This window comes from Rhinoderma darwinii, chromosome 2 (assembly GCF_050947455.1).
Source record: "Rhinoderma darwinii isolate aRhiDar2 chromosome 2, aRhiDar2.hap1, whole genome shotgun sequence".
Classification (NCBI taxonomy): domain Eukaryota; kingdom Metazoa; phylum Chordata; class Amphibia; order Anura; family Rhinodermatidae; genus Rhinoderma; species Rhinoderma darwinii.
This window is the reverse complement of record NC_134688.1, coordinates 370,725,488-370,797,576: the sequence shown is the minus strand read 5'-3', so window position 1 is coordinate 370,797,576 and position 72,089 is coordinate 370,725,488. Positions and strand designations below refer to the sequence as shown.

At 42.0% G+C, this 72,089-nt stretch overlaps 2 protein-coding genes and 1 long non-coding RNA gene across 4 annotated transcripts; all 3 read right to left on the bottom strand.

Moving 5' to 3' along the window:
• Nucleotides 1-19,298: 19,298 nt before the first annotated feature.
• Nucleotides 19,299-43,924, bottom strand: LOC142743274 (mitochondrial glutamate carrier 1-like). Of its 2 annotated transcripts, XM_075853882.1 has the most exons (10): nt 43,840-43,924; nt 32,253-32,351; nt 31,567-31,692; nt 30,521-30,576; nt 24,859-24,949; nt 23,018-23,136; nt 22,355-22,559; nt 21,990-22,144; nt 21,735-21,810; nt 19,299-20,168 (listed from the first exon to the last, which is right to left on the bottom strand). In XM_075853882.1, the coding sequence occupies exons 2-10, from the start codon at nt 32,270-32,272 to the stop codon at nt 20,006-20,008; spliced, it is 1,011 nt and encodes a 336-aa protein (XP_075709997.1). In that variant the 5' UTR covers nt 32,273-32,351; nt 43,840-43,924; the 3' UTR covers nt 19,299-20,005. The 2 variants fall into 2 exon arrangements, with proteins under 2 accessions (XP_075709997.1, XP_075709998.1); XM_075853883.1 differs by lacking the exons at nt 32,253-32,351; nt 43,840-43,924 and adding an exon at nt 27,913-27,984 and having other exon boundaries at nt 31,567-31,600.
• Nucleotides 43,925-53,282: 9,358 nt separating this feature from the next.
• Nucleotides 53,283-57,935, bottom strand: LOC142743272 (uncharacterized). Its single transcript, XM_075853881.1, has 2 exons — nt 56,387-57,935; nt 53,283-53,690 (listed from the first exon to the last, which is right to left on the bottom strand). The coding sequence occupies exons 1-2, from the start codon at nt 57,918-57,920 to the stop codon at nt 53,674-53,676; spliced, it is 1,551 nt and encodes a 516-aa protein (XP_075709996.1). The 5' UTR covers nt 57,921-57,935; the 3' UTR covers nt 53,283-53,673.
• LOC142743273 (uncharacterized) lies at nt 53,283-62,751 on the bottom strand. The gene is made up of 2 exons (XR_012881532.1): nt 62,025-62,751; nt 53,283-53,672 (listed from the first exon to the last, which is right to left on the bottom strand). It is a non-coding gene; the product is annotated as an uncharacterized LOC142743273 (long non-coding RNA).
• Between the last annotated feature and the right edge of the window lie 9,338 nt (nt 62,752-72,089).

The following is a 72,089-nucleotide window of genomic DNA, read 5'->3' as shown; positions in this document are numbered from 1 at the left end:
CTTTCAGGCGTTTTTACTGTACGGTTACCTCAGGGCTCTATAAATGCAACATGGCGTCCTGGAATCAATCCATCAAAATCTGCGCTCCAAAAGGCAAATTGTGCTCCGTCCCTTCTGAGGCCTGCCGTGTATCCATATAGCAGTTTATGACCCAATATGGGGTATTTCCCTACTCTAGTGAAATTGATCTAAAAATGTTGGGGTGCTTTTTCTCCTTTATTTGTTGAGAAAATGAAAAATTTTGTGCTAAAGCTAGGTTATATGGGAAAAAATATTGAATTTTTTATTTTCACTGCCCAATTCTAATAAAATGTATGAAACACCTGTGTGGTAAAAATTCCCACTACACATCTAGATGAATCCCTTGTGGGGTGTAGTTTCCAAAATAGCGTCTTTTTTGAGGTGTTTCCTTTGTTTTGACCCCACTAGACCTCTTCTAACCTGACACGGTGACTAAAATATAGTCTAAAAAAAAGAAGGCCCCAAAATCCACTACGTGCTCCTTCACTTCTGCGGCCTGTTTTCAGTATAGTTGCACACTAGGCCCACATGTGGGATATTTCTAAAAGCTGCAGAATCTGGGCAATAAATATTGACATTTGTTTTTCTATTAGCACTTGCTGTGTAACAGAATAAAATGGATTAAAATTAAATTTCTACAAATTAAAATGACATTTTTAAAATTCACTCCCACTTTGAGTTAATTCCTGTGAAACGCCTAAAGTGTTAAGAAACTTTCTAAATGCTGTTTTGAATACTCTGAGGGGTGCAGTTTTTTTTAAATGGGGTATTTTATGGGGGTTTGTAAAGTATAGGGCCCTCAAAGCTACTTCATTACTGAACTGGACCCTATAAAAATAGGCTTTTTAAAATTTTCGAGAAAAGGTGAGAAATTGCTGCTAAACTTATAAGCCTTGTAACATCCTAGAAAAATAAAAGAATGTTGAAAAAATGAGCCAACATAAAGTAGACATATGTGAAATGTTAATTAGTAACTATTTTGTGTGGTATTACTATCTGTCTTAGGGTATGTGCACACACACTAATTACGTCCGTAATTGACGGACGTATTTTGGCCGCAAGTGCCGGACCGAACACACTGCAGGGAGCCGGGCTCCTAGCATCATACATATGTACGATGCTAGGAGTCCCTGCCTCTCCGTGGAACTACTGTCCCGTACTGAAAACATGATTACAGTACGTGACAGTTGTCCTGCAGCGAGGCAGGGACTCCTAGCATCGTACATAAGTATGATGCTAGGAGCCCGGCTCCTTGCACTGTGTTCGGTCCGGGACTTGCGGCCGAAATACGTCCGTCAATTACGGACGTAATTAGTGTGTGTGCATATACCCTTACAAGCAGATATATTCAAATTTAGAAAAATACTAATTTTTTGCAAATTTTCTCGAAATATTGGTGTTTTTTTTACAAATATAAATTATTTATATATAAATTCATTTATCTAACAAATTTTACCCCTGACAAAGTACAATTTGTCACAAGAAAACAAATCTCAGAATTGCTTGAATAGGTGAAAGCATTCCAATGTTATTAGCACATAAAATGACACGGCAGATTTGATAAATGGGGCTCTGTCAGGAAGTCCAAAAGTGGCTGCAGGAGGAAGGGGTTAAAATGTAACCTGCATTTTTTTTTAAAGACTTTTTAGTGGCCTTTTTTCATTTAGTGTCATTATGTACGTGATTTTTTCTGCCTTTCTCCTATAGAGAAGTCCATGGGGAAAAAACACCATACCCAGAGCATGAAGCGTTTGGAAAAAAAATGCCACTAACCACAAATTCCCTCAAAAATGCCACAAACCATAACGCAGTTGTATGTAGTGCATTTTATATTTCACTAGAGACTATTATGTAACACCTGGTCGCACTAAAAAACAAAATTTAAAAAACACACAAAAAAAAACTACATTAAAAATGCACAAAAACGGCTGTGTGTGAACCCAGCCTAAGGCCAGGATCACACAGACAGTTTTGATGCAGTTTTTGGCTTGAGTGTTTTGAGTCAAAACTAGAAGTGGACCTAAAAGGCAGAAAAGGTATAAAGAAAAGACTGATGCATCTTCTTTCTTTTGTGTCCACTTGTGTGTTTAAATAAAAAAAACTGAGCAAAAACCTGCATCAAAATTGTGTGTGTGATCCAGGCCTAAGGGTGCTTGTAGGTCAGGATCGCACACACAGTATTGATGCAGTTTTTGGATATTTTTTTTTTTAGTCAAAGCCAGAAGTGGAACCAAATGAAAGGAAGGGTATAAAGAAAAGACTGATACATCTCCTTTCTTTTGTGTCCACTTCTGTGTTTGGCTCAAAAAACGGATAAAAAAACTGCCACAAAACAGTGTGTGCGATCCTAGCATTAAGATGTTTGGGAAATTAGCTCCCCAGGTTTGGAGATTTGCTTTTGATGAATTTATGAGAAAAATAGGGAAATCAATTGTTACATTATATTCTAAGGACCAGCAAATCAGGAAACTGAGAAAATTGTAAAAAGGTAATAGATTTGCTCTGTGGCTTGAAAAAACAAGTGGTTTGTAGATCAAGTGGAGTTCCAAAAACCGGATTGATTTACTGTGTTGTGTGTGATAAAGTGGGGGGCCATTGTATGTGATATATGTATTGATTGCTTGCTTGCTACAAAGTTTGCAAAAGTGACATTATTTAAAACCATTTTTCCCTTGCAGTTTCCTTCCTGAGTAGCTGAGTAAGGGGGAGGGGTTAGCTGGTCCCAGGTGCTATAAATCAGGCCTCAGTACTCTGTAGAGCCTGCCCTGTGGCTTGAAAAAACAAGTGGTTTGTAGATCAAGTGGAGTTCCAAAAACCGGAGTTCAAAAGAGGAGTTAAAGCCCCAGTAAGTGCTCTTCTACTTCTTTTTCTTTTTGATTAACACCTGTTCACTGTTTTTTTTGTAACTTGGATAATGGATAGCAAGATTGGAGGTTTTCTTCAGTGCACAGTTTGCCAAATGTATGCACGACTGGAGCCGGAGTTCCAGGGTGAATATCTCTGTGGCAGATGTGAGCATGTTGTTCACCTGGAAGCTCGTATTAGAGATCTGGAGGAGCAGAATGCAACACTGAGGAGGATAGACAATCTTGAGCTGAGCTTGCTGCTCACGGAGCATGCAGTTAGTGGGTTACAACTGGAGGGTGAAGACATGGGTGAGCAGGATCAGGTAAGTAGCTGGGTTAATGTAGTTAGGGGCAGTAGAAAGGGGTCAAAGAAAAGGAAGGCCGATCCGGTTTCTGACATTCCAGGCAAAATTGCCAAGTTGGGTGATGATGCGAGGGTGTCACTCTCAGAAATGGCAGCCCTAGTGGATACTGATCTCCCTAACAGCCGGGAGAACAGCCCAGCTAGTAGTCGGCGGGATGGTAATGCAGGTAAGCCAAGACAATTGATAGTCGTAGGGGATTCTATAATCAGGAAGACGGATAGAATAATTTGTCGCCAAGACCACCTCAACCGAATGGTTTGCTGTCTCCCTGGTGCCAGGGTTCGGCATGTGGTGGAACGGGTGGACAAATTGCTGGGAGGGGCTGGTGATGATCCAGCTGTCGTGGTCCATGTCGGTACCAATGACAGAATAAATGGTAGGTGGAGGAGCCTTAAGAATAATTTTAAAGAACTAGGCTACAAGCTGAAGGGAAGGACCTCCAAGGTTGTATTCTCAGGAATACTGCCTGTGCCATGCGCATCACAGGAAAGACAGCGGGAGCTCAGGGAGATAAATGCATGGCTTAAGTCTTGGTGTAGAGGAGAAGGATTTGGGTTCCTAGAGCACTGGGCTGACTTTTCATTGGGGTACAAACTGTATTCTGCAGATGATTTGCACCTAAATGGAAGGGGGTCTGCTGTGCTGGGGGAGAGAATTCTAGCTGGGGTAGCGGAGTATTTAAACTAGGGCTGAGGAGGGAGGTCAGTGTAGAAAAAAAAGGGGTAGCCAGGTTAGAGAGGGGTCAGACTATATTGGTGGGGGGAGAAACAGAATGTGGGGAGAGGACTAGACAACAAGATAAGGAGATCCTTTCGTTACAAAACATCAGTGTAAATAAAAAGGCCGATTAATGTCAAATCACATTTCTGATAATAAAAGTGAAAAACTGACAGGCAAGTTAAAGTGTATGTTCACAAATGCTAGAAGTCTAGCAAGCAAAATGGGGGAGCTGGAGGCCTTGATACTGGAAGAAAATATAGATATAGTTGGTGTTGCTGAAACATGGCTGGACTCTTCACATGACTGGGCTGTAAATCTACAGGGTTTTACACTTTTTCGGAAAGACAGGAAAAATAGGAAAGGCGGTGGTGTATGTCTGTATGTGAGAAGTGATATGAAGGCGAGTGTGAAAGAGACAATAGTGGGTGAATACTGTGAGGAGGTTGAAACCTTGTGGGTGGAACTAGAAAGGGAGGTAAACACTGAAAAAATTACTTTTGGTGTAATCTATAGACCCCCCAATATAACTGAGGAGATGGATGTTCAGCTATATAAACAGATGGAGCGGGCTGCACAGGCGGGTACTGTAGTGATAATGGGAGATTTTAATTTCCGGGATATTAATTGGTGTCATGGTTCAGCTTCAACTGCAAAGGGGAGACATTTCCTCAACCTGTTGCAGGAAAATTTTATGGGCCAGTTTGTCGAAGACCCGACTAGAGGTGAAGCTCTGTTGGATCTGGTCATTTCTAATAATGCAGATCTTGTTGGGAATGTCAATGTTCGTGAAAACCTCGGTAACAGTGATCATAATATAGTTACATTTTACCTATACTGTAAAAAACAAACGCAGGCTGGGAGGGCAAAAACATTTAATTTTAAGAAAGCCAATTTCCCCAGGATGAGGGCTGCAATTCAGGATATAGACTGGGAAGAACTAATGTCAAATAATGGAACAAATGATAAATGGGAGATTTTCAAATCTACTTTGAGTTATTATAGTGCAAAATTTATTCCTATAGGTAACAAGTATAAACGACTCAAATTAAACCCCACATGGCTTACACCTTCTGTGAAAGGGGCAATACATGACAAAAAAAGGGCATTTAAAAAATACAAATCTGAGGGTACAGTTGTAGCCTTTGTAAAATATAAAGAGCTTAATAAAATCTGTAAAAATGTAATAAAATTAGCAAAAATACAAAATGAAAGGCAGGTGGCCAAGGATAGTAAAACAAATCCCAAAAAATTCTTCAAGTATATAAATGCTAAAAAGCCAAGGTCTGAACATGTAGGACCCCTAGATAATGGTAATGGGGAGTTGATCACAGGGGATCAAGAGAAGGCAGAGTTACTAAATGGGTTCTTTAGCTCTGTATATACAACAGAAGAAAGAGCAGCTGATGTAGCCGGTGCCAGTGCTGTTAATATATCAGTTGATATACTGAATTGGATGAATGTAGAGATGGTCCAAGCTAAATTAAATAAAATAAATGTGCACATGGCCCCGGGACCAGATGGGTTACACCAGGGGTGGGCAAACTTTTTGACTCGCGGGCCACAATGGGTTCTAAAATTTGACAGAGGGGCCGGGCCAGGAGCATTTGGAGGGAGTGTTTGGGCCGGATATACTAAAGCATTAAATGTAGTGTGTGCAAACCTCATAGCACAGTAAGAACACTACAACCCAATTTATTAACTGTCTTTCAAATGTGAAAAATAGCCCTTATCAGTTAATAAATTTGTCTCAAGGAATATGCAAGATATGGCATTTACATACTATTTCGCAGATACTGGGAGGAGGAAATGTAAATAGATTAAAATAACATACGCACTGTGATTTATCAAGAAAAAAGTTCTGTTGACTCTGTAAATTAGCTGCCAACCTCTGAGCAGTAGCCGCCCGTTCTTGTGTTGACTGCTTGCTAGCATAGTTTGCATGCTTCGTGGCAAAGTGACGGCTGATATTGTACTCTTTGAAAACCGAAGGGCTTAATGGTGACGTGAAACGAAGTGAAAATTAAAGTGAAATAAAGAGAAATACGCGCCACATTAACCCCTTAATGACCGGGCCATTTTGCACGTTAATGACCAAGGATTATTTTTTGTTTTTCCACGGTCGCATTCCAAGAGTCGTAACTCTTTTTTTATTCCGTCGACATAGCCGTATAAGGGCTTGTTTTTTCCGGGACGAGTTGTATTTTGTAATTGTACCATTTTTAGATGCTTATAACATATTGATTAACTTTTATTAACTTTATTTTAGGAGAGAATTGAAAATAAGCAGCTATTCCAGCATTCATTTTCACGTTATAAATTTACGCCGTTTACTATGCAGCGTAAATAACATGTTAACTTTATTCTATGGGTCGGCACGATTACAGGGATACCAAATGTGTAAAGGTTTTATATGTTTTTTCTACGTTTGCACAATAAAAAGCCTTTTAGAAAGAAATTACTTGTTTTTGCATCGCCGCGTTCCAAGAGGCGTAATTTTTTTATTTTTCCGTCGATGTGGCCGTACGTGGGATTGATTTTTGCGGGACAATGTGTAGTTTTCATTAGTACTATTTTGGGGTACATAGGACTTATAGATGAACTTTTATTTTATTTTTTATGGGGGGAATGGGAGAAAAGAGAGAATTTTGCCGTTGTTTTTTGCGTTTTCTTTGGACGCCGTTCATCCGGCGGTTTAATTAATGTGTTCATTTTATTGGTCAAGTTGTTACGATCGCGGGGATACCATATATGTGTATGTGTGATTTGTTTTGACCGTTTTATTAAATAAAACCACTTTTTGGGGCAAAAAAGTAGTTTTATTTGACTTTGACTGTAATTTTTTTTATTTTTTTTTTCACAAACTTTATTTAACGGTTTTACTTTTTTTTTTTTAGTCCCACCAGGGGACTTCACTATGCGATGTGCCGATCGCATATATAATGCTTTGGTATACTTCGTATACCAAAGCATTATTGCCTGTCAGTGTAAAACTGACAGGCAACCTGTTAGGTCATGCCTCTGGCATCGCCTAACAGGCAGATGCTGAAGACAGACCTGGGGGTCTTTGTTAGACCCCCGGCTGTCATGGAAACCCGACGGCGACCCGCGATTTGTTTGCGGGGGCGCCGATCGGGAGACAGAGGGAGTTCCCCCCCTCTGTCAAACACATTAAATGCCGCTGTCACTGTTGACAGCGGCATTTAATGGGTTAAACTGCCGGAATCGGCGCGTGCTTCGATTCCGGCAGTTGCAGCAGGAGCCAGGCTGTGTAGAACAGCCGTGCTCCTGCCGCTGATCGCGTGGGTAAACTGTCAGTACCCGCGCGATCACAGGACGGATATATCCGTCCTCCTGCGCGAACTAGCAGCTGCTGAGGACGGATATATCCGTCCTTCGGCGTTAAGGGTCAACGGTCAATGTGTTTTGAGTGCGCCATCTATTGGGAAAACGTGGGCATTGCAGGGAAAGGGGAAAAAAAAGGAGGTTTTTACTATTATTTGGACAAGTTCGGCGGGCCGGATTAAAAAGCCTAACGGGCCGTATGTGGCCCGCGGGCCGTAGTTTGCCCATGTCTGGGTTACACCCTAGAATTCTTAAAGAGCTTAGTTCAGTTATTTCTGTCCCCCTTTTCATAATATTCAGAGAATCTCTAGTGACTGGTATAGTGCCAAGGGACTGGCGCAGCGCAAATGTGGTGCCTATTTTCAAAAAGGGCTCTAGGTCTTCCCCGGGTAATTATAGACCAGTAAGCTTAACATCCATCGTGGGGAAAATGTTTGAGGGGCTATTGAGGGACTATATACAGGATTATGTGACAATAAATAGCATTATAAGTGACAGCCAGCACGGTTTTACTAAGGACAGAAGTTGTCAAACTAACCTAATCTGTTTTTATGAAGAGGTGAGCAGAAGTCTAGACAGAGGGGCCGCTGTGGATTTAGTGTTTTTGGACTTTGCAAAGGCATTTGACACTGTCCCCCATAGACGCCTAATGGGTAAATTAAGGACTATAGGTTTCGAAAATATAGTTTGTAATTGGATTGAGAATTGGCTCAAGGACCGTATCCAGAGGGTTGTGGTCAATGATTCCTTCTCTGAATGGTCCCCAGTTATAAGTGGTGTACCCCAGGGTTCAGTGCTGGGACCACTATTATTCAACTTATTTATTAATGATATAGAGGATGGGATTAATAGCACTATTTCTATTTTTGCAGATGACACCAAGCTATGTAATATAGTTCAGTCTATGGAAGATGTTCATGAATTGCAGGCAGATTTAAACAAACTAAGTGTTTGGGCGTCCACTTGGCAGATGAAGTTTAATGTAGATAAATGTAAAGTTATGCATCTGGGTACCAACAACCTGCATGCATCATATGTCCTAGGGGGAGCTACACTGGCAGATTCACTTGTTGAGAAGGATCTGGGTGTACTTGTAAGGGTATGTTCACACGGCCTATTTACGGACGTAATTCGGGCGTTTTTGCCCCGAATTACGTCTGAAAATAGCGCCTCAATAGCGCTGACAAACATCTGCCCATTGAAAGCAATGGGCAGACGTTTGTCTGTTCACACGAGGCGTATATTTACGCGCCGCTGTCAAATGACGGCGCGTAAATAGACGCCCGCGTCAAAGAAGTGACCTGTCACTACTTTGGCCGTAATTGGAGCCGTTCTTCATTCACTCCAATGAATAGCAGCGCCAATTACGGCCGTAATTGACGCGGCGTTCAAGCGCCTGCACATGCCGGTACGGCTGAAATTACGGGGATGTTTTCAGGCTGAAACATCCCCGTAAATTCAGCCGTAACGGACGCCCTCGTGTGAACATACCCTAAATCATAAACTCAATAACAGCATGCAGTGTCAATCAGCTGCTTCAAAGGCCAGCAGGATATTGTCGTGTATTAAAAGAGGCATGGACTCGCGGGACAGGGATGTAATATTACCACTTTACAAAGCATTAGTGAGGCCTCATCTAGAATATGCAGTTCAGTTCTGGGCTCCAGTTCATAGAAAGGATGCCCTGGAGTTGGAAAAAATACAAAGAAGAGCAACAAAGCTAATTAGGGGCATGGAGAATTTAAGTTATGAGGAAAGATTGAAAGAATTAAACCTATTTTAGCCTTGAAAAAAGACGACTACGACTAAGGGGGGACATGATTAACTTATATAAATATATTAATGGTACATACAAAAAATATGGTGAAATCCTGTTCCTTGTAAAACCCCCTCAAAAAACAAGGGGGCACTCCCTCCGTCTGGAGAAAAAAAGGTTCAAGCTTCAGGGGCGACAAGCCTTCTTTACAGTGAGAACTGTGAATCTATGGAATAGCCTACCGCAGGAGCTGGTCATAGCAGGGACAGTAGATGGCTTTAAGAAAGGGTTAGATAATTTCCTAGAACAAAAAAATATTAGTTCCTATGTGTAGAAATTTTTCCTTCCCTTCCCTTGGTTGAACTTGATGGACATGTGTCTTTTTTCAGCCGTACTAACTATGTAACTATGTAACCCCTGCGCCTGGTTAGATCTGAACACAAGGCTCCAATTGGCCATTCAGATGATGCATAGCATGAGAACACGGACACACACGGACACACACGATTTGGACCTCGCTCTGCTGAAATTAACGTAAAACCTGTGATATAGGAAATAATACTAGTAATTTTATCAACTGTCACTTTTGTGTTTTTCTCAGAACCAATAGCTCCACACATTGAGGCAGCTATACACAGACCGTGGGTATATGCTGTGGTCACGGGGAGGCTGGACACTACAAAATAAAAAAGTGACTCTTCCTACAGGATATACCCTGCCCACAGACACTGGGCTATCCAGTCTTAGCTTAGTGTTCGAAGGAGGCAGACACTTCTGCTGATAGCAGCAGAGTCTCTACCAAGAAATTGTTTTTTAGGGTATGTTCACACGCAGTGTTTTCAGGGGTATTTTGGGGCGTTGACGCCTTGAAAAGCGCCTGAAATAATGGAAGCTGAACGCCTACAAACATCTGCCCATTGAAATCAATGGGAAAAACAGCATTTCGTTCAGTATTTTACGCTGCGGTTTTAAAACACGGAGCGTAAAAAGAAGAGCATGTCACTTCTTGAGGCGTTTTTTGGAGATGATTTTCCATTGAACACTATGAAAAACACCTCAAAAAACGCCTCAAAAGAAGCAGTTTTTTGCAGGAGGAAAATTCCTCCTGCAAAAACTGCTCCAGACGTGTTTTGCACAGTGGTTTGACAAAAACTCGTGAAAACACTCGTAGAGGCGTTTTTCTCCCGTTTCTGACTGATTGAAATGGGGTTTTGGAGGCGGAAACCGCCTCAAGATAGGTCATGTCGCTTCTTTTTAGGGTATTTTGACGAGCTTTTTGGAGCGGAAACCGGAAATGCCTCCCATTGATTTCAATGGGAGGCGGGGGTGGCTTTCTTCCACGAGCGGTAAAACCGCCTCGCGGGAGAAAGAAGGGACATGCCCTATCTTTGCGCGTTTACGCCTCTGTCCTCCCATTGACATCAATGGGAGGCAGAGAGAGCGTATTTCACTGAGTTTTTGCCCATAGCACTCAATGGCCGCGGGCGAAAAACGCTGCGAAAATTGTGGCAAACGACGTGCAGAAAGGACAAAATCTGCCTCAAAATCCCAAACGGAATTTTGAGGCAGAATTTTCCTCCTGCAAAAAACTCTGTGTTAACACAGCCTTACCGCAACGCGTTTTTTCTGCTCGCGGTAAAAAAACTCGTCCACCTCCCATTGAAATCAATGGGAGGCATTTTCGGGCGGTTTTGGACGAGTTTTGCGGAGCGGTTTCAGCGCCAAAAAACTCAGTGTGAACAGGGCCAAAAGAAGATCCAAATTAAAAGAAACTTCATTTTCAGCTTCAAAAACGCCTGAAAATCAGGAGGCGGTTTTCTCTGAAAACAGCTCTGTATTTTCAGACGTTTTTTGTTAAGCATGTGAACATACCCTTGTTTTATTCTTTTCATTTATGAAGAACTAGGGTCTCCGTGTGTTTCCCTTTGGCATGTGCACAGTGTCAAATGCTCAGGCACGGTTGTCCAACCTGCCTATGAAGACAAGCGGGACAAGAGCATCAGCTCCTGTGTCCCCCACCACATCTAACACCTCTCCCACCAGCGTCTCCTTAGTAAAGGAGGTACACTGAGGGGGGTGCTCCTCCAGTACATCTGGGAGATGGAGTGTTCGGTGAGTGTTATTAGCCCCCACACAAACCAGGCCACCACATGTTAACTGTGGTGGTCCACTGGACCAGCCTATTCTCTGGGGCTTTTCCCTTAGCCCTCTCTGCCACTTCTTGGCAGCAGCGCTAATTTTTACAGTATGGCCGGCGCCATTTTGTGCTTCACTGCATAGGTGGGGGTTGCCAGACCTTCTCTATTGTATGCCCCAATAGCTCTCTAGCACGCTTTTTTCCCCAATCTCTCAGAGGGAATTATGTTTCTCCTTATTTGCCGGCCTATTCATATGACCGCCAGAGACCAATCACAGCACTCCATGGGCGGGGCTTCATCGTCCCCGCTCTGATCATCTTCCATTTGAACGGACGCTGCTGGAGACACAGGACCTTTTGGACAGAGCTGCTGCTTTTTGCCTCAGGAGGACATCTTCAGGAGAATATCTTCTAAGATCTTGGAAGAGGGACAGAACAGCCTTTGCTTCTTGTATTCACCTACAGGTGCCCTAGCCTACAGGCATTGAGTTAGTTTATTATCTTACTGTGCTAGTTTTCAGCTAGTATACTTTTCTAGTAGTGCAGCAGTGAAGCAGCCATTACTCCCTGAATAGGAGCACTTATTGCTATGCAGTTTGAATAATTTTCTTGTTTTTCCTTCTCACTGCTTTAGTGTGAAATTAAGTAACCCACTCTACTGCCATGCATTACCCTAAAGGAGAACCCTCACACCAGACAACCTTTGCCATTTATTATGCCTGCTCCAAGTGCAATACTAAATTTCCGTGTGGTCAGTCTTCTTCCTTATGTTATGCATACCAGCCTCCTAGCCAAATTCCTGCGGCTTCTGCCATCCGCAGTGTTGCTCGCTCCTGGTATGATCAGTGTGGATCCGGAATGGGCTAACTCCATTTTTCGGACAGTTTATAACCTGGCGACCATTACTCAGTCCATATCTGCCCATCCACCGGACTCTTGTTTTGCCCGTCCACTTATGGACTTCCCGTTCAGGTCTTCTCCTTGTGGCAGCCCCCACAAGCAGACCATTACTTCTCACTTGCCTTCATTTTCACCATCCTCTTCTGTTTCACCTCCCCATATGGGCAAGGTATTCCTGGTCCTGAAGCCAGGTTTGATGCTGCATGTACTCCTAGAGATGTTTTGTCTGATGGCGAATTTTCGGATTCCGATTTTGTTGGTAAGGGTTCTACCTCTCTTCCCACCTCACTGGAGGGGCTCCTTAGAGCTGTCTGTGACACACTTCAGGTCACCGATTCTGCACCTTCCCCTTGTTTTTCTAGCCCACTCGGAACTGGAGGGTATTGTGTTTAAGGAATGGAAGTACCCGGACAAGGAGTTTTCCCACTCTAGCCATCTGAATGTTTTCTACCCCTTTCAAGAGGGAAATTCTTCCACTTGGGTGCGGACTCCAGTAGTAGATGCTCCGGTTTCTCGCCCAGCCAAGGCCACTACCTTTCCGATGGCAGATTCCACCTCCTTCAAGGATCCCCTGGATCGCCACGTGGACTCCATTGCTAAAACCAATTTTGAGGCATCAGGCCATGCCCTTCGCCCCATTTTTGCATCTGTCTGGGTTAGCAGAGCCGTCACTGAATGGGCTCACAAACGGAGTCAGGTCCTCCTCAGGAGAAACTAGTTGATCTGTCTCACCTTATCTCCAATGCGTCCAAGTATATCTGCGAAGCTGCCCTTGACACTGCCCGCTTCTGCGTCTTCTGACAATATTTGAAGGACCACCTGGCTCAATGCATGGTCTGCTGATTCAGCCTCCAAGAACTCCTCTCTTGAGATCTCAAAAGCCACGAGTGGCAAAAGCACCCATCCTTCTCAGAATAAACCTAAGCGCACTACACCAGTCAAAAAGGCAGGTCCACGTTTTCATTTCTTTTGCGGTTTCTTCAACATCACTTCCTCCAGGCCGTAGACTCAACAGGATCAGAAGGTCAAACCTTCCTTCAAGTCCCGACCATCCTGGCATCCACGACCTCCACTTGTAAAGGTTGGAATCGGCAAGGCCACTTCTACCTGAAGGTACACCCCCACTCAACTTGCCGCAGGTGGGGGGCAGGCTTCTGCACTTCAAACACGTCTGGCTCACACATTTCGTATGCCTGGGTTCAAGAGGTAGTATCTTTAGAATACAAAATAGAATTTGCCAGCCTCCCTCCAGAGCGTTTCTTTAAGTCAGCTTTTCCACAGTCCCTATACAGGGTGGCACTCTTTTTTCAAGCAATGGACGCTCTGCTTCTTCAGGGGGGCATCATTCCAGTACCCTTGAACCAAAGGTTCCAGGGCTTTTTTTCCAACATTTTTGTCGTCCCCAAAAAAGGACGGTTCAGCCCATCCTGGATCTCAAGCGCCTGAAAGCGAATGTTCGGGTCCGTCATTTTCGGATGGAATCTCTCTGCTCTGTCATCGCTTCCATGGAACAGCATGTCTACATGTCCCTATCTGTGCTACCCACCAGCACTTCCTGTGCTTTGTTGTACTGTCTTACCATTCCCTTCGATCTGGCCCCAGCCCCGAGTGTTTACTAAAGTACTCTTTGATGTGATGGCACTCTTTTGCACCGGGGGGGGGGGGGTCAGTCACTCTGTACTTGGACGACATCCTAATCAAATCTCATGGCTCTCCAGATCACTCTGGACACTGAGTCGTTTCGGTTGGATTATCAAATTGGTCCAAGTCTTGTCTATCTTCTCAGCAGATAGTCTTTTTGGGGGTTGCCTTGGACGCTCAGTCGGCGAAGGTTTTTCTTCCTCCGTAGCGTCTCTCCATTCTTGAGGAGATTCGTTCCTTACAGACTGCTGTTCCTACCTCACTCCGCCTCTGCATGCGGATTCTTGGGACCATGGTGGCCCCACTGGACTGGCAGATCCTCTCCATGGATGCCTACCTCAAGGACTGGGGGGTGGTGGGTTTTCGGAACCGTATGGCTCAGGGTCTGTGGTCATGAGCTTCTGCCTAGACCAGAACCCTGGAGGCTTCGGCCAGCGCTGCGAGCGCCGCCCTGGTGATTTAGATAAGCCACGGCCATAGCATTGTCTATCGGAAATCCCACCAGGTGTCCGGACAGAGTCCAGTGCAGGAGACACAAAAAAATGTCTCAGTTCCAGAAGATTGATGGGAAAGACAGACCACAGGAGTCTGCCCCTCCCATCAGCAGAAGTTTCCTTCTTTATGGTCGGAAATCACAAGTTTCAGCCACAACACAAAGTGTTAAGGGGCCCCATTCTAGATATAGGTGCGGGTCCCAGAGGTGGGACCTGCATCTATCAGACATTTATGACATATCCTGTGGATATATCAGAAATGTCCTTAATGAAAAAAAAAACTTTAAATCCAGCCAGCTTTTTGGTATCTATGTTGGTCATTAGAATCTCCAAGTCATCTATTTTATGTCTACATGCACATATCTTCAAAATCACCAGAACTAGACAAAAAAATCTCCACTATTCAGAAGCCTAGAAACTCGTCATGGAGTCGGAAAATTGGCCTGATTAGGCACAGGGGAACATGTGTAGTAGAAAAAGCCCCCTCCCATAAAGGTAAAGCCATGCAGAGACATGACTGAAACACCAAGCTGACGTGCAATTTTACAATGATAGATCCTGGAAATAAAATAAAAATATACACGCACCCTAAGGCCTAATAGCCATATTTTGGCTCCGTTTTGGACAGAGCCATAATAAGGCACCCTTAGGGTACCTACACACGTTGCAAATTTGTTGCAGATGTTTCCGCAGCAATTCCACATGTGTTATGAGGTAATATTGCTGTGGATTTCACCCCTTCTACACTGAAAAAGGGTGAAATCTGTGGTGAACATCCAGGACAGAGCAAGATGCGGATTAGAAAATCCACAGCATGGTATAATTTCCATACGTAAAATGTTTCATGGCATGTGGATGAGATTGTTTCAAATCTCATCCACATGTCTGGTACTACAATCTGTTCCCGATTTTCTGTGCGCAATTCTCCCTGGAAAATCTGCAGCATTCCGTCCTGTGTGCAGGGGAGGCCTTAGACGTGCATGGTATTTACTGTACCTACATATTCCTCTAATTTTCTACGGAAGATGCTGTATGTAAGGAGCTATTCTAGTCTAAAAGCAATGCTTCTAAGGCAGAATAGCTCCATACCACAGCACCCAACATTTTATGATCACACCCAGAGTCTCCATAGTACAGAGCAGTGTGGGACTCATTAGTCTCCTGCACATGGTTCCGCTGTGTTCGAGAAACCTTACCTTGTTAGTCATCCAAGTATCTTGCAAATATAAATATTACCCTAACCAAACTTTTATATAAATTAGTCAGTGTAATGACGGGGGTGGGGAGACAGACAAGTGAGCACTAATCTACCCGCCAATCAGTCCCTGCCTACTTGCAACGACCCGCCCTAGGCGACGGGGTACAACTGGGCGACGGTCCCTACGCTCAATAAGTGCACAACAAACAGACAAGGGTACACAGAGCTAGGGGGAGAAAGGGGCAGTTGCCCACGGCAACACCGTGAGCAACAAGAGAAGTGAAAATAAGCCGAGTCAAACCAGGAGAGTACGAGGTGCCAAACGCAGAGCAGGAGAGTAGTGAACAAGCCGAGTCAAACCAGGAGTGTACGAGGTACCAAACGCAGAGCAGGAGAGTAGTCAGCAAGCCGGGGTCAATATGAAGCAAGGACAATAGTACAAGAAGCTGCAGCAGGGCCAGGAAACCAAACGAGAAGAATCACACGAAAAGGAGGAACAGGAAAGGCAGGTATAAATAGACAGAGGGCGGGAGCTAGCTCCGTCTGGCCAGGCTGTGATAGGTTCTCCCACTCCTAAGCCTGCCACCCTGAGTGGTGGAAGATGGAGTCAGTCTCACAGACATAGAAGCAGGTGCAGACTGAATATCTATGGCCGTTAACCCCGAAGCTGTGCCTGGCAGATCCTTTACAGTCAGGCTGTTTTAATGTGATACGAACATAAAAACATCCAAAACGATTTATCATCAAAATGTGACTTTATTTGGTCACTTGTTTATTTTATTTTTTGCTTTATAAATCACATTTACATAAGATAAGATGACATTTGCCTCAAAATATAGATCAAAATAACCAATAATGTTCCAAAACTGAAGTTCTTTGTTCTTGGCAGGACTTTTAGAAAAAGTTAAAAATGTGATCTTCAGGGTTACATACCGCAGTAACCCAAAGCTACTTCTCCATATACACAAAATAGTCAGGCAAAGCAAAACATATGGAGCAATATATACATAAATGCTTATGGATTTTATCTAGATTGTGACCATGAATTCTGTTTCTAATGTAAATAATATTTAATGCAATAACAGGATTACCTCCAGATAATGAGAAATGGTAACAAACGTTTTAGTTTAGCAACAATTGACATAGCCCACTCTACACCATTCCTACCTTACTTTCAAAAACCAGAGAATAATTATATAGTAGATAGACAGTAGAATCCCATTTCTCAAATCAAAATGTCGCCAAAAGATATATTTAGGATTTTATTAAATGTTCCGTTGTTTCACGTATATATTATAACAGGAGAAATGTCATAAAAATGTTACATGCCATGTTTTAACCCTTTATGATCTATTGTACAGGTATAAATGTAGCTATGTAAGGCATCTCAAGGACATGCTCAATATTAACGATTACAAAACTCGTGGGTCTACTAAACCCAATTACACAAAAAGCTCCTATATCAGTTATGTAGTTAATAATCAGAACCTGGCTTATATGAATGTGATGGATTCACAGTATATGTTACCGATCCTCAGAAGTTTACAAGTTATCTGCAAAATAGAAAGTAAATTTGAGTTGGTTACTCCTAGGCAAACCAGATTTCATGGGCTACATGAACCAGGCAATCCATTGGTAGACCAGCAGCAGAATCTTATTTTAATATTCAAACATTTCTTGCAATATAGTGATCTACATAAAAAGTCAAACACTATGCATACCCTGTTTATATAAATACGTCTAAAGACCACAAATAAAAAAGAAAGATCCTTTTATAAAAACCTGTTCACTAACACCAGCTTAGTTGTGAAAAACAAACTTTTCATATTAAATCAATATATATTAGAGCAATGTTGCTACTACCATGTCAGATGAACAAGCGGTGGTCTACCTGTCCAAACTTGTCGGACGTATAAAAAGTTGTTGCTGCAACACATTTACAGTAAAGGGTTATTCACGTCTCAATGATACAGCTCTGTATGAAATTTAGCACCAAAAATGGAATTGAATGCAGTCGTGTGGGAAAGGCTTTCCCATGAAGGGATTTGATCCCACTTTCGGAACTAACTATACAGCTCTAGTACAGAGGTGTGAATAAGCACTTAAACCAGGTGCACAATACAAACAAGGCTTCCTAGATGATATATGCAATGTAAACCCAACAAAATAAAAGCGGTTACAAAATATCTATATATATATATATATATATAAAAAAAATAAAAATACGTATAAAAAAAACAAAAAAAAAAACAAACTTAGGAGCATTCCTAAATACAAAACAATAAAATACTGTCATTTAGGCTTCGTTCACATCTGTGTCGGGGTACCATCAGGCTCTTCCGTCAGGGAAACGCACGAACGGAAACCATAGCTTTCCTTTTGTATTCCTATTGATTTCAATAGTAATGCTTCCGTTGCAAATGGTTTCCGTTTGTCTCTGCTCTGTAAGGTTTCCGTTTTTTTCGGCAGAATCAATAGCTCAGTCGAATGCACTACTGATTCCGCCAAAAAAACCAGAAACCTTACAGAACGGAAACAAACGGAAACTATTTGCAATGGAAGCAATGGTAATGCAAAAGGAAAGCTACGGATTCGGTTCATGGGTTCCCCTGACAGAAAGATCTGACGGAGCCCATGAACGGAACTCCAATGCAGACGTGAACGAAGCCTAAAGAAGCACTCAAGTGAAATTATTTTTTTCGGTACCCCCATTTTAACATGCTGTGAAATGTTGCATATCAGCTTTCCTGGTTCTCTAGTTTACCCATTGCCACTCTGTAACAGGCCGCCGGGGGTCACATGTTCTCCATTCTGACTCCCTGAATCCAGCGTCTGCTGTAGGGACTGGAAGCCAGTGTCTCAATGTAATGCAATTCTAAGAGCCTCATAGACTTTCATTGAGAGTTTGACCTCTTGTTTCCACAGTAAGATGTGGCTACAGATACCCAGGTAAGGCTTCAATCACATCTGCTTTAGGGCTCCGTTCCGACTGAGCTTTCTGTCGGACCGGAGCCCTGACAGACACAAACGGAAACCATCGGTTATGGTTTCCGTTTGTGTCTGTCAGAGCTCCGTTCCGACAGAAAGCTCAGTCGTAACGGAGTCCTAGCACAGATGTGAACGAAGCCTAAGCGGATACATAACATTACACTAAATTTCACCACGTTTCCTTCCGGTGGAGGAAAAAAATATTCAGTGTTGTGCTTCATTAAGGGTTCTGGTTGTGAATCAAAGCTTTAAAAGTTAAGGAGGTTGTCTGGGGTTAGAAAAAAAAAAGGTTCATTTCTTTTCTCAAACAGTGCTACTCTTATCCATTGGCTGTGTCTGGTATTGCAGCTCATCCCCATTTAAGAGGATGGAGCTGATATGCAATACCAGATACAACCCAAGGACATGGGTGGCACTGTTCCTCAGAAAACAAATTTAAAAAAAAAACCCCCCCGGACAATTTAAATCCCTGGCAAACCGATCTAATGGCTCTTGACTTTCAGGGCTCACATTCAGAAGACATATTTTACTCTTTCATTTCTTAACCTCTAATAGGAATACAAGAATGGAGCCCAAGAAGGAAACAGGATGTTGCTTTCTTACATATTGCTTGGGTGGAGTTATTAAGCTTCTTCTATTACTGGACTTAAGCTTTCCATTTATACTGGGACTTGCGGTCAACCAACCAGTATTTAAAATATACTAGGCTAAAAAAACACCTTTATATTAATATGAAAAGGCCTAAGCCATAGCGAAAGACTAGAGATGAGCAAGTCGTAATGCAGGATTCTTCAGTCCATAGTAAACAATGGGAGAATCGTATTAAATTTGCCAAGTGCGAATTGATCCGTCATTGCGCCCTAATGGCTGGTGAACCACAAATGTGGGGGGAAAAAAATAAAAATCTCTCATCTCTACTAATGTGTTCAAGATTTGGGAGCACTCCCAACACACAGAAATATATACAAAGTAATACTTTTCCTGTAGCTGCACAGAAGAATATTCAAGCTTTGACATCAGAAATGTGCACAAGATATTGCGCAGAATGGTATTGGCCCCAATGAACCATTATCTCATTCACTTCCACAGACTAGAAATCGATCTTTTCCCAAAAAGTTGTTCCGTGAAAAAAGGTCTTGTGTTTCAAGTAGAATCCTCCAGAACCAGAAGATCAGGAATATACTACGCACGCAATTCTCGGAGCTGGCCAAGCAAAGTGCATGTTGCAGTTATCAGATAGTGACCTTTTAGAAACAACCCTCAGCAATATCAATCTTATTTCTTCTGTTGACCTCCAAAAGTCACCCTCTAATGTGAAAATAGGGAATGCATAGTAACACGGAACATTCCCCGAGTACCTATATAACCCTGATGTGTCACTGCAGCAAACAAATGCTATTTCACTTTAGTAAAATATAGGTAAATAAACAATGGAGTCGGGAGGTGGAGGGGAAAAGTGCAAAAACAGGAATATGGGTGAAGGATTAATATATATAACAATGAATCAATTCGGTGCTAAAATTTCAATACATCCCAAGAGAAGGTGAAAACACAATCCATGTGGTCATTTTTCTTCAAGTCTCGTGGAATGCTTGAATTATTGAGATGTTAAACAGCTGAATTGGGCAAACTCCACAATTGCTTCTCCCACACCAAGGACGTAAACAACTTGAGCTATTCCAAAAAGAGGTGCAATAACTAACGCTCGACAACCTGACCCCTTCAGAAAGGCAGATGGGCCCTCTTTTATCCATATTTTCCTGCAAAATGATAAAACATATATAAAAAAAAAAACATTAGAAGAGTCACAATCATAGGTGAAATATAGTGAGTTTGCAAATGCAAAAATATGAAAAAGCATCAAAGTTGTTCTCGTCTGTTAAGTGGCTGTGTTTAACCCTTCTCTAGGAAAGTGGATGAATACCAGTATGGCAGGTATTACAACTCTACAAATTCCAAAGAGGTTTTCATAGTGGCTCAAGAGGTATACATCAGTCCATAATTTGCTGTATTGGTTGTAAAACAGCTGTGCCATACAACAGCCGTTTCTGGCAGTGTCATAGACTTTTAATGGAGCGGCAGGGTGCATGCTCGGCCGTTGCTCCATTCAACTCCTCCTGGCAGTAGACTTGTGGCTCGGGGAAACGTGACCCCCGTTTTGGAGATCGGTGGGTTTCTTAATGGTTGGACTCCCACCGATCCAGTGGATAGGTGATAATTTGTTATTATTGAAACACCTGTTTAACCAGTTCAGCACCGTTTAGCCCTTTTTAGCACTCGTTAGTTAAACAGCTACAACTTCTTTATTTGTTGGGCTAGCAACGTAATTTTTGCAATGTTTTTTCCGTAGACAATGCAGGTTTATTTTTGTATCATTTTTTACACATCCTTTTTGCTATTTTAGAATTTTTAGGCTTAAAGTTTGAAAATAAAAGTAAAAAAATAAGCTTTTTTACATTTTAGGTATTTTTTTCTGGTAATAACATAGTTTTACCCTAAAATAGACCTTTTATTTGTGATCGTCATTGTCTACCGTAAATTTTGATATATTACATGTCTATTTTAAGGTAATTGGCTCAGGGCTAGCGTTACAACAATGATTGGCGGGGGGGAACATTTTTTTTCGGGTGGGTATTTTATGTGTATTTATTATTTCTTTTTTTTGCACTTTATTTTACTTTTATTTTTTTATTACTATGGTCTGTCCCTCAAAAGGTCAGCAAAGACCTTTGGGGGACTTTATTTTTTTTTCTTCTTTTACACCATGTTTTTCCACTCTAACTGGGGCTGCTCAGCAGCCCCAGTTACAGCGGAAATCAGCCCTCTCATAGTGACAATTGTCACTAATAGGGCTGTGCTGGGTCTAGTAAGACCCAGTAGCAGTCTGCCACTAATGACATCCTGGCATCATGTGACCAGTCACATGATCACCGGGACCAATAGAGGATGCGGCGCTGCCGATGCCTCTGTTTATATACACAGCGCTCGTTGAGCGCTGTGTAAAAGAGATCAGAGAACATAGAAAGCTGCTACTATCTTCTCCTCAGGGTCTCGGCAGTCACTGACTGCCGGAGACCCGACATTCAGCTGCCCGATTGCTTGGGCAGCAAGCTAAAACCTGCGCCGTAAATAGTCTATGTCGCGGGTTTTAAGGACCCTGAACGCTGGCCGTAAATACACATCCAGCTGTTGGGAACCAGTTAAATTTCAAATACAGATAAAATCCACAAATTTATATTGGATAAAATTTTCCACTGCAAGTTTGGGATTATTCCCCATTTATGCGATACAAATGATACATGTTTCCACACAAACAATTTTCTTACCTAGCACAATCTATTATTCCACTGTACGCCTCTTCATTGGCTCCTTTGTGCAATGATTGAAGACGAGTCTTTATCACTGAAATGGTAAAATTAGAAAGTCAAGGCATAACATAACAGCTACCGAAAAGTACCAGCATTTCAAATATGGTTTGTGTGTAAATATACATGTACACAAACATACTGTATGGCTTGCAGACGCACCATCGGTTAAAAATAGAAAAAAAAATTACACCCAGCGTGTGAAAGCGACCTTACCATCACAAGGATTGACAGCAACAGCTGCTGTGGAGCCAGCAATACAGCCTGCAAAAAACGAGTGAAAAAACGGAGCCTTCCCATCAGGAGAGGACATTCCCAGCTTATTAAGGTTGGAGAACAATGGAAAATAGATGACCGAAAATGGAACATCCCTGTAAGAAAACAAGTTGTAAGAAGATTAGCAGTGCTTACACCCTTTTACTTAAGCAGTTACCATTGTTTGAAAGGTAATATAATCCAGACTAAAAGGTATGTTCGGTTTTATGTTTGCCGATTCAGAGATAACATTTTGGCGCGTTTTGATCTTTCAAATTAAATTTGTTAAGCTATAGGAGAGTAATAAATCATCTTGAAATCCATACCTCAATAACGTCGCTCCCAGTCCTTTATAAAGTCCTTTTACACCCTCTGTTCTGAGAAGTTCAGTAGCGATCTGTGTAGCTGACAGCTTTTGCGTCCCCAATGTTGGTGCAACGTTATAAGCCCTTGAGAGTACTGGAATGGTATTCAAATGCTTTGCACTCTGAGAAAGGCTCTGTATCCCAATAGCAGCTTTCTGACAAGATGCTTAGAAAATATAAAAAAAATTATTAGAACAAGCGGTTTCACTACAAAGAGCTTGGAAAGATGGGGGGGGTACCCTCATTCAGAAATAGGTGTAGGTCACATCTATCAAGATATTTAAGGCATATCCCGTGAATACGCCATAAAAGTATTTCATATATTTATTTTCCATTATTCACTATTTTATTTATTTTCAATTTCTTAGGAGGTGGCTTCTTTAAAAGGAGAGATCTAGGATTAAAAAAACATGACTGCATTCTTTGAAAAACAGCACCACACATGTCTGTGCGTTTGCACTCTGGTTTTGCAGCTCAGCTCTATTAAAGTGAATATGAATGATCTGCAATACCACACACAACTTGTGGACAGGTGTGGAACGGTTTATGGAAGAGAGTAGCCATCTTTTTCTAAATTTGGAACACCCCTTTATGAATTGGTCATGTAGTAGTGTGTATAGATACCTAGTCTTCCTGCATCCTGCAGCTGAATCTTCAGCATTTCCATAGGTGTGGTTATAATAACTTGACAGGTCCCAGCACCGCACCCTGCCAACATTTCTTTGACCAGTGTGAGCTTCTTGCTAAAATACAAACATGAAATAAAATACGTTTTAACATAATCAAAAAAGACAAGTCCATCCAATATGAGATTTTTATTAGGGCTTTAAGGTATCAGATAAAGTATTCACGGTGGTGCTATTTTTACCCTGAGAAGGACAAGTTCCAAAGACAGATGGAGACCGCATCCAATTTCCCAGGGTGGTAAAAATCCTAAAGGTGTCTGCTAGAACATACTTTACAATGTAGGTAATGGTCAGTTTGGTTTCAGTCTAAAAGAAAAAAAAAATCCCCCAGTGGTAAAAGAAAATGGCCACCATCTAATAAGTAACATGCTGCTTTAACAAGTTTATGCTGAGAAAAAGTTATTCCCATCACAGAAAGTTATGGTATATCGCTAGGATATGACTGCCGGAGCCCCTAGGAATCATAAAAATGAGGGGGCCACAATGCTGGTATATTGCTGCAGCCCCTTCACAATTTTTCCACGCACATGGGCGCTTCAGAGGAATCATCTAGCCCCACTCCATGGCCCATTTACAAGAATGGGGTCGTGGTGGGAGTTCAGGGGGCAGTTTGCTGAGGACAATAGCCACCAACTAGTTCAGCTTAATTGATAGACGGCCCAAGATGAAGAGATAAGCGGCTGTGACCGATCCTCTTTTTAATAATCCATGATACCAACAAAATACAGTACAGATCGTTTTTTTGTTTCAAACAAGCCATGACTTGCTTTAAAGATTATTGCCCCTCAAAATAGTCACATGTAAATCCAAGTTGTTAAACATTCTGTTTAGGCACTACATCTGCTTCTGGCAACAATAAAATCAGGTTACTAGAGTTGCATTACTGAGAGTTGTCATTCAAAACTGTAGGAATCGGTGATACAACCCATGTTGGAGATGGAACAGAAACCATATGGGTAGTCATCTAGCCGTATCGGAAATCGCTGCATTTAAGGTTTAGAACGAAGGACTTAAAAAGGTAGTATTTTTATTTCAGGGCAGTGATTCCAAACCTTATTACAATGGTGGAACAATGGTGGAAACCCCGAAAAAAATGCTTACGGTTTCAGGGAATCCCTGCTTCCAATCCTATCTAAAAGAAGCTCTAATATAGTATTGTATAATCTGGCTGAGATTTATGGACTGCTTTGCCTGCACCTATGTTAAAGGGGATTTCCAGTCCTAGAAAATTGATGAACTATCCTCAAGATAGGCTATCAATATGTGATCGGTCGGGGTCCGACTCCCGGCACCCCCATGATCAGCTGTTTTGAAGGGACCGTAGTGCTTATACGAGCGCTGCTTCCCCTTAATGTCCGTTGCTTGTACGGTGAACCGTCGACACCCTTGTAGCGGCGGTTCACAATATTACTGCCTTCTCCAATTCACTTCAATACTGTAAACAGCTGCTACAAGTGTGTCAGCAAGACACAGTGTGAGCAGTAGAAATTAAAAGCGCCGCGGCCCCTTCAAAACAGCTGATCGGTGGAGGTCCCGGGAGTCGGACCCCAACCGATCACATATTGATGGCCTATCCTGAGGATAGGCCATCAGTTTCACTGGACTGGAAAACACCTTTAAGTAGCTATGTGGGTAAAATCAGTTTACCAACCATACTGTAAAAATGAGAGTACTTCTGGGGATACCCCAACCAGTTTCCAAAGAAGCCCAGAGTGCCCTGGTTTGGAAATACTGTTTTAGGGTGAAACCCACTTTAATACAAATAATCCAATTACTTACCCATCTTTGGACAAGTGGTGTCTGAAAAAGTCATTGGCAGCTAATTTAATCGCCTTCTCTGGAGTTACTAGAGTCAAATTCACAGCAGCACCTATAAAGAAAACAGCCATGTTTCAAAGAGTAATGTTGTCATTTACAGGCAGAAGAATATTTACAGTATTAACAGAAGCTACAAGTAAAAAAGAATTTATGAAACACTAAAGCTTAACTGTGTTACTGGGTATAGTTATAATATTATAATGTCAATTTACTACACAATTTCCTATAAAAACTACATGTATGGTTAGTCATGTTATATATTAGAGATCAGCAGTTGACCAACTTTAATAGTTAAAACATATGTGTTACTGTGTAAGAATCGAGCACCTGAATGTGTAGAAATTGTGAGGGTATGAAATCTAGTGAAGTGTTCTAAATAAGAACATCCTATGTGTTCTCATAACTACTGGTCTCACTTATAATGCTACAGGGAGAGATGCATTTAAAAGGACTTGAAAAGCCTGTTTTAAGAGGCCATGTGTTATCAACATGTGATGGGTTAAGCAGTCATGGTTTTGTCAAGCTTCTTAGGTGCAAAGAATGGAGCAACATAGTCCTTCAATAGCAAGTGAAATTTAAGGGCTATGAAGGAATAAAAAGCAAAGCGAGACAATAGACAGCATTAGTGACAATCCAAGAAACAGGACAGAGAAAGCAGAATGGATTGTGCATAGCTACTTATTATTGAAGAGAATTTCTGTCAAGACAGTTCATGAGTATCCAGGTAAGGGGTGGTATAATTCAAATTCAATGCTGATGACCATAATTCAGCGTCATTGTAGGGAAACTATCACGAAAGTAGAAAATAAAGTGCAGTGGTCATGAGACACAGGCATCTACAAGGTGGCAAAAAAGTGCCCCTCTCCATTTGGAGTTTAAAGGGAATAGGTCATTATAAAATTACCTATAGTTGAAATCAAGTTTTTATGTTAAAAATATTTTCGGGTGTTTTTTTCTTTTTCTATTTTCTATGTCATTATCTATATTAAAAAAAATAATCCTAAAATCTTGCAGTTTTCACTCTGGCCACTGAGCCTCACAATAGACTGACACTTCCTGTTCTGTAGAGATTACTTCTTAGCAGTCCTCTCATTATTATCACAGGCAGAATTACAATAAAAGGTAACGTCTATATATTTATTTAACACAGGATCCACCATTGACAATAGGGGATGTACACAGCTCACCTCTTATCCCTTCCTACACAATGACCTCTGCACAGGTCAAAGAGCATGCCTAAAAAACTCTTCTATAGAAGTCAATGGGTCCCCTCCTGTGCACAGGGTTCTAAGTTTTATGTTGCTGCTGTTAGGGCATGACCACACATGGCGGAATTCCTCCGCAACTGTCCGCATCAATGCCGCACCTAATCCGGGTTGCGGATTACGGCTGCGGATCTGCACAAAATGTGCAGAAAATTGATGCGGACTAGCTGCTGCGGACTGCGGGAAAAGTGCTTCCCTTCTCCCTATCAGTGCAGGATAGAGAGAAGGGACAGCACTTTCCCTAGTGAAAGTAAAAGAAATTCATACTTACCGCCCGTTGCCTTGATGACGCGTCCCTCCTTCGGCATCCAGCCCGACCTCCCTGGATGACGCGCCAGTCCATGTGACCGCTGCAGCCTGTGCTTGGCCTGTGATTGGCTGCAGCCGTCACTTACACTGAAACGTCATCCTGGGAGGCCGGACTGGAGACAGAAACAGGGAGTTCTCGGTAAGTACGAACTTCATTTTTTTTTACAGATACATGTATATTGAGATCGGTAGTCACTGTCCCGGGTGCAGAAACAGTTACTGCCGATCGCTTAACTCTTTCAGCACCCTGGACAGTGACTATTTACTGACGTCTCCTAGCAACGCTCCCGTCATTACGGGAGCCCCATTGACTTCCTCAGTCTGGCTGTAGACCTAGAAATACATAGGTCCAGCCAGAATGAAGAAATGTCAAGTTAAAAAAGCAAGACGTATCCGCAGCACACATGACATGTGCATGACAGCTGCGGACTTCATTGCGGAATTTAGAATCTCCATTGAAGTCAATGGAGAAATTCCGCCATGAGTCCGCCACTGCTCCGCAACAGACAGAGCATGCTGCGGACACCAAATTCCGCTCCGCAGCCTATGCTCCGCAGCGGAATTGTACGCATCGTGTAAACGAACACTGCTAAATTAAAGTGAAAGTCAATGGAGAAACGGCTCCGCTGCGGATTAACGCTGCGGAGTGTCCGCAGCGGAATTTAAGTGAAATTCCGCCATGTGTGAACCCGCCCTAAAGCATATCTCTAAATGCTGTTAACAGCAGTTGAGGAAAGATGGATGCTCCCATAATCTTGTAGGGAAAACAGAATAAATAAAAAAAAAGGCTGTTTCACTATCTGGTTTTAATTAGGAAAAAATATATATAGGTCACACATTCCCTTTGGGACTGTGAACTGCTACTAAAATGGTCAGTGGTACTCTTGTAGTCAAAAGAATTGTAAAGGCAACCAAAAGCCCAGGTTTGGGGAACGGTAAATTGAGCTATAGGATCTCCCCGTTTATGCGGCACTGGTCTCATAACAGGTGAACTTTTATTAGGTGGTGTTAAAATAGCCAAAACTCTAAAAAGTAAAATTATTGCTGGTCACAGCTCTTGAGAATTGGCACAAGGATTTGGATGCAACCAATCTCTGACTGGTATTAAGTCTCGTTAATTAGAGCAAATTGTAAACGGATATATTTACACACACTATATATCAGTAGTTGATCATTTGTGTCAGGAAAGTAGATGGATCAAAGGCTAAATATGTAACTGAATTACTTGTCTGGAAGCTTATATTCAATGAACTGTTTTGGAGAAAAAAAGGAAGAGAGTTAATATACACAGTGGGAAAGCAAAAAAAAATATATAAAATAAATAAATAAATAAAAAGGCCTAAGTGATACAAAAACATGGAAAAATCATTTAGAGTAAATATATATATAAAAAATAACATAAAACAAAAATATATAAACAAAAAGGTATTTTCCTAATTACAATTGGTGTACATTTAATGATCCATCGTGGCTTCGCCAGATCGGCTAGCCCTCAAAATCCATGGCGATATGTCTGCAATATGAAAAACACAGATGCAGCAAACAACATTCTACATACATTTGTCTAGAATATTAAACCTGGTCTACTGTAACACCCATAAAATGTAATAAAGACTAAAAAGTACTAGCATTCTAGCAAGGTAAACATTGTCTTAACAGTACAGAGTTTTGATTAATAAGCTACGCCTTCTTTAACCCCTTAATGACCAGGCCATTTTGCACGTTAATGACCAAGGATTATTTTATTTTTTTTCACAGTTGCATTCCAAGAGTGTAACTTTTTTTTATTCCGTCGACATAGCCGTATGAGGGCTTGTTTTTTGCGGGACGAGTTGTATTTTGTAATTGTACCATTTTTAGATGCTTATAATATATTGATTAACTTTATTTTAGGAGAGAATTGAAAATAAGCAGCTATTCCAGCATTAATTTTCACGTTATAAATTTACGCCATTTACTATGCAGCGTAAATAACATGTTAACTTTATTCTATGGGTCGGCACAATTACGGGGATACCAAATATGTAAAGGTTTTATATGTTTTCCTACGTTTGCAAAAAAAAAACTTTTAGAAAAAAATTACTTGTTTTTGCATCGCCGCATTCCAAGAGCCATAACTTTTTTCTTTTTCCGTCGATGTGGCCGTATGTGGGCTTGATTTTTGCGGGCCAATGTGTCGTTTTCATTAGTACTATTTTGGGGTACATAGGACTTATAGATTAACTTTTATTAAATTTTTTATGGGGGGAATGGGAGAAAAGAGAGAATTTTGCCGTTGTTTTTTGCGTTTTTTTTTTTTACGCCGTTTATCCGGCGGTTCAATTAATGTGTTCATTTTATTGTTCAAGTTGTTACGATCACGGGGATACCACATATGTGTATGTGTTATTTACTAAATAAAACCACTTTTTGGTTATTTGATTTTGTAATTTTTTATTTATTTTTTTCACAAACTTTAACGGATTTACATTTTTTTTTTTAGTCCCACCAGGGGACTTCACTATGATCGCACGATGATCGCATATATAATGCTTTGGTATACTTAGTATAGCATGGCCTAACAGACATTTGCTGAAGGCAGACCTGGGGGTCTTTGTTAGGCCCCCGGCTGCCATGGAAACCTGACGGCGACCCGCGATTTCTTTGCGGTCACTATTGACAGCGGCATTTAATGGGTTAAACTGCGGGAATCGGAGCGCGCTTCGATTCCGGCAGTTGCCAGGCTGTGTATAACAGCCGTGCTCCTGCCGCTGATCGCGTGGGTACAGTGGCAGTACCCGCGCCATCACAGGACGGGGACGGATATATCCGTCCTGCGCGAACTAGCAGCTGCAGAGGACGGATATATCCGTCCTTCGGCGTTAAAGGGTTAAGGCTTCTTTCACACACACATTGTGTGCCATTTTTTGGCAAAACGAAAAAAAAAAAACTTGTATGTTTAACTATCTGCATTTTTTACATTGCAAATCATGTGATTCAGAGATCACGTGATGCAAAACATTACTCTTCGCAACGCGATTTATTCTGAAAAAAACGACACAAAATGTTTTTTTTTTGAGGAAATAAAAAACCTATTATGGTCAATGGGAAAAATGACACAATCTGCTGGTAAAACACTAAACCATCCCTTGCTGCGATTAAAAGAGGACCTGTCCCTAGGTCATATAAGTTGAACTGTTTAACTGACCTGAATAGCGCTGTCTCTCTGATTCCAGCTTTTTTTTCCTGTACTCTCCCATTCCAGAGATATGGCCCACTGTGTTGTTGGCTCCCTCGATGTTAATTTTCTGTAGTTAGCCAACAGGGTGTGAACTCCCCTTAAGCTGCCGCACGCTAAATGGTCAGCATCAGAGGGAGGGAAGCCAGCTGCACCCTGTTGGCCAACTACAGCAAAATTAGCATATAGGGAGCCAAAATAATAGTGGGTCATATCTCCGGAATGGGTTTTTTAGTTAACTAGTTCGACTTATATCACCTAGTGACAGGTCCTCTTTAATAATACAGAAAAGCCACTGCCAAAAAAGCAAGACAAAAGAAAAAAAATTCAATGTTTGTAGTGCGTTCTATATTTTAGCATTGATTTCCAGCTAACATCTGGCATAGCATTTTTTTGCCACAAAAAACGTGCGATTTTATTCTAAAACCGCTGTCACACTAAATTAGAGAAATCTGCTAAAACCACGCGCACTTCTACTGTAATAATGATCTTTATATTGTGGAATAAAAACTTTAGCAACAAAAAAAAGCAGGAATATTTTATTAGGCAGCACATTTATTTATATTAGAACATCAGCGGGCTTCTCTCAAGGCAACATATATCAGCAGAAAACAGGATGCACTAGTAAATACAGTGCCCTCCAGCATAATATTCAGTATATAATGTATTGCTATAAAGAGTAAAATGGTCTATTGCACCAAATGATTCAATAGAACAGTCAATATTTTTCAGCACAGCTTGGAATATATACTAGCAAGTTTATGTAGTAGCCTACCTACTCTACTGTATTAGACTAGTTCCTTTGGAAGAGTCTATAAGAGTAATGACATACCTCTATACATTCCAAAGTATCCTTCTGAACGTATAGTCTTTCTCAAACAGTCCCATCTGAAATACACATAGAAAATGGTTTAAAAACAATCCATTGATATTCCAAATGACACCTTTGTTTACAGCATAGTTTCACGTTTAACCCATTCCCAAGCGCCCACTGTTTTTGGACGGCAGGCCGTGTAAGTCCCAAGTCTACAGCAATGTCTTTCGGCGTCACTGTAAAAAAGGTTTGCGAGCGCTCCAGTGAGCGCTCATGTGCTAAGCAAGAGCTGTTATCATCATCTCTTGTACTTAGGACAGCCTTCTGAATACAAGTGGGAAACTGATCCACGCGGTCTCTGACCACGGCATGATCAAACGGGACTGCCCTCTTCGATTGCATCACAAGAAACCCGGTGAGATGATCGTAGACTGGGGGAACCATTTGCAGTCAGTCCTGGGAACCTAGAAAGGACCCCAGAGCTGTCTATTCTGTAAGCCTGCTGTTAGGGCAACATATAGTGTGCCCAATCAGCAGCCTGTGTCATAGTGACACAGTATAATTTATTAGAATACAGGAGTATGCTATTTCATTAGAAGTATCAAATAAAATTTATAAAAAAGTTATTCCTTCATGGGATAAAAAAATAAATATAAAAGGAATGTCCACAAAAAAGTTACTATTTAGCATAAAATATATTTTATAGCCCATACATTACATAAAAACAAAAAAAACTACACATATTCGGTATCCACAAGACCGTAATAACCTGAGAAATGAATTTAACAGGTTATTTTGTGTGGAAAGTAAATGGTATACAAATTAACAAAAAATGAAAAAAAAAAAAACTTTTTCTATATTCATGCTGCAAAAATAAATGAAATAAATACAGTTACAATTACACAGTAATTTAATTGTACACCTATACCGTGCCGGAAAAAATACTATTTCTCCCGCATAAAACAAGGCCTCACATAAAAAAAACGTATGGCTGCTGAAAGGCAGAGGGGCAAATACGAAAAAAAGGTTGCGCGTCATTAAGGGGTTAAATCATTTTAACTCACATGTTTTTATATATTTGTTGACCGTTCCTCTGGTTTTGGAGCCGTGTCTTGGTCAAGTCAACTGGAAAAACGCAAGTCACACCAATAATGCCGGCAATTCCACCATTGATGAGCTTAGCGGGCAAACTAAAAGTAAAGCAATTCATACAAATTAGTACTCGGTTATCAATCATAGGCATTTTACATACCATTGAGAAACAATATATAGTCAGCCTCTCCCCAGTGTGAAACAGCGAACAATAGATTGGATAAATTGGAGATTTTAATTTGGACATTTTCGGTGCCCTGTATACAGAGTATCGGGTTAGTTCTATGAAGAAGGAAAAAAGTTGCTAGGAGTGTTTTTCAGATGCTTGTCTCAGGGTATACAATAAAATCCAACCTGTTGGATCCACTTTCTACCATAAACTGGTGAGGATCTGGCAGCCCCGCAGACATTTTACTGTCGACAGACCAGATCTGTATGGACAGCTTTAGTCTGGCAGATTAAATTTTAATAGAATAATTTGGTATGATGCTAGGCTTAATCCCCATAAACCCCCCACACACTTGCATTTACTGGTATCTTTGTACTAAATATGAGGTTCCCACAAATGTGAAAGGGTTTCCAAAATCCAAGTAACTTCATTTTAAATATCAAGCAACTTTTCAATATAATCGATAAAACAAACTTCTAAAGAAATTACCTAATCTGCTTGTTGGCCATCTTGAAAGTATTTGCTTCTGGAAGGTCTGTTTGGTCACTGAAGTACAGGCTCTCTGCAGCACGGAAGTCCAAATGAGCTCTGCAAAGAGGACACAGAGTGAAATACGGCAGCTGTAGATCTATAAATACACCACTGGCATCCGCTCGTGTAAAAAGATCAATGAACGCAAGTGACTCATTTACAGATCACCGGACAGACCATCAACTGTATGCGACGCGGTGAATAAACAGATAAAGAGGTCACATGCTTTCCGTTAAAGTGCGTTAAACACACAAATGTGCTAGACTCGCGTTTACCAAGAGCAAGAATGAGGGAAAAAGGATTGGTGGTTTGGTCACGTATTCATAGCAAGATTTATAAAAACAAAAAGGCCCTATTCACACAGAGTTTTTAGGCGCAGATTATGAAGTGGAAACAGTGTCTGAATCAGCACCAAAAAACAGCCAAAATAGTTTTTTTCCCCTGGCAGCTTTTAGACGCTCGCAGGGAAAAAAAAAGCGACATGTCCTTTCTTGCCGCGGTTTCCACCTCGGACCTCCCATTGAAATCATTGGGAGGCAGAATTATTATTTTTTGCCCACGGTACTTGCATTAGCTTCATGGCTGCGGGTCAAAACACGGCGAAAAAAGTGCAGGCAGGTCAAAATCTGCCTCAAAATTCCTAAAGGAATCCGGAGGCAGATCTTTTTCTGCATGCAACAAAACGGTGTGTGAACAGGGCCTTACAAAGGCCGTGCTATAAAATACAAATATAACTCAAATAGAGCAAGAAAATGAATTATCACAGATTATGTCAAAACATCTGAGGAGGGAAATGGTCTAAAACTAGGGCTGGGCAATTAACCAAAATAAATCCGGAATTCAGCGCAAATAACAGACGTCATCTGGCACAATTTCGTGTTTTTTTCCAATTCGGTTATGTCCCAGTTTAAACAGCATCTGCGTCCATAGGACGCAGACACAGTTGAACCCAATGGTGGAGCAGGGAGCCGTCAGCTCCTTGCTGTACCATTCACTATGTAACGCCAGCCATGATCGGCCTGGCGCAGACAGGCGTGATGCAGAGACATCATGGCGCATGTCTGCGCCGAGCTACACATAGCACAGACCAGGGGAGACCTGACGAGGGATCTCCTCAAATCGGTGTAAGAACAGGGTTAGGTGAGTATTTTATTATTTTTCTTAGGCACTATAGGGGCATTATACAGTGTGTGGAGGGCGGCTATGGGGCATTACACTATGTGGGGGCACCTATGGGGGACTTATACTGTGTGGTGGGCAGTGTCAGGGGCTATAATGTATACAGTAGTATACAGCAGGATCAGGGGGATAAATATTAATTGCTGTGGCACACATAAGGAGCGTGGTATGTAAAAAGGGGTGCGACCTAAATAATAATTAAGGTTACATGTTCAATTAATCATTAGGTCATAATCGCTCAACCCTAGTCTAAAGTTTTGTTTATACGTCTTAATGTTACAATTTGTCGTTTTTTAAGTACACAGCCGCTACGATTTAACTGGCGCAAGAAAATGACTGTATATGTACATTAATTATAATGATGGAAAGGTCCGTGCAATTCTTTTCAAACCTGTTTGTGGAAACATGCCCTTTGGGAGGTCAAAGCACCGGTTGTTACTCAAAATCTCCTGTTGCCATTCAAATTTTGATTGTCCCCTTTTAATTATTTTCACCGAAAATTGTCACTTTGTTATTGCTTAAACATGCAATCTTAGTTGCGGAGAAGTGATATGAAAAGGCGACTACCAATATGGCAGGTAAAATAAACCTCAAATTTAAGCACAAACGTCTTATTTTTTATTATGGCAATTTGGTGGTAATCCTCTATTACTGGCTACTGGTCGCCACCACTTGTAAGTTTGGGAATTTACTGCATACAGATTATTGCGCTAAATAAGAGCTTTGTACACAGCGAGCTTCCCCTAGTGGTGAATAAAAGCAGCCTATTTTCACTCTATAGGTTTTGACTCCTATAAAGATGCTGTATGAAATAAACACAAAATTTGGGATCCCACATTAAAGAGTGTAATATCCTAATATTTAAAAATTAAAGACAAAACAAGAAGTCTTCCATCTTTTTTTATATCCTGGAAAATATGCCTAATTTTTACTGATACATCCCTGGACCGTTAAAAAAAAACAATCTGCCTAGCACATTTGCTACTCAGGGGTCTTAGGATAGGCCTTAAATATTAGATCGGTGGGGGCCTCTCTGTTAGTACCCCCGCTGATCAGCAGCTTGAAGGGGCCTCTTCATTGTTTACATGGTTCCTCTCTCCATTTGTACTTGAATGTGCTGTTACATTTGTAGAGACCGTGCAAGATACTGCTTCACTGTCCCATTTACATGAACCGCTGCGGTCCCTTCATACAGCTGATCGGTAGGGGTGCCGACAGTTGGACCCCCACCGATGTAAGATTGATTGCCTATCCTGAGGATAGGCCATCAATTTTAATAACTCGGATAAACCCTTTAAATACCAGTTCCCAGGGAAATGTAGATAAGCCACAATGGCTATAAACACAGAAAAAGTTTGGTTGTCCATTATTCATCAGTCCATACCTCATTAAAATTGCCTAATTTTGAACAATACTATTTCAATAAAATTTCCCAAAAAAATTATAAAATAAATCCATCCTCTCAGATGGAAGTCGTTGGGCAGAAAGTCTATGGCCAAGCTTTAGGCCACCAGCTATTATTCAGACTTCTAAGGCTGGCCATACACATTAGATAAGTGTTGGTTAAACAATCTCTCGACCATGTATTGGGGATGCTTGATAGTCGTACCAGGAATATTAGAGTTAAATTTATAATCTCAAGATAATGAGATTGTGCTGGTTAAACCATAGAGAACGGTTTGCGTGTCCCTATCCTAATACCATATCAATGAATGGAATTTCTGTCAAATCCACCATGAATAGAAAGTAGTGAAAAGTGCATGCAAGCCCAAATGATGCTTAAGAGTCATAACCACACAATGAAAACAAGGAAGTTTAACAATCTATTTAAAGTAACAACTGGACCATAAACATTGTATATAGACTTTTCTAGTTTATTTTTTCTTTCGGACAGTTTTAACCACATTTGTTCATAACTTTTTAGCAGTTCTCAGGACAGATTTGATACTCGTTGTGCAAAAACAAGGAGTTAAGGCCCTTTTACACAGGTTAATTATCAGGCAAACGAGAGTCCATAAAAAGAAATGTTCAAGATAATTGCCGGTGTAAAACAGGGCAATGATCAACTGATGAACGAGGAGATGTGCTGCCGATATGATAGAAATGTATGGGGACGCGCGATCTGAGTAATGAGCGCTCGTCCCCATACACAGCTCCTTGGGAAAGGAACAAACGAGCGCCGACAACAAGCTGTCTAGTTGATCGGCACTCATCGGGCCGTGAAATAGGACCATAAAAAAGCAGTATCTTATTATCAATTAGAACAACCCATTTGCACAGATAGTCCTATTAAGGTCTAATCCTACATTTAGTAATGCATGAGGGTACTTTTACACTGGCAGATTTTCTGCATTTAAGGAGCGCCAATCGACAATATAGCAAGTCAATCGGGGCCCGATTCATTAATCATTTAGTCCCATTTACATGAAGCAATCATCGTTATTGTATGTACTGATCGGAAACGAGCATTCAAAAGTGTACCAACCCATATCCCTTCCCCTTCGGTCTGAATTTTGTAGAGAGACAGGGAGAAAGACAGAGAGAGACATAAGAAAATAAATAAAGCGGGGGATTGTGAAGAGGGGGCAGGACGCTCGGATGCACCAAAACGGGTCAGAAGGGTCAAAAAGGGTTGTGTGATGTAAATTAGCAGTGAAATCCTCTATGAACCTTAGCGCTCCATAAATGTAGGTGTGGATAGACTAATTGCTTCCATAGCGCTGGAATAAAAGCACATGCGGCATTGATGAGGGGACAGACGGCTGAGTGGTGATATGACTTCACGGTAACGACACTCAGGTGGAGCAGGAGGAGGCAGAACAAAGATGACAAAAATCAATGAATTTATATGTAATCTTCCAAAAACCGGACAATGCTGCACAGTCCCAAAAGACATGTAAAATATTGCCTGTTTAAAGGCTGCACCTCTAGCACAAAGGAGAGACCAATGGGAGCACCCGTGAAGCCAGGGGGGGGGGGAGACTATGTACTAGAGGGACAGCAACTTGCAGCCTGCCTCCTGTAGCAACTGAAAATGAGGATTTATGGGTAGAGAAAAATACATTTAAACTGTTCGGGTGTGACGGTGATCCCCAGATCAGGCTCCCACTGAGCAATAATTGTGGGAAAAGCCTTGTCTGGAGGAAAAAGAAAATAAATTTGGGAGAGGCTGCATATCACAGGGCCCACGCCCTAGCAGAGCACTTTTTTAAGGAGTACATGCATGAGAGAAAAGGAATGGAGCAGGAAGGGACAATAAATAGTAGAGTTGACATATCCTCCAGAACCCAAAATCTAGATCTGAAACGGATACCAGGATCTGAAACTCGAAGGAGAGACATTTATTGTTGTTCAGGAAGTGGGCGGCGCGGAGTATTTTGTGGGCCGAACATTTCCCAAAAATAACGTCTGCACTTCCCAGGATGGAAGGAGCTATTTCCCAGGATTATAAAAAGGGAAAGGGGTAAGGTGAGAGAGCCATGGGGAAAATGTGCCGGCATGTAGCAGAATATCACCTTTTGGTGGGTGTTTGCATATCTGGGTCTGAACAGTGGAGTCCAACCATGGGAGGCACGGTAGACGGGTATCGCAGTAGTGTTTTTCCATGGAGGCTCATCCTTTATGCTTTGACAGCACCAGTCCACAGGCTGCCTAATATAGGGCGATGTCTGGTAGGCCCACTCCTCCTTTGTCTTTGGATCTGGAGGGGAGGGAACAGGCTAAACTCCACAATTAATTTGCCCATAGGAGAAAATAGTTAAAGATAATATTTGAATAAGTCTGTGTTCTAATGTTTCTTGAACGCTCTATTCAGCCAGGGTTTTAGTTGTATCGGTTTCTGTGAAAACTATGCAACTCCTCAGCTAAAAATCTGTCTGGTTATGTAGCAAAATCGACAATTATGGGTGGGATTCATATTTCCAGGGTCTGCAGGTGGTTCTGTTTATTATATAAGTGGGCAAATTTGACATTCAGAGCCTCCTAGGAGAGTCAGGTGAGAATCTACAGTGGGATCATTCACCTATGGGTAAGCTGCTATTATACAGCAATATGTATCTTTCATGTAGCCAATTGTTTGGAACAGTTGCCAATATGCATCCATGCTCTCACTTGTGAACTTTGACCTGGGACTTTACATGCTGTCTAGAACACTGGCTACTTTTCTATTTTTGGAGGTTTAATTTAGGACATTCCAACATATAGATTTTATATATAGTTATATATCATCTAATATCAGTAGTTGTCTGGCCTCTATTCTTCACACTGTGGTAATCATCTTTGATTTTAATATGTGAATTTTTTATGTTTTGTATCAATAAAAATTATACATTTTATCAATGGTAATGCAAACGGAAACTATGGTTTCCGTCTGGCTTTCCGTTCACCGGTTACTACGAAGGAAATGTCGAACGGAAACGATGAACGGAAACCTGATGACGCTGATGTGAACAGGCCCTAATGGAGATAAAGAAAAAATTAAATAAATCGTGTGTGTGTGTGTGTGTGTGTACAGATTTGCGCAGTCCAAATAAAATAGATGTCTGGGGGCGACAGGCGGGGCACACACCTTGTTTGACAAGTTCCACTGTTCCCGTTCCACTCTTTCAACTTTGACTTAATCTATTTGCATGGAATTCTGCCATAAAAATAGGTTTATAATTACCTAAACTCCCTATCAACGCATGAAAGCATTATTAGAAGTTATAGTAATGTAGTGCGGCCGGTTTGCTCTATAGAATAGCATAGTAGACAACACTATTCTATACAGATGGATGCAAAAAAAAAAAAAACAACACAATTATTCTGCAGGTTATATATATATTTTTTATAATGGGAGCCTGTTAGCGACATTTCCCACGGTATGCCTATCCAGTAGGATTTTTTTCACAGCCTTCTGTTGTAGTTGTCAAGCTCATTTTCACCGAGGGCCACATCAGCCTTGTGCAGGTCACTTCTTGGGAAGTTTTTGGAGCAGTTTTTCATAGACTATTGAAAACAGCTCCAAAAACGGCCGTAAAAAAAAAAAAAAAAACGCAGCGAAATACGCGAGTGGCTTAAAAAAATAAATCGAAAATCAAGGGCTGTTTTCCCTTGAAAACAGCTCCGTATTTTCAGATGTTTTTCGTTAAGTGTGTGAACATACCCTTACCGTGTGCAGATTTTGCCAAGTGAGTCAAGTTGTCTGTACTTATTCTTTAGAATTTAATCTAATCATTCATAGTTTATGTTCATAGAAATGTCACATCATTCTGAGAAACTAAGTGACAGAACACCTCCAGACCGTGACTCAGCGTCTCATCTGTCAATTCACACCATAGTCAGCAAATTAAAAAGCTTCAGCGAGAGATACTGAATGGTTTCTTTTTAATGTAAAGCATATGGATACAAATATCTTATAAATTCAGCAATTCGGAGAGAAAGAACTCTCGAGGACAGTGTATGCCTGCAAGTTAAAAAAAAAAAAAAAAGAAGAATAATACTAAAAAGATCTGGATAATAGAACAATTTACTGTAAAAAATGTGCAACAAATTGTAAAAATTCAATATAGAATATAAAACTTCTTTTAATAAACTAGCGATATGCCAGAATGCAGGAGACTAAACTGTGTGTGAGTATTTTGCAGGCAGAAAAAATCCTTCAGATTTTGACCTGCCTGCACCTTCTTGCCGTTTTTCGCCCATGGCCATTGAGTGCTAGGGGCAAAAAAAATCTGTGGATAACGCTTTTTCTGCCTCCCATTGATTTCAATGGGAGATCAGAGGCAGGAGAAAGCACATGCCGCTGCAGAGGGGAAAAAAACAACAAAAAGGCCTCTGTCTGCCATTTTTTGGTGCTGATTCTGACGCGGTTTCCACGTCAAGATCAGCTCCAAAAAACTCTGTGAACTGGGTCTTAGAATTCCTTCAGGAATTTTGAAAAGATTTTGAACTGCCTGCGTTTTTTAGCGGCGTTTTTCACCCGGGCATTAAAGCTAACGCAAGGACCACAGGCAAAAAGAAACGCAGTGAAAAATGCTCGGAAATGAGCGCCGTGGGTTTTTTCTTCCTCCCATTGATTTTGGCAAGAAAGGACATGACGCTTTTTTCCGCAAGCGGCTAAAAGCCGCCCGGGAAAAAAGCGCCTCGGCTCCCACTTAAATCAATGGGGGAAGATTTTGGTAGTGTTTTGGCGCCGATTCCGACACGGTTTCTGCGGCAAAAACTTTGGGCGAACAGGGCCTAAATCTATATAATAATAAATCTATATAATATATATATATAATAATAATATTTTGAACAAGTAATTTCAAAAGCGTTTATTTATATATTATAAATGAAAATCTGCTAGATGTGAAATGTGCTAAGAGGATAAATTGGCCTTAGGATACTGCCTGTAGGCCATAGTCACACATGACTGTTTTGCTGCAGCAGAATCTGCAGGAAGAAAAATTTTAAAAAAATTAATTAAATTGTCAGGATAATTATGTAGATTTTAAATAGAAATGTCCTACATTTCAATACAACGGGTGATATCCACGGTATTCCCGAGAATCTACAGCAGTATAGAGCACGAAAGTGATCAAGTCTATGCAGATTTTCTCTGGTAGTGCTTTAATGGGGATTTGTATTGGCGCGCTGTACTGTACATCGCTTTTCAGACTTTCAGTGTGGAGTCCATAACAAATCAGCTTGATGTGAAGGTGGCCTAAGGCCAGATAAATAGCAGCTGATTTCTGTGTGATCGAGGATGTCCGGCTCTTGTGGTAGAAACCAGGAGGCAATTATTGGACATTTTTAAATGAGCCCAATGAAATCCGACCCAGTTCTCTGCGGCTCCTGCCAAGGTTTGCGCTAGTTTCCAATATGCTGCATCTTTATGTTACATACCTATAGTTATAAAAATAACTTTTGACATCAGTCATTTACTGGTGGGGGGGGGGGGGGTTCAGAAGCAGAGAACCCCACCCTTCACTAGAACAAAGCTGCCTTAGGCTTTATTCAGACGAACGGGAATTACGTCCGTGCAACGCGCGTGATTTTCACGCGCGTCGGACGGACCTATATTAGTCTATGGGGCCGTGCGGAAATGTGCGTGATTTTTACTCAGCGTGAGTCCGCTGAAAAAAGTCACATGTCCGTTTTTTTGGATTTTGCGCGAATCACGCACCCATTGAAGTCAATGGGCGCGTGAAAACCACGCATGCCGCACGGAAGCACTTCCGTGCGAACTGCGTGATTCGCGCAACAGCTGTCAAAAGTATGAATGTAAACAGAAAAGCACCACGTGCTTTTGTTTCCAAACATCCAAATGGAGTGTCATAATGATGGCGGCTGCGCGAAAAGCACGCAGCCGCGCATCATATGCTGCTGCCACACGGAGCTGGTATGTGGTTTTTGCGTGCGCAAAAAAGCCACGCTCGTGTGAATCCAGCCTTAGGGTAAGGCCACACGGAGCAGCCCTGACACGGTCGCAACGCGGCTAATAGCCCCGTCGGCACCATGTTCGGTGCGGCAGTTAAACAGCCTGTTAGTGGCCGCATGTTGGACGGTTTACCCGCGTTCTTTATCTGCAAAATGCTGCGGCCATGAATACACCATTTATGGCCGCACGATTTTGCAAATTACAACAATTTACCTCCTATTCATTCTCTATGGCAGCGCCGGAAAAAGCCGAACACTGCACTCGGCCATCTCCGGCGCTCCCACAGAGAATGAATGGAGTGGCAGTGCGCATGCGCATGTAACCGGAATACCCCTTAATGAGGTATTTGTCAGCCGCTCCTACATAGTGCCAGCGCTGTTGTTGGCCGCGTTGCGACCGTGTCAGGGCCGCTGCGTGTGGCCGTACCTTTAGGAGCAAATTCTGCTATGTCTCCTCTCGAGCACTGTCAGTTTCTCTCAGCTGTACCCTGGAAAGCTGAAAATGGCTGATAGACTTGCATTACAGTTTAGCAGCCATCCTCAGCTCTCTCGAACAAGGCCGGTGGAGGCCGGCGTACTCTTTACAAGCCTTTTTCTCACAAACCGCAACCGGAGCCTGGACCCCACCAATGAACACTTCTGATATAGAACTGAAGTTACGCTTTAAAATCTACATTTGGATCTTGAAAGTCTGGAACATCACACAATTCCTATTAGTTTTTGCTAATCTACTGGGTATTTTACTTACCATCTATCATCTACGTTTATTATGCCTTATATTTACATTAGGATACTCTGATATATCCATTAAAGTGGTATTCCAAACTCAGACATTTATGGCATATCCTGTGGATCTCTAGAATGGGGCCACCTGACACCCATCCTACCTTATCTTGGTGCAGATTTAGGCCCCATGCACACAACCGTATTTTTTTCCCTCCCGTACATACTAGCCGTAAATACGGGTCCTTTGTCACACGTTTTTAACCCGTATTTAACGACCCTTGCCCGTAAATACAGGTCCGTTGTCATCCGAATTCCACCCGTATTTACGGACTCGTAAAAAAAGGGGGGGCTGGAAATGTCACAATCATGTTCAAACCCCTTAAAAGGATCACATGATCGCTCAGACGCCATTTTCTCTGCTTCTCTTTATTCAAAAATGTTAATCCCCGGACATCACCTAGCAATGCTCCTGTAATTACGGGTGCACACACGTAGCCACCTGTAATTACGGGAGCCCCATAGACTTCTATGGGCCTGCCCGTGCCATAATTACTGCCTGAAATAGGACATGTTCTATATTTTTCAACGGCCCGGGCGTTTTTACGGTCGGGAGCATTGGGCCTTACTGCTGGAAAACAGCTGACAGGGAAAAAACAAAAACTATACTCATCTATCCGCTCCCATAGCAACTCATCCCTGCTCCCCCAGTAGGCTCTATACAGCCGGCCTCCTGTGATGACGTTTCGTCTGGTGTGACTGATGCAAGATGTGATTGGCTCCCACAGTCACATGTGATAAAAAGTCATCACAGGAAGTAGCCTGACCAGCTGGGTGAGCAGGGACACATTGCTATGGGAGCATCAGGAGACATAGGTATCGTTTTTTTTTTCTTCGTTTAAACTTTTTTTGTGTACTTGTGGATTTTGCAGCAGCTACACCGCAGAAAAATCTGCAAACGGTCATATTTGTTGTGAACTTTGACTTCCCAATTGAACTGAATGGGAAAAACACTCAACAAATCAGCAGCGATTCCGCAGTATCAAATCGAGAGGCCGCGGATTTAAATTCTGTACACACGTATTGTATTGCAATGTGCTGTGATTTTTACCAGCCCCTGGCAGTGCTTAATAGGAGATTAGTCCTGACAACCATCGGCACTCAGCAATCGCACTGCGGGATTCTGCAGCTGTCCATACCCCCCCCCCCCGACTATGACACAGAGTTATGTAGTATGCAGCTAACGATTACCTGTGTAGTAACATTGTGACGGTGTCAAAAGAATTAAGCTTTCTGGATTTTTAATTGCAGGTCGCACGTGACAATCTTTCCATAGACCACAATGTAAAACGCGTGCAACTCCTGGCGACAAGATTTTCTAGGGTCATCAAGAAAAAAGTCAGTCGCATGCGACTCCCATACAAATCGTGCCAAGGCAATCGTGCGCTATATCAAGTTGCATACTTTTTTGTTGCGCAACGCTCATGCGATTTTATGTCACCTATGCCCTAGCCTAAAAGGGGGTATTCAGACATTTTCAAAAAGTCCTGTAAAAGCTGCATATGGCTAAAAATGCCTTTCGAAACCTCTGCCAATAGATTCGTGGTCTACCTGCCTGTCTATTATTATAAGGCTGCAGTGATGACACAACGTATTTAAAACATGACCGCGGCAGCCAATCACTGGCCACAACTATGATGTGCTGTTCATAACATCACTACTGCTAGTGATTGGCTGGCTGCCTCAGTGAGGTGTAGAGTAGACGTGGCCGAAGAATCAACAACCAGAGGGGGACCTTGAAACCATCAATGCTGGAGCGGGGGGAGGTAAATAGAGAGTATATGATTGTTACCTTTAGCCATATGCAGCTTGAAACTTTATTTAAAATATTAGAAACCCCCTTTATTTTACCTTTATTATAATGTATGCAAGTGGTAAAACAAAAACAAGAAAAAAAAATCTACTTATTGAAGGAACTGGAGATATGTGACATATTTAGGAGAGATCACATGGGTAGTCTCTGAGGAGCCTGATATGATAACCGGGAACATAATACTGCATCTAACTACAGCAAACCCAAATTGAATACACATTATGGTTACTGTCCCTTTAAGAGAACAGGACAGAAGCTAACCATGCGAGAAATCGGGAAAATCCTACATTGCGCTTATGTGAATGGCCATTCTCGGCTCATTCGTGCATTACACATTACTCTAGTGTCACCCGTGTCAAGAATACTCACCTGAGTAGTTACTGACAAAGGTGTATGAGGCACAGCGGTCAAAAGGATAATGATCTTGTATCAGACTGACGTACAGAGCTCAGTGCTGCTCGGTGACCTAAAGAAAAAAGATAGAGTATAGAGGATAACAGAACTCTACACCACTAGGGGCGTGACCAAGAACTTGTAACCAATCAGCTGCTTCATAACCTTAAAGATGATGTTCATAGGGTCCAATCAACAAACCTGTAATACTGGTTGTAGCCACGCCCCTTAGGGTACGGAATTCAAATCGTGTCACAGAGGCCATGTCAGCACCCGAGGGGGGCAGGGGGGGATTCTTCACATTATACTGAAACCATTGTGGGAGGAGAGCGGGGCTGCAGTTCTGTCAGCGCTCTCCATAATGTGGTCACAAACATAAAAGTATCGTAGACAAAGCCATTATTGTTATCAGAGCTGGTATTGGTCATATAGTGCAAAATAAAATATAGCTATAAGAAAACATGCAAAAAATATATTTTACATATTGCTCCCATAGGTTTGGCATACAACATAACATACCAGTGGTTTTCAGCCATTCCTCTACCTGAAAACAGTTTCTTTTGGAAGGAAACCCCATACTTACCTCACAGAAGTTAGAGGAGGGAACCCCATACTTACCTCACAGAAGTTGGAGGAGGGAACCCCATACTTACCTCACAGAAGTTGGAGGAGGGAACCCCATACTTACCTCACAGAAGTTGTAGGAGGGAACCCCATACTTACCTCACAGAAGTTGGAGGGATAATGCATTCAAAATATTCCCAGTTATTTGCAGTGGCTGAGTTTTGCTATACGGTTTTTTGCCACGACTACTGCAAAATCGTAGCAAAATACCACAGTTGTTCCTCGATATTTAGAAATTCCGCCTGTAAAATCAGCTCAGTTTGTTTATAAGCGGTTTTTGCATCACACACGGTTTTTGAGGCGTTTTCCGACGCAGTCTTTTGCGGCGGTTTTTGCGGCGGTTTTTGAGACGTTTTCCTTTTTTTAACCCCTGCCCGCCGCAGCCCTTTTTCAGATTTTCATTTTAGTTTTTTCCTCCCCACCTTCCAAAAACCATAAAGTTTTTATTTTTCTGTCGATATAGTCCTATTAGGGCTTGATTTTTGTGGGACGAGTTGTAGTTTTGCATAGCACCATTTATTTTGCCATATAATGTACTAGGAAACAGGAAAAAAATTATTTGTGGGGTAGAAAATGAAAAAAAAACAGCAATTCCTCCATGGTTTTTAGCGCGCCATTTTTACGGAATTTACTGTGCAATTAAAACAACATGTTACCTTTATTCTCTGGGTCAATACGATTACTGCAATACCAAATATATATAGTATATAGTTTTTTTATATTTTACTACTTTTACATGTAAAAACCTAAGTGTAAAAAAGAAAATGTATTTTGTGTCGCCAAATTCCGAGAGCCATAGCTTTTTTATTTTTCCGTTGATTAAGTGGTATGAGGGCTTATTTTTTGCGGGATAAGCTGTAGTTTTTAATAATACAATTTTGGTGTACATGCGACGGTTTGATCACTTTTTATTTCATTTTTTGTGGGAGATAATAGAAATTTTGCAGTTTACATTTTTTTTTTTTTTTTTACGGCGTTCACCGTGCGGGTTAAATAATGATATATTGTAATAGTTCACACTTTTACGGACGCGGCGATACCAATTATGTTTATTTATTTATTTTTTTACTATGCACTAGGGGGAAAATGGGAAAAGGTTTTTTTTTGAACTTTTAATATATTTATTTTTTTTACACAAAAAAAACTTTAATTAATTTTTACTTTTTTCATTAGTCCAGCGATCGTTAGATCTCTTGCACTATATACTGCAATACTAATGTATTGCAGTATATCGTGATTCTGACAGGCATCTATTAAGCCCTGCCGTAGCGATTGCGTTGTGGGGGGCACGATGAGCTGTTAGAGGGGGTCGCCCCCCTCTTTCTAACGATTTAAAATCTGCGGTCTCTGTTGACAGCGGCATTTAACTAGTTAAACTAGCGGGATCGCGCTTGAGCGCGATGCCGCTAGTCACTCTGAGGTGTCGGCTGTAACAAACATCCGACACCGGCATTGTATGAAGCGGGTTCACTCCGTGATCCCGCTCCATACTTCCCCTACCCGACTTTGACGTATATGGATACGTCAAATGTCGGTAAGGGGTTAAAGACAGCCCTCTGGGCGTTGTATTTCCCAGAGGGCTATGAAAGCTCCGCCCATCCTCCTCCTATGCGCCATTTTATGCACAGTAGTGCTAGAGAGAGGAGAGTCTCGTGGTTTAATTTAAAAAAAAAATGGACCAAAATCAATATCAGGGCAGCAGTGGGGCCCCACCTCAGCCAAGAATAAAGGTCAGGAGGCGTGAGATGCGCCTCCTCATGAATGTGGTTATCAACGTTGTGCGTCGGCGTAGGTTGCGTCAGGTAAGTTTTGACCAACACTTTTTATACCCTCGATTAGCCAAATTTAAACAAAGCGTTAATTTCTGTTCAACACTTTATTTTTCACAGGAGGAAGAACAACGGAGAGAACGCCACCGCTGTTATTGGGTACACCCTATTAATGAACTGCGGCCACAGAGGGGACACATTGGACAGCTCTGCAGAACTGCCATGGTGAGTTGTTGTATTTTTTCTAGTTGCAACTGTACAAAAAGGCCGTTAGCAGTGGTGTAACTACCACTGTAGCAACCATATCAGCTGCTACGGGGCACACGGCATGAGGGTGGCGCCGCTAGCAGCTGATATGGCTGTTACGGCAGTAGCCACGCTACATTGAATAGTATCTGCATCCTTGGACGCAGATACTATTGAACAGTATGGCATAGCAGGGAGGAATCTCCCTGCTCTGCCATAGGCTCCAGGCTATGTTTGTAATGCAGTCTTTATCATGCGCAGGAACAGGATCCCTGCGCAGGCTGGTGTGATGACGTCGCTGCATTACGCCGGCCTATGCAAGGTTCCCGTTGGAATTGATGTTGTGGATCAGCTCAGGTAATCGCCTAGGTGAGTATAACGTTTTTTTGTTTTATTTGCGGGGTGTGGCTGTATGGCGCTATCTACAGTGGGTGGGGGCGCTATCCACAAGTGGGTTGTGACACTCTACAGAGGGGGCTGTTATGGCTGTTTGATGGTGGCGAATGAAGAATTAAAATGTAACTTAATAAACCAAAAAGTGCTTAATCCATTGTGATTTTTCTTTACAGCTATCCTGAGAAGTTTAGTTATTTCTGTAGAATGACTATCAGCGCATTTGATAGGCTGGATGGGATCCTGCAAAACCATCTGATGCGCCAGGGCACCACCATGAGGAGGGCCATCAGTCCTACGGAGAGGCTGTGTATCACGTTGCGGTGAGGGTTTTTTTTTTTACGTCTTTTGGTGTGTTTTGCCTTTTTAACCATCTACTAAATTTCTACAGGGTACAGACATCTCGGTCTACATCTTCACTATGTCCACTGGTATGTTTCACACTGTTTCTTTGGTAGATAGCTGCAATTGACTTCCATCTGTCCGCTTTCTGTCTGTTTGAGCCCATGCACTTTATACATTTGACATTCCAGTGTTCATCTTGCAGCATCCACATCATGGGTTGCGGTTTTCGTTAACCCTTTATGTCCACTAAGATAACTATTACGCTCATACGCCTATATGTAAATTATATCACATACCTTTACATAGGTGTACTGGATTGTATACATCTGTTGGATGTCATTGGATGTTCTTCTGTTTTTTACAAATTTACTTTGGCTCTATCAGACACAGCTGTGTATGAGACTATATACAATTCTCTTTTGCTGCTCCAATAATATGTATACTATTTATATACTTACGTAACATCCATACCTGGTTTCTGACCGATTTGATGTCTTTTTATTGAGTGACTCATTCCCTGTTCCACTTTTACTGTTTCATGTTTTTTATTCTAATCAAATTTTGTACATTGTTCTATAAACTTCATGTGCTTTAGTCGATCATATTTTCTTGGATTTATCTTATGTCAATTGTTGATCGATGCACCAAGTTCATCTTGGTCATTACCTAGGATTCAACACAGTAGATGTTATATAGTTCAGCAACATTGCTCTACACTCTTTTGACTATTACTCTGTGCTGGTATCCTTTTCTGTTGGTATCTTATCGGTATATATAAATTTCTATGATAAATATTAGTGGGTATAATCAAGGTAGGCATGTATATACGTGATTGCTCCTTGTACTAACTTTATTCTCTTTCTCTCTCTCTCTCTCTTTCAGATTTTTGGCAACTGGGGAGAGTTATTCATCTTTGCACCTCCTATTCCGGGTTGGTAAAGCTACCATCTCCGGAATTGTGAGGAGTACATGCCACGTGATCTGGCAGCACTTACAGCCCATTTCGATGCCCAGTCCAACCCAAGAGACTTGGTTGCAGGCAGCAGCAGGCTTTCAGTCTGTGGCCAATTTCCCAAACTGCATAGGCGCTGTCGACAGGAAGCGCATATGTGTGCAGCAGCCACAGCACTCAGGATCAAGTTACTTCAATTACAAGAAGTACTTTTCTGTGGTCCTGGTGGCAGTGGCTGATGCCTCGTATACGTTTGTTGCTATCGAAGTCGGCGCCTATGGCAGTACTGGGGACTCCTGGGCGCTACTGGCATCGACATTTGGCCAGCGAGTGCTGGTAGATCAGGTGACTGCCCCCTCCAAGATATCTTCCGGGTACCATGCATCCACTCCCTTTCGTCATGGTATTGGATGAGGCTTTTCCGCTGATGACCAACCTGCTGCGCCCATACCCACGGAGGGGACTGAATGCCCGGAGGAGAGTCGGGCAAGGCGCTTCGTGGAGTGCAACCTTCGGGATCATGAGTAGTAAGTGGAGGGTCTTCCCCTGTGCAATGCAGTTGGATCCAGGCACAGTTGACATGGTCATTAAAGCTGCCTGTGTGCTCCTCAACTATGTTCGTGACTATGACAGTTTGGACATGGGGTGAAACAGGCAGCTTTTGGTGACCTACCTGGAAATTTTTTTTTTGGCCGTGCATCTAACCAGGCTGTACAGATGAGAGATGCCTTTGCGGACTACTTCATGAGAGCCGAAGGTGCCGTGTCCTGGCAATTTTGAAGCCTCATTGAAGAGCAGCCTGTCCAGGACTAATGGTTCTCCTCATGGGCCAATCCAACGTCTGTCATCAACCTGCCTGCTAGCAATTTTCCTCCTCTGGCTTTGTGTTAAAAATTTACGTTCTGGTTTTAATTTGAAAGGCCTTGTATACTTTAAAATTAAAATTTTTATTTCTGTTGCAATATATGTGTTGTGTTTTTTATTTCTATTATCTTAAATGTTTAAAGGCTTGCCACACGTAACAGAATTTCTTCAGCAATTCTGTTGAAAGTAGTAGACTTTCCGCTGCTCAAGGCTCAAATTCAGTCCACTTTCCACAGCAGGAGTTGACGTGCTGCGGTCCAAAAAATAGGCGCCGTAGGTCAATTTCTGCTTTGAATTTTTATGCAGCGTGTGGATGAGATTTGTTAAATCTCACCCACTTTGCTGCTACTGTATTCAGCTGCGTATGTTCCATCCACAATTCTGGATGGAAAATACGCAGCAATTACGCTACGTGTGGACAAGCCCGAAGATTGAGCTTGAAGTGTCATTTCGTCTGTTGGGAATCTAGTACTCTAAAATTATGTGATGTACTAGACTAACATCAGCTGGAATGTCCTTGTGTGGGTTGTTTTTTTTTTACTGATTGCTGAACAAAGCAAAAGAAGTACACAAATGAACACTGAGCCACTTCGTTTAGTACCAGCTTTCTTTTGAAAGCCAAGCAAATTGCTTACGAACGAAAGATTTTCTATATAGCCCATAAACCGCTTCCACGTTTTTCCAATGAAAGAACATCATGGCTGTCGAAGAAACCCCTTCCAGGTAGCACCTTTTGGGATGGGTGCTCTAATGGGCTCCCTCTGCTTTGTCAGGTGGTATTCAAATATGGTAATTGAAGTATCAGCAGTGCACCGGGAGATCAATAAAGACAATAGCAATCTGTCGTCTCAATCAATATTCTCATTTATTATCAAGATACATAGGTTAATATACCCTCAGGGCGTACCCTCTAACCAGGGTGTTACCTCTCATGGAACAACCAATCATAACATTTTACACGTAGACTGAAAATACGTCATAGGGTACCTTCCCACTGAGGTCACGTGATCTTTCTAACACCTGCAAATCCTGGCCTACAAACAATAGAAATGTAGGAGGTTTTCATAAGTCTATGTGATGATTTCATATATGTGTGTGAAATACTGAGATAAAGAATTAATTGGAAATATAATGATTATTTCAGGTCTAGGCGTTCTGCCAGACTCCTATCTACCAGTATTGAAGGCCACGAAAAAGAACACAAAGTAATAACTTATTCCCTTGTGATTCAAGCAGTACCAGAAAGAGATCATTACAAAATGGAGAATACATATCTTCATAATCCGGCATCCTGCTTGATAATTCATAGTGTAGTTTAATACAGAGAACATAAGCAATTTGACCATCCATCACAAACCCCCCTTTTTCTCATATTAAAATACAGAGATTAAAAATTATCTGATTATAAACTTCAAACAAAATAGTGAATAGGGCCACTACTAATAATATAATGCTATCACCAAGTTCAGGTTTGGGTATAGGGTCCCGTCAGTGCATTGACAAGTCCCGTATTTGCTTGTCTGCACGGCTGCTTGGATTTGTTGGACTCTACCTTTGTCAATATTTTTTATGGTGATAACAATAACAACATGCCCTGTATAAAAATCCTAACATATATATATATAAATGGCAAAGCTTTAATAAATGAACACACACTTAGGGTATGTGCACACACACTAATTACGTCCGTAATTGACGGACGTATTTCGGCCGCAAGTCCCGGACCGAACTCAGTGCAGGGAGCCGGGCTCCTAGCATCATAGTTATGTACGATGCTAGGAGTCACTGCCTCTCCGTGGAACTACTGTCCCGTACTGAAAACACGATTACAGTACGGGACAGTTGTCCTGCAGAGAGGCAGGGACTCCTAGCATCGTACATAAGTATGATGCTAGGAGCCCGGCTCCCTGCACTGTGTTCGGTCCGGGACTTGCGGCCGAAATACGTCCGTATATTACGGACGTAATTAGTGTGTGTGCACATACCCTTAGTGTTACATGGTGGGGTGTTCACCCATTCACCAGGTTCTGGCCTTGTGCATAAAATCCCTGTGACATAGGGTATTGTTGATTAAAAGGTTTCGGCTTCTGATAGACAATTTTCTTAGCCTTCTTACATAGCATAGGTATCAGACATGCTACTAATTTAACAAAAACGTATATAATCAATATTATGAGTAATATATGTAAAGCGCCTTGCATGAGTCCTGCAGCCCATCCTCCAATGCCTCTGAACCATGAGGCCGGGTTCAGCCTTGACAACCAGTCTGGCCAATCTAGGTTCCAATCTTCTTCAGAATTGGCTTTCCTAAATTCCTCCTTTAATTGCTTTGCTTGTTCAATATCATGTTTAATCTGTACTGTCCCTTGGGGATCTATATAATGACAGCATGCAGGACCCACTATCTGGCACATACCCCCTTGACTTGCAGTTAAGTAATCTAACACAAGTGTATGTTGGTTAGCAACAGTAATAAGCTGTCGGGTAAGTACTGAAGAAACATTTAAAGCATCAAATATTAATTCGGTAATATTGTCAAACAACTCTGCTAGTTTTTCTATGTTATGTGCATTTCTAATTGGTCCTCCAAAGATGGATAGAGCATATCCTAACTTGGTGTGCCAAGGTAAGTGTACCAATGGGTGGGCTTTTTGCTTTCCCTCCCTTTTGTACAGCATATGTTTTGGTACTTTATCATAAGGAAGTGCATCCTTGTCCCATGTCCAGGTAGCAGACTGTAACCTAGCTAGGGTAACAGGTACCTGTGGTAGTCTGCGGGATCCATTTATATGCATTATGTCCGCACACTATATATATATCATGGGGAAGGTCAAACCATTGCATACTTCCTAGGGTTAACATATGAGCAAAATGAACTAAGGGAAAAGACTGCTGTAATACACACCAAGGACAATTTGTTCCCAAAGACCCATGGTATACTCCTGTGCATCCACAATACATAGTTTCATTCCATATACCCTGGATAACGTTTACAATCAGTCTTACTTCCTGAAGGGAAGAAATGGCCATATTCCCAACTACCATTATGTATGTACCGTTCTACCAGACTTGGTCTAAATACATCTGAGGTCTGTTGGGTTTTATTGAAGCTTATCTTTATGCCTTTTATGGGGATCTCACCTAGTGTCAGTGTTTTAGTGACATTTTTAGGGACCCATTTTCCATTTCCCTTTTGTGTGAGAATCAGTGCCTTACCAGGTATCAGGGTTAGATTTACCTGCCACCAGGGATCCTCCATCCATCCTGCTATGGGTAAGGGCACACTGGTATTAGACCATGTATACCTTTTTGTGTTATCCTTTACCTTTGAGGGATCCCAACATGTAGTGTTAAGAAGTTCTTTCTCACTAAGGGGCACAGCCATGTATGGTATGGATTTTGAACTTATAGGACTGTGTGTACATATCCAACAATCAGATAAGTTTGTTAAAGGGAATGTGTTGCCAGAAAAACATGTTTTTTTTTTAAAAATTAAACATTTAGTGTGTGGGTGATTAAACATTGTTCAAATTTTTTTTATTTTTTTCACGAGTCAGGAAATATTATAAATTAATTCTAATTTATAATACTACCCATTTTTGGACACTAGATGGAGCTGTCCCCAAAATTGCAGCTTTGCAAAATTGGGGAAAAAGCTCTCGCTCTAGTGAGCTCTCAGCATCCCCCCCTCCTTTATCCTGGCTAGTGCCGGGATAAACGAGGGGTTTGAACGGTGTAACCTCCTACACTGTGTGTCGCCATTTTTTGAGCTAACACACAGTGTAGTAGGTTTACATACAGTAGTAAACACACACAAACACGAACATACATTGAAATCTCTTACCTGCTCCTGCCGCCGCGGCTCCCTCCGGCCCGTCCGCTCCGTTTGCTGCCGCTGGTCCAAGTGCACAAATCCGGAAGCCGCGACCGGAAGTAGTAATATTACTGTCCGGCCGCGACTTCCGGTCCACAGGAAAATGGCGCCGGACGGCGCCAATTTCGAATTGGACTGTGTGGGAGTGGCGCATGCGCAGTTCCCACACAGACGCCGTACACTGAAGTCAATGGGACGGGAGCCGTTCGCAGTCCCTATGGGACTGTGGCTGCCGTATTCCATGTCTGTATGTGTCGTTAATCGACACACACAGAAATGGAACAAAAAATGGCAGCCCCCATAGGGAAGAAAAAGTGTAAAAATAAGAAAAAGTAAAACACAAACACACAAATGAATATAAACGTTTTTAATAAAGCACTAACATCTTTAACATATAAAAAAATAATTTGTGATGACACTGTTCCTTTAATGCTGTTATAATTTGATGATGTTTTATGAATTTATTGTCCACTTCCTCCTTGAGAACTTAAGTCATCGTCCCCACGAGGGGCAACATCAACACCAACCCTGCCAAGGGCAACATCATCGATCGAGGCGACGTCATCTGGGCTGATAACCTTTTTGCAATGGCTTGCATGTATCCAATTGGCTCGTCCTTGGAGCTTCACTGATGTGGCGGTGACCAGCTGTACTTCTACTGGTTGGCTGTACCTTGGTTCCAGACTGCTCCTGTTGTGTATCTTTGTTACCACCCAGTCTCCAGGTTGTAGTGAGTGGGTACCTCAAAGAAAGTTTGGATCTGGAATAGAAGAAAGGATTAGTTTATGTCATTTCTAATAATGCAGATCTTGTTGGGAATGTCAATGTTCGTGAAAACCTCGGTAACAGTGATCACAATATAGTTACATTTTACCTATACTGTAAAAAACAAACACAGGCTGGGAGGGCAAAAACATTTAATTTTAAGAAAGCCAATTTCCCCAGGATGAGGGCTGCAATTCAGGATATAGACTGGGAAGAACTAATGTCAAATAATGGAACAAATGATAAATGGGAGATTTTCAAATCTACTTTGAGTTATTATAGTGCAAAATTTATTCCTACAGGTAACAAGTATAAACGACTCAAATTAAACCCCACATGGCTTACACATTCTGTGAAAGGGGCAATACATGACAAAAAAAGGGCATTTAAAAAATACAAATCTGAGGGTACAGCTGTAGCCTTTGTAAAATATAAGGAGCTTAATAAAATCTGTAAAAATTTAATAAAATTAGCAAAAATACAAAATGAAAGGCAGGTGGCCAAGGATAGTAAAACAAATCCCAAAAAATTCTTCAAGCATATAAATGCAAAAAAGCCCAGGTCTGAACATGTGGGACCCCTAGATAATGGTAATGGGGAGTTGATCACAGGGGATCAAGAGAAGGCAGAGTTACTAAATGGGTTCTTTAGCTCTGTATATACAACTGAAGAAGGAGCAGCTGATGTAGCCGGTGCCAGTGCTGTTAATATATCAGTTGATATACTGAATTGGATGAATGTAGAGATGGTCCAAGCTAAATTAAATAAAATAAATGTGCACAAGGCCCCGGGACCAGATGGGTTACACCCTAGAGTTCTTAAAGAGCTTAGTCCAGTTATTTCTGTCCCCCTTTTCATAATATTCAGAGAATCTCTAGTGACTGGTATAGTGCCAAGGGACTGGCGCAGGGCAAATGTGGTGCCTATTTTCAAAAAGGGCTCTATGTCTTCCCCGGGTAATTATAGACCAGTAAGCTTAACATCCATCGTGGGGAAAATGTTTGAGGGGCTATTGAGGGACTATATACAGGATTATGTGACAATAAATAGCATTATAAGTGACAGCCAGCACGGTTTTACTAAGGACAGAAGTTGTCAAACTAACCTAATCTGTTTTTATAAAGAGGTGAGCAGAAGTCTAGACAGAGGGGCCGCTGTGGATTTAGTGTTTTTGGACTTTGCAAAGGCATTTGACACTGTCCCCCATAGACGCCTAATGGGTAAATTAAGGACTATAGGTTTAGAAAATATAGTTTGTAATTGGATTGAGAATTGGCTCAAGGACCGTATCCAGAGAGTTGTGGTCAATGATTCCTACTCTGAATGGTCACCGGTTATAAGTGGTGTACCCCAGGGTTCAGTGCTGGGACCCCTACTATTCAACTTATTTATTAATGATATAGAGGATGGGATTAATAGCACTATTTCTATTTTTGCAGATGACACCAAGCTATGCAATATAGTTCAGACTATAGAAGATGTTCATGAATTACAGGCAGATTTAAACAAACTAAGTGTTTGGGCGTCCACTTGGCAGATGAAGTTTAATGTAGATAAATGTAAAGTTATGCATCTGGGTACCAACAACCTGCATGCATCATATGTCCTAGGGGGCGCTACACTGGCGGATTCACTTGTTGAGAAGGATCTGGGTGTACTTGTAAATCATAAACTCAATAACAGCATGCAGTGTCAATCAGCTGCTTCAAAGGCCAGCAGGATATTGTCGTGTATTAAAAGAGGCATGGATTCGCGGGACAGGGATGTAATATTACCACTTTACAAAGCATTAGTGAGGCCTCATCTAGAATATGCAGTTCAGTTCTGGGCTCCAGTTCATAGAAAGGATGCCCTGGAGTTGGAAAAAATACAAAGAAGAGCAACGAAGCTAATTAGGGGCATGGAGAATTTAAGTTATGAGGAAAGATTGAAAGAATTAAACCTATTTAGCCTTGAAAAAAGACGACTAAGGGGGGACATGATTAACTTATATAAATATATTAATGGCACATACAAAAAATATGGTCAAATCCTGTTCCTTGTAAAACCCCCTCAAAAAACAAGGGGGCACTCCCTCCGTCTGGAGAAAAAAAGGTTCAAGCTGCAGAGGCGACAAGGCTTCTTTACAGTGAGAACTGTGAATCTATGGAATAGTCTACCGCAGGAGCTGGTCACAGCAGGGACAGTAGATGGCTTTAAAAAAGGGTTAGATAATTTCCTAGAACAAAAAAATATTAGCTCCTATGTGTAGAAATTTTTCCTTCCCTTTTCCCTTCCCTTGGTTGAACTTGATGGACATGTGTCTTTTTTCAGCCGTACTAACTATGTATGTATGTGTCCTCTCCAGTTGCTTGTGTAGGGCAGCCAAGTATGTGGTCATATTGTCATAATGCTTTTGTAACTGCTGAGGAAAATACAGTCCTGTCTTTGGCATATTTCCAAACAATATTTCATAGGGAGAAAGTTTATCCTTCCCTCTTGGTGTGGTTCTTACAGAGTATAAAGCCAGGGGTAGACATTGTGTCCACGGTAAAGAAGTTTCATTCATGGCCTTCTGGATTTTTAATTTCAAAGTTCCATTTAGTCTTTCTACCTTACCACTGCTTTGTGGGTGATAGAGAGTGTGAAATGCTTGTTCTATCCCAAGGCTTTTTAATATGTTCCTCAATAGTTCTTGGGTAAAGTGAGTACCTCTGTCACTTTCAATTGTCTCTGGTACTCCATAGCGGCACACTACTTCAGCTATCAGTTTTTTTGCTGTGGTATCTGCATTTGCTTTAGCCACTGGAAAAGCTTCTGGCCATCCTGAAAATAAATCAGTGCAAACAAGTACATATTGGTACATTCCCACCTTAGGTAGTTGTATGTAGTCCACCTGTAATCGCTGAAAGGGGTAGTAGGACTTATGAGTGTGTTTAGCTGGTGTTTTGGTGCTTTTACCAGGGTTGTGTTGTGCACATGTCATGCAGCCCTCTGTATATTTGGCTGCTGCATTTTGAAAACCTGGAGCATGCCATGTCTGTAACACTAGCTGGCTCATAGCTCCCTTTGAACAGTGTGTTTTCCCATGGGCTAGGGCACACATCATTGGATACAGTGCTCTTGGTAGGCAAACCTTAGAATTAAGATGCCTCAACTGTCCTAGACCTATTGCTGCACCTCTCTCCTCCCATTCTGCTTGCTCTTGAGGGGGTGCTTGGTCCTGGAAAGCACGCAACAGGGTCTCTGTGATGGGTTGTAAAACAGGCTTCACAATCATCAGAGGGAGAGCAGCAGCGTCCTTTGCCGCTGCATCCGCAGCCTCATTCCCTTTTGATATGAGATCACTGTTATTAGTGTGTGCCTGCACTTTGACTATAGCTGCTTGGTCTGGCATGTGCAGTGATTCTAAAAGTTCTTCTACTGCTTTTGCATTCTTTATAGGTTTACCTGCCGAGGTCAAGAACCCTCTGGCTCTCCATATTGTCCCAAAGTCATGTGCAACTCCAAAGGCATATCTGGAGTCAGTGTATATGTTGACACGCTGTCCCTTACCCAATTTACACGCCTCAGCGAGTGCTTTTAGTTCTGCCTCCTGAGCTGAGCTGCTGGAGGGTAGGGACTGTTGTATGACGGCCTTACCATTGTGGACCACTGCATACCCGGTGAGGAAATGTCCTTTGTCTTCGCTCCAATATCGAGATCCATCTACAAAATACTCAGCATCAGGGTTAATCAGAGCAACATCAAATATACTGTTTATGCCGTTTGATTCCATATCCACTAGGCTTTGACAGTCATGTTCATGTTCAAAATTAAATAGTTCATCATCAGTGGATAGTTGAAAAATAAGGGGGTGTCCATGTCCCTGTCCCCCCACTCCTCCCTCCTTTTGTTCAGAATCTAGGGGCAGGAGTGTAGCTGGATTCAGAACAACACAACGTTTGATAGTCACATTAGGGGACAGAAGAGTAAGTTCAATTTTAGTAAGTCTTGCAACTGATAAGTGTTTTGTCTTGACTGTGTTCATCATTTCTTGCACTGCGTGTGGGACTTGCACAATAATGTAATGTTGGAGTACAATGTCTGTTGCTTTATCAACTAAAGCTGCTGCTGCTGAGACAGCGCGTATACAGGTCGGGGATCCTAGTACAATGGGATCCAGAGCAAGGGAGTAATAAGCAAGAGGTCGCATCTTGCCTGCATGATCTTGGGCTAATACTCCTGGCCTGGCCTGCCTGTTCATGGCAGAACAGAGTAAATGGCTTATTGTAGTCAGGAAGTCCCAGTGCTGGCCTTGTAGTCAGGGACAGTTTCAGGGAGTGAAAATTGTCAATTGCCTCAGGTGACAGTACAAATGGGTCAGAGGTGAGACAGTCATATAATGGTTGCATCATAGCAGAGGCATCCCTGATCCAGGCTCTGCAGTACCCTATTAAACCCAGGAAAGTCCTCAATTGTTTAGGGTTTCTAGGGACTGGGTGTTTCTGTATGATTTCCAGCCTGTCAGGAGTTAAGTGTTTCATACCTTGGGAAATACAGTGACCAAGGAAAACAACTGTTTTGGCACATAATTGCAACTTGTGCTTGCTCGCTTTACAGCCTACTTCTTCTAGGAACATTAATAGTGATTTAGAATCTGTTTCACTGTTCTCCAGACTCTCACTACAAAGTAACCAATCATCTACATATTGTAGTAGAACTGAGGACTGATTGGGGGGCTGCCAGGTGTCCAGAATATCTTTCATGGTACGTGAGAAGATATCAGGGGAGTTTGCGGCACCCTGTGGCAGCACTATCCAAGCGTACTGTCTTCCCCTATGTGTAAATGCAAAATACTGCTGGCACTCTTTATCCAGTGGGATGGAGAAGAAAGCATTGGCTAAGTCTATAACTGTGAAATAGACTGCAGTGCCGGGGACCTGGTTGAGCAGGGGATGTGGGTTAGGCACTTGTGGTGTATTAATTATTGTCACAGCATTCACAGCCCGTAGGTCATGTACCATCCGGTACTGTACAGGTTGACCGGGCAGTGTCTTTTTCTTTACTGGGTAAACAGGAGTGTTGAAAGGCGAGATTATGGGCACTATAAGATTGTTTTCCAGTAAGGAGTTAATATCTTTTTCTATAGCAGCGTCTTGCTGTGGACTCAGAGGATATTGCTTTATAAATACAGGACGGTTCTGCATGTCTGGTTTTAAATTTACTTGTACAGGCGGCACATTTAAAACTCCTACATCCATCTTATCTTGTGCCCATAGTTTTTCTGGGATGTCTGCCAACCAAAGGGGAGGGGTACTGGGGGCTTTTTCAGTGTCCGGCATACTTGCCATACTAAGGAGTTTGCATAGCAGGGACTCTGGAATGGCAGAAGTTAATGTAGGTGTGCCAGAAGAAAAGTCCAATGCTGCTCCCAGGGCACTGAGTACATCTGTCCCCAATAAATTGTAGGGAGTGTGTGGTGACACTAACACACGGGAGACAATTGATTGTGTGTCATGTATATTCAGTCGCATTGGTTTTGTTAACTGTAACTGAAATGATGTTCCCTCCACCCCTTCACAATCTATATAGTCTGGTGATAACAACTCTGCCGATACATATTTGGTTTGTAATACAGTTCTGGCTGCCCCTGTGTCTACTAGAAAAGAGGTATTTTCCCCTGTGGGTAAAGTAACAGGCACCATCAATGATGGACCTGTCGGGGGGAGCACTGGGCAGAGGGAGACATCAGGGTTGCCAGTTTCCTATGCAGCAATCAAAGAATTGGGAGGCTCAACTGGACGGGAGGGACATCGGGCTGAATAATGACCCTTCTTATCACAATTCCAGCATGTAATCTGGCTAACATCCCTTCTCTGGGTTCTCAAAGTGTCTTTTTGTTCCCTGCCTCTTCCTCTATAGCCCCCCTTTTGTTGCATCGGGGCGAGATGGGTTCTTTTAGGAGATAAATCTAACTCTGCACCTTTTGTAATGCTTACTAAATCATTAAACTGGCATGTACGCCAGTCGGGGCGGGATCTTTTAACAGCTTCTTGTACTGCCGGCTTAAGACCGGACATAAAAGTTATTTTTAGTAGGCGCAAGTCTTTTGCATCACCTTCTTCATACCCGTGATCTAACCACTGCTGCTGTAAAGTTGTGGCATAATCAGGGACTGACTGTTTAACATCTTGGGAAAATGACATAAAACTATCAGTTCGATCCTGTTGAGTAGCATCTACCCAGGGCTGCATAGCGTTCAGGTATTCTAGTCCTGATTGCTCATTGGTTTTATTTGCTGGTACGGGATTTGTAATAGCAGCTTGAATTTGATTTTTGAGCACTTCCCCTCCCTTTGTTTCTACCAGGCTCTCCATATCTGACCATGTAGCACGGTAAGCTAGATGTACTGCTCGCAGCTTTCTATGGAAAGCGCTGGGTGTTTTCCGTGGGTCTGGGAGTGTGCCACATACAGCTAGTAAATCAGCCGGGCTCCAGGGGCGATACACAGTGGCTTCATGTGACTGGATTTCCCCTACTGCCCCAGGTACTGGTTGCCCGTCTACATCTACTGGTTTTGGTCCCCTGTGTGTATGGATACTTGATACTAACGGAAACAATCGAGTGGGGCGCTGCGTACCACAACTGACACAATATCCTGCAGTGAGGGGGTTCTGCTGCCCACAGTGTGGACATGTCCAGCAGCTGCCTTTCTTGCTATTTTCAGGATAAGGAGATGGCGCAGTTGCTGCTGTGGGGCTGTTTGGCAGTTGTAAAGGGGTTAACACATTAGTGAGGAGCTTTTCACTTAAAGGGTCATATAAATCATACATTATTCCATGATTTGCTTCCATACTCTTATGTTCTGTGTTACTCACTCTCTGTGCTACCTCATACCACATTTGGGCTTTTTCCACCATGTTATTATCTTTCAACCATCCAACACAATTTGTCATAAATCTTTTCCAATCTGCTAATGTTGCATAGGACCCAACTCCCATCATTTTAAACATTCTTTTACAATCCTTCACAGCCTCAGATCCTTTTGCTCTTTCTACTATTTTGATGGCAGAGACCCACGTCTCAGGGCTGTCCCGCATTTTTGTCTTACTATTTTCTGACCCCATGGTCAGAGGGCGTAGGGTAGTCTCCGGAAAACTCCCCAGCTCCAAACAGACAGGCCTTAGTCTGTTGACAGATATCTCAGACAATCTATCTTACAGTTTCAGAAAGACTATCAATATCAAAAGTCGTTCCTTCAGACTATTCTAGCAGTGGGATATTCTTTCCTCTGATCCCACACTGTTTTGAACATCAAGAACAGACAAAATGCTGCCAATCAACAAATTGCAAGAGCAAATCCTTCAACACAATCTACATTCATGAACTTCCATTGATTCAAGCAGGAGTTGGTCACATTAATTTCAAACTTCTACAAACCCTTCGTCTCTTTCACTTATGCAGAACACTTGCTGCCGGGGGGTGTCTTTCGGTTCATACAGCCTGTGATGTAGCATATATCCCAAACTCTTTCCTCTGGCACTTTGCAATTGTTTCACATGCAAATTATATTTGGTAACATATATATATTATCCTCCCCGCTCAGCCGTTCACTCTGTGGGTTGTAGTTTAGGGGCCTGTTATGTATGTTGGTGATGATTTCTTTACGGGCTATGGGTCTGAGCCAATACCAATGTCCTTCACTGTAATTACTACTACGACACAGGTGGCACCTGGGATAAGTGTCAGGGTCATTCAATGAATACAGGATGTTATATTACAACGGTATTCAATCCAGCGGTCTGATGTTATACTACTACAGACTTAATTACTTGGATGTTATTTTACATCAAAGTGTATATGCCTGATTATCACATGTGCTAGAAATCAGTCTGTACTGATTCCCACCTTATGCCAGTCTGGCAATGCATACAACTGGTTTATGGACCAGTTTGGCAGTGAATTTAGGAAAATATAAATGATTTTCTAATACAGTATTCAAAGTTTTCCGTATTGTACTGGGTAATGGTATTGAGTGCAAATTCAATATAGACACAATTGCTCCTCCTTGCACTGAGTGTATATCGTCTTCTATGAAGTGGATATTACTTCTGGGCTGGGAGCCATACAGTTTCAACAATTTGATATGTATGTCTTCTCACAGATGTATTCAACATCACACTACACACACATTTATCACACTTGTCACATACGCCCCCATGTAAATCCATTTAACCACACTACCATCCTGACAAAGGACCTGATTATTACGGGACCCCTTTGTAGAGACTTACATATACAAAGTACGTTTCCAGGGACTTAACAGAGTGGCTGAAACAAATGGTGTAACATAAAGTCTGTTACTTACCGCGCGGTTTTGGTTTCAGTGACTCCCCAGGTCCTTCCAGATTAGTGGACTTTGCACAAAATTCTCATTAGGAGGTCCCGGGCTGTTCGGCACCATAACTGTCGAAGAAACCCCTTCCAGGTAGCACCTTTTGGGATGGGTGCTCTAATGGGCTCCCTCTGCTTTGTCAGGTGGTATTCAAATATGGTAATTGAAGTATCAGCAGTGCACCGGGAGATCAATAAAGACAATAGCAATCTGTTGTCTCAATCAATATTCTCATTTATTATCAAGATACATAGGTTAATATACCCTCAGGGCGTACCCTCTAACCAGGGTGTTACCTCTCATGGAACAACCAATCATAACATTTTACACGTAGACTGAAAATACGTCATAGGGTACCTTCCCACTGAGGTCACGTGATCTTTCTAACACCTGCAAATCCTGGCCTACAAACAATAGAAATGTAGGAGGTTTTCATAAGTGTATGTGGTGATTTCATATATGTGTGTGAAATACTGAGATGAAGAGAATTAATTACAAATATGATGATTATTTCAGGTCTAGGCGTTCTGCCAGACTCCTATCTACCAGTATTGAAGGCCACGAAAAAGAACACAAAGTAATAACTTATTCCCTTGTGATTCAAGCAGTACCAGAAAGAGATCATTACAAAATGGAGAATACATATCTTCATAATCCGGCATCCTGCTTGATAATTCATAGTGTAGTTTAATACAGAGAACATAAGCAATTTGACCATCCATCACATGGCCAATCATAACCGAAGCAGCTCAGTGCTTACATTAATCTTTAGCTTTGTTTTAGTGATCAAAGGGGGTCTTGGTCCACACCAATAAAAACTACTGACATGTCACATAACCAAAGTTTTAAGAAAGGACAGATACACTTACCAGTTATCCTTCCACATAAAACACCTTTCCACAGGATAGAAATAAAGTGTTTGGTCAATGGGGATAATGAGTCCAGTAAATTAAATGAGCGGTGGTGGCGCATGTTTTCTGCTGCTGCTTTCATGTTCTATGGGACTGCAGGAGATAACTGAGTACAGCGCTCGGCTATCTCCAGCAGTCCTATAGAGACTGAATGTAGCGGCAGCGTACATGGGTGACCACGGCTACATACGTTCATGGGACTCGCGACTACCCTTTTCTTGATCGGTGGGGGACCAAGCGGAGTGACCCCTAGTGATCAAAGACTTATAACCTATCCTGTGTCTTTGTGCTAATTTGATGTGGTTGGTTAATCCCTATTCATTTTTAATATATAAATCGGAAGTGTCACAACCAAATAGTACACTCCTGATTACAAATTAAACTAGCGATTAGGCCTTCATAACACAGGTCCATTGATGCAGCCATATAAGGTATAGTGTCATGGTCAAGCCAAAGCTTTCCAGTCAAAAGTCTGACCAGGACACTTTTCCGTTATGTATGGGAGTATGGGAAAAAGGACTGATAACTGATAAAATTGGGCACCAGCAGTGGGCAGGGGAGGAGCAGGGTAAGGGGCAGGAGTGGGAAGGGCGTGGCTGTGGAGACAGCGCCAGAAGCATTGGCCTGATGGGGCCCTCAAGTCTGCCAAAAATGGGTGATAAGTCCACCCAGTTCCGGCAGGGCAGGGGGCGTGTGTGAAGTCTGCCACCACGGCGAGACAGGATGACATATATATCTGCTGCCTTTCCGCTGGCATCTGGCGACAGGAAGATGCCAAAGTATATCCCAAAAAGTCAAATTGGTCATCGCCGTCCACCTCCAATTGGTCAATGCCTCACGCTCCACCTCCAACTGCCAGTCCGTTACCCGGGGGGGTCCTTCTTCGCCACCGCCTGGAAGAAGTGCAGGTAGGGGGCGGGAACACTGGCCTGGGTGGCCACAGGGGGGCATCTGCCGGCGATGCTGATAGAGGTGAGGAGACGGGTGTCTCATCCCCTGTTGACATCTCTGTGGCCACCAAGCGTCCCTCCAGTTCTTCTTCCCCCTCCGCTTCATGATGGGTTTATGTGGAAGGAGTGGGTTCCCTCTCCCTCTGCTGCTGTCCATCTTTTGTGGCAGGGGCCTCTGGCTCTAGAAAATTGCCTTAAGTTCTGTGAATACACATTTTTTTAAGTACATGGTACAACTCTTTAAGGGTATGTGCACATGACTTCTTTTCAGACGTAATGGAGACGTTTTACGCCTCGAATTACTCCTGAAAAGACGGCTCCAACATGTCGGCAAACATCTGCCCATTGTTTGCAATGGGTCTTACGATGTTCTGTGCAGACGAGCTGTCATTTTAAGCGTCGCTGTCAAAAGATGGCGCGTAAAATTACGCCCGCGGCAGAGAAGTGCAGGACACTTCTTGGGACGTAATTTGAGCCGTTTTTCATTGACTCCAATGAAAACCAGCTCCAATTACATCCGTAAAAGACGCTGCGAAAAACGCGTGCACTTGTAAAAACGTCTGAAATTCAGGAGCTGTTTTCTCCTGAAAACAGCTCTGTAATTTCAGACGTATTTGGCGTTGTCGTGTGCACATACCCAAAGAGTACAAACATAGGCATCAATACTTACGGACATTGTTCCCTGCTAGGCAAGATGAACAGCAGCGCTTCGTGGTGAGGGCCTTTTGTTCTTTTTGAAGGAGTGGTCCCGCACACTCTTCCACATTTTTTAACGTCATCTGCAAATCAAATATTTAAGTTAGAACTAGAAATATTATAAAAAAAAGAACTGTGTCAGAAAAATTAATAAATAAAAAAAAAAAAGCGCATTAGAAAGACATACTCACCGTTACGCCTGTGTTCAGAATTTCAGAGGCGACTCCAGGCCAGGTACAGTGCCCGGCAGACTTGTATCCTGGAATCTTCCCGTCGATTGGTCACTGTACCCGGCCGACACTTTGTCCCATAGATTGGGATGTGATTGTACCTGTAATAGCTCAACCAACATTGTCCTGCACACAAAATTTATGATCTGCCACAAAAGGGTATGTCCATATGTAACGTAACTCTGAGCGGAAAGTTTGCAGCGTACAGTAGAAGCAGGGTGAATGAGATTTGATCTCATCCACATGCTGCATTAAATCCACAGGAAAAAAGTATGTTCTCACAGGACGCATAAGCTGCCAGACGACCACAGGGAATTAAAAAGAAAACACACCAAATAGTGGTCCAGATTTTCAACAAGAATGTCCGCTGTGGAAAACGTGTTTTACCTCCTCATTTGATCCAATGGGGAAAATAAAAAAGCAGCAATTATGCAAATAAAATTGAAATGATTTGGATCTTAAAAAACAACACCACAGGTAACATTTGGTACGTGTTTTCAAATCATTTACGCAGCGTGCGGCTGATATTTTCTCAAATCTCATCCACTTTGCTGCCACTTTATTATATGCTGCGGATTTGACACAACTAAATCCGTTGTTTAAAATCCGCCCTATTTACGTGACGTGTGAATTAATATTCACCTATGCAGGTTTAACATGTAAATTGATGTTGCTGAATTGCTGGTTTTATGTTTTGGGGTTTCCCCATTGAATTAAATACGGAAGTTAAACAAATTTCAGATGTAGTGATTTTTGTGCTTGAAAAGATGCACTTCTACTGCAAAAGTCCAAGGGGATTTCCAATCAGAGACATTTGTCAAACATCCAGCAAAAATCTCAATAATTTCGACTCATATTGAGTGAAGAGGGTAACAAAAAACTTTCAACAAACTTCTGACTTGTTATAGTGACATGTCATGTAGTTTTGATAGGTGGGGGTCCGAGCACTAAGAAACTCACCAATCGCTAAAACAAAGCTGCAAAAGCGCTCGTTTCTGTGCTGGATGTTTGACGAATAAATATACCTGCATTGTCTACGGAAAAAAACATCGCAAAAATCACGTCGTTAGCGCAACAAATAAAAAAGTTATAGCCATTTAACCAACGCGTGGTAAAAAGTGCTAAACGGTGTCTGGTCCTGAAGGCTCAAAATAGCCCGGTCCTGAACTGGTTAATATCCTTACTCACAACATCTAGTTCTTTCACAGAAAAATCCTCCTCCAAGTAAGAAACTACTTCAGAAGAGCATTTAGGTAATGGGTGAACAGCATTTTCTGGGACAATTGGTCCACAGGTAGACCAGCATATCTACCTTTTATGTTATAGACTAAATCATAATAGGTTCTAAATTCTAATAAGATATCCCTAGTGAAATAGATTTTTCCATTGGAAGCAGATTCGAGGGACATGAGAAAAGACCCTGACCGTTTAGGATGATTGACGCTTGAAATCCACCTCCTGCATTTGTCCCCATATTCATAGATTTCTTTCCTAAATCTATCTCTAGCGACTAAGGTTTCGTGATCAAAATTTTGTGCCTAACAGTGGATATGTCCCCATCTGAAGGGAAGCTCTTGTTACAAGCTTCTAATTGTGCTAAGGTCCCAAACAGCTTAGATCTAAACCTCTTAAGTCTAGCCCCATGTGCAGTTAAAATGTCCCATTTTGTTGTGGAACTGGTAGGATCAAGAGCATGGTTACCAATAAACTCTTCAATTGCTTTTTTAATATATACAGAACAAGCAACATCATTGAGTAGGTTATCGTTTGTCTCCATTGACCCATGGGGGCAGGGGCGTAGTTATGGGGGGGCAGGCGGGGCATTTGCCCCGGGCGCAACCCGGAGGATAGGGAAGGGGGGGCGCCGAAGAGCAGCTGATCGCTGCTGACAGGCGCCCCGTATGTGGGACACCTGCAGCAACTTAGGAAGAGCCAGGACATTACTACTGACTGGGGTCTGTGACGGCCAGGGAGTGGACCAGTCCAGTCACCTGACCTCACGTCAGTGACATGAGGTCAGATGACTCAGGTCAGGGGACAGGTCCACTCCCGTGCTGCAGACTTCCTGCATCTGCCTGTGCTCTGTCGAGAAGCAGAGAGGAAGCTCTGCCCACACACAGCCCGTCCTGACGTGTGTGTGTGTGTGTGTGTGTGTGTGTGTGTGTGTGTGTGTGTGTGTGTGCGTCTCTGCGTGTGTGCGTCTCTGCGTGTGTGCGTCTCTGCGTGTGTGTGTCTCTGCGTGTGTGTGTCTCTGCGTGTGTTTGTCTCTGCATGTGTTTGTCTCTTACATCTACTACATTATCTGTACTCAGAGAGATATGACTGTGTTATCTGTGATGTTACATAGGACTGCAGGTAACATCTACTACATTATCTGTACTGTGTGCTAAATTACAATCTCAGCTCTGCTACACAGTACAGATAATGTAGTAGTGTTACCTGCAGTCCTATTTAACACCACAGATAACACAGTGATAACTCTCTAAATACAGATAGTAGTGTTACCTGCAGTCCTATGTAACACCACAGATAACACAGTGATAACTCTGATTACAGATAATGTAGTAGCTGTTTCCTGCAGTCCTATGTAACACCACAGATAACACATTGTGCTAAATTACAATCTCAGCTCTGCTACAATGTGTTATCTGTGGTGTTACATAGGACTGCAGGCAACAGCTACTACATTATCTGTACTCAGAGAGTTATCACTGTGTGTTATTTGTGGTGTTACATAGGACTGCAGGTAACACTACTATCTGTATTCAGAGAGTTATCACTGTGTTATCTGTGGTGTTACATAGGACTGCAGGTAACACTACCATCTGTATTCAGAGAGTTATCACTGTGTTATCTGTGGTGTTACATAGGACTGCAGGTAACATCTACATTATCTGTGCTGTGTACATATGTGCCTGTGTGGGTATATATGGGTCTGTTTGTGAATGTGTCTTTGTGCTTGTATATTTGTGCCTTTTATGTATTTGTATATGTTCCTGTCTGTGTATTTATATGCCGGTGTGTGTGTGTGTGTGTGTGTGTGTGTGTGTGTGTGTGTGTATATGTGTCTGTACGTCTATATACTTACCTGTATGTATGTATTCCAGAATGTGTGTATGTATAATTGCCTGTATGTCTAAATATCTATCTCTATGTATGTACAGTATATATGTTCCAGCGTGTCCATATATGTGGTTCATTTTTGGTTTGTGTAGGGGGTGGCAATAGAGAGTCCCGCACAGGGCGCCATCCAACCTAAGGCCGGCCCTGGCTGTCACCAACCCTAGTCAGAAGGAACTCCGCCGCTGCCTGCGCCGCATGACCTCCTCGGCTTCTCCGGTAAGTCACACCAGGCAGAGCGGAGAGTGGTAGCGGTAGGCTACCGCTCACCGCTCTGTTCACAGTGTGGCGCTAAGTACAAGGGGGGAGGAGTGTGGCGCTAAGTACAAGGGGGGCTGTGTGGCACTATTTACAAGGGGGGCTGTGTGTGGCCTCTTTAATTTATTTTCTTTGAATTTATTTTTGTGTTAAATACATTCTAGAACTATATCGCTTGTAAAATGTAGAAATGCTTTTATACTCAAGTTACATTAAAAAAATTGTGAACAAAAAATTACATCTCATTGATTGGTAGGGAAAGAAAACATGGCGAGGGGGAAGGAGATGTCGGGAAATAAGTTGGGGGGGGGCGCCAATCGGAATCTTTGCCCCGGGTGCAGAAGAACCTAGCTACGCCTCTGCATGGGGGTTGCACGAAAGGTTCCTATTGCCCCTAAAATGAGAGCATAGTCTGACCACAGTAAGAGATCCATAGAGCATTGTGGAGACATACAGTATCTAGCAGAGGTTGTGATAAGAAAACATGGTCCATACTAGAATAACTATTATGTGCGGCTGAGAAGAGGCTAAAATCCTTCATAGAGGGATATCAATTACTCCACAGGTCTACCAACTTTAAGTCATTCATGACCTTTTTGAAGTTTACAGATTAATGTGAAAGATAAAGAAGACCTACCCGCAGAGGAGTCCATCAGAGGGTTAAAAGTCCTCCAATTTTCTCACCGTCTGAATTCCAAATAGTCTCTGACGTTGATTGGGAAAATATATATTAGCCCCTGTAAAGACTTTATCAGCATATACAATCTTCAGAAACAAATACCCACCCTCATCATCATATAAGGAATCTAAACTCTTGGGGGAGAATTACCTAGGAAAGGCGATTGACATGCAGTCGGCTTTCCTAATGTATGTGGGCAATAAAACCAAGTCAGGTAATATGAACTTTTACAAGCAGGACTTAAAATTTGTTTCCTTAATAAGAACAATCATAATTATTGTTTATGGAGGTAATACTGAATTTGTCTTCTCTTTTCAGGTTTGTTAAGACCTCTGGCAATATCTATTCCAAACGTAAGGCTAGCCATGATAGATATCATAGTCGGAAATACAAACAAAAAATCGAACATCAATGGAAGTGGTAAGGAATGCACATAAGGAAGGGAAGACAAGATAGAACAAAACCAAGCTGAAATCAAAAGTTAATATATTCAGCAACTATTTAGCTACTACTAAAGCTGAGAAAAGCAGCAATTCGACATTCCGTGTGTCGTATACCTATAGGTGAGGCAAAGAAGCCAAGAGCGGGGGATGTAACCCTCCATACATCCCATTCTAGACATGCCATCAAAGGCATATGGATTTCTAAACTTGCTGGTATAAGAAAATACTAGTAACATATATGCAGTTATGTAATAGTCAACACATGATCTGAGTATAAATGTATAAAACAAAGCCGACATGAAAAAGGCAGATAATAACCACACACTTTATATTTTAAATGCCACATGAGATATCCAGGAACCTAGAAAGAAAAAGATACGTTAAACAGAATAATATCTTGCAGCAGTCCAGCTCAAGTAACTGTACGAGCTGGAAATTTAACAAGTGACATAGCTCATGAGGCACAAAGGAACCTAAACGTCCCTCTAAAAGACAGCAGCAATCTTCCTCAGCAATCATGGAGGTGGGCCAGATTTATGAGGGGTCAGGCCTGTAACCTTTTGAGCTTTCGGCGGTAATGTTTCTGGTATGCAGAGCCTCGCTTTTAGGTGACAATTCTGGGGTCCGGCCAGTCCGGCAGTGCCACTGGTGGTAGGTCATGTAGACCAACTGGGAAGGTCTCCAAAGAATTTCAATGTCACGGTCTTGCTGTTCTGTTTGGCAATTAACTGAAATGGAAAGTTTCATCTCTACAAAATGTCATCCTCTGTGAGTATCTCCAGTAATCACCTATTGGTACATTCAGGAAAGTTTATGTCAGCCTATATGTAAAGTTTTGAAATCATAAACCGTATAGAGACAAAAACATGTATAAACCAAGTATATCTTGGTGAATTGACCCCGGCATTGAGCAAGAAAAACCTACAAAGTATGGGGTACAATTAACACACAGTAGTTACATGTAGAAAAACATATAATCTTTATTCAAAACACATAAACAATTAAAAAAGAGTCATGCAAAGTATGAACAGGACGTCCATCTGTGCAGAGAGCAGAATGTAACAACTTAGTGACAACCATAGGTAAAGAAAAATACAATGCAACACTCAAGATCGAGATGCAAAATACACATGTCAAATGATCCATCTGATCAGTATGTATGAAAGCAATACAATTATCATAATTGTGGATATACCACTGATCACTGAGTATGGTGATCAGTGTATTGTAACAAGACATAAACGTAGATGAACACAGTCAGGAGATATGTATAAAAATAACATACCCATATAGCTCACTTGGCACGAAGAGAGACGTCACACCCGACGCGCGCTTCGGCGAAATACCTTCGTCCGGGGGTGGTGTCTCTCCAGTGGGACCCTTCATTTACATGTGCTACATCCAATCAGGCGCAATGAGGGCGTTCCTTATCCAGGTACTGTATTAGCTTGTATTGGCGACATGTGCCAGGTATAAAGATGGGTGACGGCACACACCCGGCCATGCGTCATCAGGGCGGGCGGGGGGTCAACGACGACTGATGTCACGAAACCCCGCCCACCGAGATACAGACACACGAACCACGAGATAGCTCAGTCACTCCCGCTGGCGTAAGCGCACGGCCCTACATACTTGGATATGAGTAAGTATGAGTGAGAATTTGCCTGATTGAATGATGTCGCAGCGGAAGATGCAATATTGATTTTTGCATAGATGAAATGACAAAATCACAGTATAACGACAGCATTATAATTTGTAATTATATAGTCGATCATAAATATATACCGAACACACAATTAAAAAATAAATAAATAAAAATGCAAATATATATATTTCATATTGTTGTGATGAGAAGTGAGGTGAAAGGAAAAGTGAAGGGGAAAATATGTAATATATATTACATGTGTTTATATATCACATAGAGAAGTGAAATATATATGATAAGTGTATAAATTCATATAGATCAAGTCATACAAATATACAAAAATATGTATGTACAAAGGAAAATTTAAGTGACATGTATACAGTGAAGGAAATAAGTATTTGATCCCTTGCTGATTTTGTAAGTTTGTCCACTGTCAAAGACATGAACAGTCTAGAATTTTTAGGCTAGGTTAATTTTACCAGTGAGAGATAGATTATATTTAAAAAAAAGCAGAAAATCACATTGTCAAAATTATATATATTTATTTGCATTGTGCACAGAGAAATAAGTATTTGATCCCTTTGGCAAACAAGACTTAATACTTGGTGGCAAAACCCTTGTTGGCAAGCACAGCAGTCAGACGTTTTTTGTAGTTGATGATGAGGTTTGCACACATGTTAGATGGAATTTTGGCCCACTCCTCTTTGCAGATCATCCGTAAATCATTAAGATTTCGAGGCTGTCGCTTGGCAACTCGGATCTTCAGCTCCCTCCATAAATTTTCGATGGGATTAAGGTCTGGAGACTGGCTAGGCCACTCCATGACCTTAATGTGCTTTTTTTTTAGCCACTTTTTTGTTGCCTTGGCTGTATGTTTCGGGTCATTGTCGTGCTGGAAGACCCAGCCACAAGCCATTTTTAATGTCCTGGTGGAGGGAAGGAGGTTGTCACTAAGGATTTGACAGTACATGGCTCCATCCATTCTCCCATTGATGCGGTGAAGTAGTCCTGTGCCCTTAGCAGAGAAACACCCCCAAAACATAATGTTTCCACCTCCATGCTTGACAGTGGGGACGGTGCTCTTTGGGTCATAGGCAGCATTTCTC

Excerpts from the sequence above, each read along its gene's own strand:
- LOC142743274 (XM_075853882.1), bottom strand. The coding sequence starts at position 32,272 with ATGGCCAACAAGCAGATTAG. Across the intron at positions 30,577-31,566 it reads CAACAAATATATAAAAACAT|ATGGGACTGTTTGAGAAAGA; the intron begins GTGAGTTAAAAT and ends TGTGTATTTCAG. Across the intron at positions 22,560-23,017 it reads GCAGGATGCAGGAAGACTAG|CATCTTGTCAGAAAGCTGCT; the intron begins GTATCTATACAC and ends ATATTTTCTAAG.
- LOC142743272 (XM_075853881.1), bottom strand. The coding sequence starts at position 57,920 with ATGAACAGGCAGGCCAGGCCAGGAGTATTAGCCCAAGATCATGCAGGC.